The sequence below is a fragment of the Sus scrofa genome, chromosome 16 (assembly GCF_054392235.1).
Source record: "Sus scrofa isolate SSC_HxYL_T2T_F1_AM1 chromosome 16, Sscrofa_HxYL_maternal_Yorkshire_Landrace_v2.0, whole genome shotgun sequence".
NCBI classification, from domain to species: domain Eukaryota; kingdom Metazoa; phylum Chordata; class Mammalia; order Artiodactyla; family Suidae; genus Sus; species Sus scrofa.
Genome location: NC_139398.1, coordinates 48,145,469 through 48,209,109, shown reverse-complemented (window position 1 = coordinate 48,209,109; position 63,641 = coordinate 48,145,469). Strand labels below are relative to the sequence as shown.

The 63,641-nt window shown below is 40.6% G+C and overlaps 1 long non-coding RNA gene across 3 annotated transcripts; it reads right to left on the bottom strand.

The window, feature by feature from the left end:
• Positions 1 to 19,948: 19,948 nt before the first annotated feature.
• LOC146395562 (uncharacterized) lies at positions 19,949 to 43,522 on the bottom strand. Of its 3 annotated transcripts, XR_014831361.1 has the most exons (4): positions 43,395 to 43,522; positions 42,047 to 42,161; positions 23,611 to 23,694; positions 19,949 to 22,220 (listed from the first exon to the last, which is right to left on the bottom strand). It is a non-coding gene; the product is annotated as an uncharacterized LOC146395562 (long non-coding RNA). The 3 variants fall into 3 exon arrangements; XR_014831363.1 differs by lacking the exon at positions 23,611 to 23,694 and having other exon boundaries at positions 22,107 to 22,220; XR_014831362.1 differs by lacking the exons at positions 19,949 to 22,220; positions 23,611 to 23,694 and adding an exon at positions 40,826 to 40,944.
• Between the last annotated feature and the right edge of the window lie 20,119 nt (positions 43,523 to 63,641).

Sequence of the window (63,641 nt, the reverse complement as noted above, 5' to 3'; positions counted from 1 at the left end):
GCTGGAGTCGGGGATTACCCCCTGCTGCTGACGTGAAGACTATGAACAATCGGGAACGTTCGGTGGAAGGGGGAATTCCCCGTTGCTCCCAAAGGAGCCCCTCCTTCCGCCCTTCCCCCGGTCCTGGGCGTCCCGGGAGCTTAAGACCTTGGGGCCGCCGGGAAGGCGAAAGGGAAAGGCTGCTTCGGGAGGCGGCTGCACGGGCTCGAGTAGAGCGCGCCGCGGCGTTCTTCCGGGCTCCACGCTCGGAGGAGCGGCTGAGCGCGACGCGTCGGGTACCGAGCTGGGGCCTGGCGGATGGGGAGATCACATGCTCGCTTGTACACAGCCCTGCGCAGGCGGAGCACCGGCTGGGTTGGCGCTGGTCTGTTCCGGCGCCCTCAAGCAGCCGATCCACTATCGAATGCAAATACGAGAGTGTGTCGGACCTAATATATATGCGGGAGGTCGGTGACGAGACTCTCTCGTTGGGGCTAAGCCCAGATTCTCAAAGGATTAAAAATGGCTACGGGATGTAATCATGCTAACGTATGTTTTTCTATTAAATCTGCAATAGGGGAGAATTATTTTAGCAAGGTCTCGGTCCCATACAGCTTACACGATTTTGTGCTATGAAGTTTGTGGGCGTCAACGTTTTATGATTGCGATACCTTTTCGCCTTGTAACTGAAAGCTCATTTTGAAACCTGTGAAATTAGCCTTCCAAGAGGAAGTTTAGGAGTATGTGGGGGGAGGGTGTCTTGAGGGAAAATCCAGAAAATAAAAAATGCTTGGCTCTTCGCCCTCTTCCAAACCACAAAGGCTTCATACACGGAAACTTTATGATTCTTTTATATTCATTATAGGGTTTGTAGTTCAATGGACTGCCTCTAAAAGCTCCCTGAAAGAATGTGTGAATACAAACTCACCAAAAATTACACTTCTCAATCTTTTCGTCTTTGCGAAGGACATGGACCCTTGGCAATCAATAATATCTCGCTGTGTGCAAAGAAATGAGAACACTTGCTGGATGCCTTGTCTGTGCCAAGCACTTTCTTATATCAGTCTCTGAAGTGAGTGTTATTTTCCCCATTTTGCAGATGAGGAATCTGGTTCAGGTTACACAACATAGAAGTGGGAGCCACAACTAGGCTGTGCCAGACTTGAACTTCAGTCCGTTTGGGTCTTAATTTACGTTCTTTCCACCGTTCCACATTGCTTCCGTTGAAGTGACATGTATTGGGACAAGACCTGCTTCTGCTCCTGTTTCTAAGCATGATGTCAATTCAAAAAACTAAAGAAAATACTGATCACTTGAAAACAAATTTTTGCCTTCCTTATGGCAAAAGACAAAGTTGAAAATCAAATAGTGATATAGGGAAGCAATTGTAACATATATGACAGAAAAGTTAATATTTAATTATCTATCTCTGGCTGCTCTCAATATCTAACAATGTTTAATTTACATGATAAATATAACAAGAGGTCTTACAAATCTTTAAGGAACAGATAACTGTACCAACTCTCATTAAAAAGTCAAAAGGCAAGAAGAAGCTGGTCATGTACGTGTCAGTATTTACATTAAAAAATGCTGTGCCTCACTAAAAATCAAAAAATGAAAATAAAATCAACTATATACTTCCTTTCATCTAGCAGATTAGCAAAGATTAAAAAAAAAAAGAAAACCAGGAGTTTCCCCCCGTGAACATCTTTTCATGTGAACTTTTTTTATATCTTTATAAATTGCTGGACATCTTTCCTATTTTACTAATACAAATTCTAAGATGTAGAATAGTGGCTGATCTGTCTGGTTCATGCAAATGCCTATTCCTTATATCTTCATTTACGTTTTCTGCTTTTTATTATCTTTTAACTTTTGGCCACACTCGAGGCATATGGAAGTTTCTGGGCCAGGGATGGAACCCCAGCTGCATCTGGGCCCATGCTACATCTGCAGCAATGCTGGATCCTTAACCCACTGCACAATAATAGGAAAGATGTCCAACAATTTATAAAGATATCCACTGATAAACTACTAGCAATTATAAAAAATTGGAAACAACATAAATGCCTATAAATACAATGAGTAAATAATGGTACATCCATAGATGGAATATTAAGCCATTAAAAATGGTGATATATATTTAAATATCATACATAGTTATGTTTCTGAACTTAATATATGCCTCGTTATGTTTTTCAATTGAATTCTTGTCTGATCTAAAAATTGAGAACAACCAAAAAAAAAAAAGGTAAGTGAGAGGAGTTCTCTGGTAGTCTAGTTGGTTAAGATTGAATGCTTTCATAGCTGCGGCCTAGGTTCCATCCCTGGTCTGAGAACTGTGATCCCATACTAAGCCGCTGCATATACTTCTTTGTTTAAAAAAAAAAAAAAAAAAAGTTCACATGAAAAGATATTTGTGGGGAGTTTCTGCTTTTGCACATTGGGTTAAGAATCTGACTGCAGTAGCATGGGTCCCTGCAGAGGCATGAGTTTAGTTACTGGCTCCGTGCAGTGGGTTAAAGGATTGGGCATTGTCACAGCTGTTACTGGGATTCAATCCCTGGCCTGGGAAATTTCATATACTGTGGGTGTAGCCATTAAAAAAAAAAAAAAACGAAAGGTGTTCTTGGCATACCATTAAGAAAAATAAGAGGTAGATTATAAGGCTGTCCTTTTTTTTTGTATTCTAAAAAGTATGGATTGAAGGATAAAGTGTGACTGAATAGAAATGTTACCAATGCTTACTTATTTCCAGGTGGCAGACTAACAGAGGATCTTTATTTTATTCTTTATACCCGATCAGGGCCTATGTTACCTTTCTAATCATTATAAAAGAGCTAACTAAAAAATACAAGACCCTGTCTCCAACCAGTAACATGTTTTCCATTATTTTATTCAGTTAGTGAAATCTAAACAATCTAAATAATCACATGAGGTTATTTTATCAATGAACATAACATTGTAGTAATTTGAGAGAACATTTTTTTCAGACACACCCACAGCATGCAGAAGTTCCCAGGGCTGCAGATTGAACACCTGCCACAGCTGTAATCAAAGCCACAGCAGCAACAACATGGTCCTTAACCCACTGAGCCACAGGGGAACTCCCAAGAGAACATTTTTTAAAAACTAATCCCTATGTAAGCAGTATTTTTAAAGTTTGATAATTCTTTCAATGATTTTATAAATATTAGTTATAAAGAGGTTAAGTAGCTTGCTCCAAAATATTGTTAGCCCAAGTATACAATGCTGTATATTTGGAAGTTCCAGGGCCAGGGATTGAATCCAAGCCACAGCTGTAGCCCATGCCAGATCCTTAACCCACTGTGCCAGGCAGGGGATCAATCCCATGCCTTAGCAGCAACCTGAGCTGCTACAGAGAAAACGCCAGATCCTCAAGTGGCTGCACCACAGCGGGAACTCCACTATTTATAAGTTAATGTTTGAAACTCAACTGCCCAAAAATCGGCAATGACTAGGGAGCAAAATAAAATACATGCATAGGAAACCTTGAATCATTCCAAACTATATCCAGTATCTTTTCCGTGTTCACGTTGTACAATCCTATGCTTACCTCTGTGATTATCTACCCATTTCTGCCTCTACTTGGATCCTGGAACATGTCCAGGGTCTTCTTTAACATCCCCCTACACTACGAGATGGTAGTTGCCGGTTTTCTTGCCTATCAGAGTAAGCATTCCATAAATATTTCCTGGATGAACGAAGGAGTGGTTAAAGAAAATAATAACATTTTGAAGGAGTCCCTTTGTGGTGAAGCAGGTTAAGGATCTGGCGTTCTCACTGCTGTGGTGTGGGTTCGATCCTGGCCCAGGAACCTCCATATGCCACAGGAAGGGCCAAAAAAAAAAAAAACACACTCTGCAAGAAATAAAAAGTCGTTTTTTCAGGTTATTTAACAAATGAAAAATGGTAGAGTATAATTTTAATTTAGAAAAATCTGTATCATCCTTAATCATGATGACAGTGATAAATTTGATAAATCTAATGTTCATTAATAACAATTTTTAAGAACATAAGTTGTGCTTATAGAAAATTTGACAGACACAGAAAGAGCATAGACAAATGAAAATCACCTGAATTTCCATGGTGGCTCAGGAGTTTAAGAATCCCTTGTTGTCACTGCTGTGGTTCATGTTGGATCCCTGGCCCCCAAACTTTCAGTTACCAGAGGCGCAGCCAAAAAAAAAAAAGTGGAAAAAAAAAGTGAAAATTGCTTATGATCCACCACCCATAAATGATGGCTCTTAAATATTAATGTGTTCCTTCTGAGTATTTGTTCTTTGCATGTTATATCTTTGTATCATGGTGTATATATAGCTTTGTATCTATTTTTTATTTCAAAATTTCCTGTATTTAAAATATTCTTCATTTTGTCTGTATTCCATTTTAAGAATTAATGGAACATTTGATTTCTTAATTTGAAACATTTTATTTTTTATTCTTTGGTCTTTTTGCCTTTTCTAGGGCCACTCCCTCAGCATATGGAGGTTCCCAGGCTAGGGGTCTAATTGGAGCTGCTGCTGCTGGCCTATGCCAGAGCCACAGCAACGCAAGATCCAAGCCACATTTGCGACCTACACCACAGCTCACAGCAACGCCAGATCCTTAACCCACTGAGCAAGGCCAGGGATTGAACCCACAACCTCATGGTTCCTAGTCGGATTCCTTTCCGCTGCACCATGATGGGAACTCCTTAATTTGAAACATTTTATACCAGTCTTTATGAACTCATGATTTTAACACAATAAAGCTGATTACTATTCTTGAGCCACATTTCCAACCTGCCTTCCAGTAGAAGAGTTTCCTTAACCTATTAAGTTTCACTCAATTTAATCCATGGTTATAGGAGTTCCCCTTGTGGCTCAGTGGAAATTAACCCAACTAGTACCAATGAGCATTCGGGTTCCGTCCCTGGCTTTGCTCAGAGGATTAAGGATCTGGCATTGTCGTGAGCTGTGGTGTAGGTCAAAGATGAGGCTTGAATATTGTGTTGCTGTGCCTGTGGTGTAATACAGCAGCTGCAGCTCTGATTCCACCCCTAGCCTGGGAACTTCCACATGCTGCAGATGCAGCCCTAAAAAAAAAAATCCGTGATTCTGAATTTAAATTTACCAAGCATTTTCCTCTTTTGATGAGTTTTTCAATTGTATGTAGATCTAAGTATTGGAGAATCGACCACTTTTTTTTTTTTTTTGCTTTTTAGGGTGTCACCTGCAGCATATGGAAGTTCCCAGGCTAGGGGTTGAATCAGAGCTGTAGCTGCAGGCCTACACCACAGTCACAGCAACCCGGAATCAAAGCCATGTCTGTGACCACAGTTCATGGCAAAGCCGGATCCTTAACCTACTAAGCAGGGCAGGGATTGGGATATTAGTGGGATTCTTAACCTGCTGAGCCACAACCAGAACTCCTGACCACTTACTTCTTAATCAAGGCCACTAGTGGATTGACGAATACTCCTCCTAGCTCCAATTATGGGTGGACCAGTTTCCCTAATTGGCATTTCCACATCTGTGTTCCTCCCTCTGTGCTAGGAAGGATGGAGAATAACATTAGTATGAGCAAAATTACCGACAAAATGTTTAAATATTCTCTCCAGTACCAATATGTAACTTCCAAAACACAGAATCTTTTTGCATGGCATCTGCATTTTTTTTTTTTGCATCTGCATTTTTAAAGCTAGAGCAAGAATATATGCATGTAAATTGTTGTAGATAAAATGAAGAAAACACTTTGCAGTGTTTTTTAAAAGATTTGTGATCTATTTCAATATGTTGTTTCCTATGTCATCTATGGAAGTGGAATATGAAGCATTCTGGAAATATAATTGCCACCACCCCCGCACTTTGTTGCTGATCCAGCCACTTGAGAGAAACCAAGTCAAGAGCTGGGCTTCTGTGCTACTTTTTTTTTTTTTTTTTTTAGTGATTTATTTATTTATTTATTTATTAAAGTATAGTTGATTTACAATGTTCTGTCAATTTCTGCTATACAGCAAAGTGACCCCAGTCATACATATATATACATTTTTTTAATATTATCTTCTATCATGTTCTATCACAAGTGATTGGATATAATTCCTTGTGCTATACAGCAGGACCTCATTGCTTATCCATTCTAAATATATTCACTACTCTTTAACTCTAAGTACAATAAATATGTGAGACACTGCTTAGGAATAATGGGATTTCCCTGGTTTTTATCATTTTAGTTTTCCAAGTTCATTTTTGGGTAGTATCCTCCACTTTTGGCTTTAAATATCCATTATATGAAAGGAAATCCATCACGTACTTTAGAAATTGTACTGAATCAATACCTTCCCAGTGCAACTGAATAGCGGCCCCTCCCTCCCCAAATAATTCTACTTAATGCCTCTTGTAACACTGAGTCTAATTGCCTAATAAGCACATAGGGATACACTGGAGGCTAAATGGTATGATCAAAAATCCATCAAAGGATATCAGATATGAAAGTGAAACTGAAGATTTCTCATTCTGATACCTAGTATTAAGCCTTTAAGTTTCAAAATTAGAGTAGTTGTGGATCACTTCAACTTACTAAGACTAGAAGCTGTGTTCACATTAACCGGCTTTTGTTAAAATGCATATGAATTAATACAGTAGTGGTTTATGTTATCAGAGCAACTTTGATTATATTTTCACCTTTTTCTTCCTTTTTAAATTATGAAAATAATACAAGTTTATTATAAAATCAAACAATACAAAAGAATATAAAAACAAGGTCCTACTGCAATGGCACAGGGAACTATATTCAATATCTTGTAATAAACTGTAATGGAAAATATATATATTCAAAAAACATATATATATATATATACTAAAGTGAATCACTTTGCTGTACACCAGAAACTAACACAACACTGTAAATCAACTGTACTTCAATAAAAGAGTTAAAGAAAAACCTAAGGGGATAAATGACATTCATGGAGAACTTTGTAAGCATCAGTCCTCTGCATGGATGGCTGAATTTATTTTAGGTCAAGGATCATTGTGAGAATCTAATGATAATAATATACATCTCCCCCCAGGGGGTGGCACATTTCTACATACATACAAAAGGTACAGCTACTTCAGAGGGCATACAGTCCCCTGTAGCCCAACTGACAATGCTCTAGGAGTCAGAGAAGTCTCTGAGTTAAAAACCACGGTGCTAAACACAGACGTAGAAAACAAACTTATGGTTACCAAAGAGGAAGGGGGATGAGTAAGGATAAATTAGGAGTTTGTGATTAATATATACACACTATTATATATAAAATAGGTAAGGAATTCCCATCACGGCTCAGTGGAAACGAATCTGACTAGTATCCATGAGGACAAGGGTTTAATTCCTGCCATTGCTCAGTAGGTCAGGAATCTGGTGTTGCTGTGAGCTGTGGTGTAGGTCAAAAATACAGCTTGGATCCCAAGTTGCTGTGGCTATGGTGTAGGCAAGCAGCTGCAGCTCTGATTCGACCCTAGCCTGAGAACTTCCATATGCCCTAAAAAAAAAATAAAATAAAATAGGTAAAACCAACAAGGGCCTATTGCATAACACAAAAACTATACTCAATATCTTTTTTTTCTTTTTTGGCTACTTGCAGCATATGGCATTCCTGGGCCGGGGATCAGATTCGAGCCTCAGTAGTGACCTATATCACAGTTGCGGCACCACTGGATCCTCAACCCTCCACCACAGTAGGAATTCCTGTTTTGTAAAAAAAAAAAAATGTACCAATGCTGTGGTGCAACGGAATTAGCAGCATCTCTGCAGTGCTGGAACACAGGTTTGATTCTCAGACTGGTCCAAAGGGTTGAGGATCCAGTGGTGTTGCAACTGTGATAATATATATATTAGAAGTAAAGTCCTACCATACCTTCAGAGTTACGCTTTTGTGAATAATTTATTGTGATCCCTGCAGATTTTTTCCTATGCCTACATATGTCATACACATATATATTTTAATAAAATTGGCCTATACATAGTATGCTGCAGTTTGTTTTTCAACTTAGTAATATATGCTCTATGTCAGTACACTTAGTGCTGGCTTATTTTTAAGAATTGTGGGAGTTCCCGTTGTGGCTCAGTGGTTAACAAATCCGACTAGGAACCATGAGGTTGTGGGTTCAATCCCTGGCCTCGCTCAGTGGGTTAAGGATCCAGCATTGCTGTGAGCTGTGGTGTAGGTTGCAGACACGGCTCAGATCCTGCGTTGCTGTGGCTGTGGCGTAGGCCGGCGGCTACAGCTCCGATTTGACCCCTAGCCTGGGAACCTCCATATGCTGTGGGAGCGGCTCTAGAAAAGGCAAAAAGAAAAAAAAAAAAAAAAAAAAAAAAGGGAATTGTGTAGTAAAGCAAAAAAAAAAAAAAAAAAAAAAGGATGTCCCTTCATGGCTCATTGGCTGACAAACCCAACTAGGATCCATGAAGATGCAGGTTCAATCCCTGACCTCACTCAGTGGGTTAAGGATTCCGTGTGGTTATTGCTGTGGCATAGGCTGGCAACTACAGCTCCAATTGGACCCCTAACCTGGGAACCTCCATATCCCACGGGTGAGGCCCTAAAAAGAAAAAAAATTGTGTAATAATTTACCTTATCTTATTTAACCAGTACCTTATGGAAGAACATTTAGATTGTATCTAATTTTTCCTTCTATAAACTGTGTAGTGTTAAATATTTCCCAATTTAGAGTGTGTGTTTGGTGAGAAAGGAGAGGGAAGTGGTGGAAAAATTATGGTAATATACCAGAGGGTGACCCATTGAGTCAAGGATGATAGTCTTAAAGGAAGACTTAGCAAAATAACATTATTTATTGAGCATTTATGATAAACCAGGTCCTAGTTAGGTGTAATCCATGCTGTCATTTTTCTTTAGTAGTGATAATACTTTTACTGTAATAGACTCAAATTCCTCTGGATTCCACATTGTAGAGGGAAGATCATGGGCTTTTGAATTAGGCACACCTAGACTTGAATACTAGCTCAATTCAATTCAGATTTTATTATATTAGGGGCTGTAGCTGTACTATCTGTTGAGATACAGAAATGATTAAAACACAGTCTGGGGAGTTCTCTTTTGGCTCAGTGGGTTAATGATCTGGTGTTGTCATCATATTGGCTCAGGTCACTGCTGCAGCATTGGGTTCTATCCTTGGCCTGGGCCTGGGAACTTCCACCTGCTACGAGCTTGGCAAAAAACAAAGACACATTCTGTCCCCCATATTGTTATAGCCTGAGGGATGAAGCTGATATAATATCTATTTTGTTCTCTGCTGTATCCTCCAGTGACTAGAACAGTGCCTAGCAATAATAACCACTCCATATTCATCTAGTGAATGAGTTGCAAGACTTTGTGCTATGTTAGAGGCATGCACAGAGTGCTGTGAGGTGGTTTTCCAAAAAGAAGTCTTTTAAAAAAACTTAAGTGACAGGTGGAACAGAATTCCAGGGGGAAAGGCCTTCCTGTTAGAATCTGTTGTGCAGCCAGAGGTGCAAGGATGAAAACAAGCGAGAACATGGCATTTCTAAAGATGCAAAAGAAGCAACCATGGAGTTCCCGTCGTGGCGCAGGGGTTAACGAATCCGACTAGGAACCATGAGGTTGTGGGTTTGGTCCCTGCCCTTGCTCAGTGGGTTAATGATCCGGCGTTGCCATCAGCTGTGGTGTGGGTTGCAGACACGACTCGGATCCCGCATTGCTGTGACTCTGGTGTAGGCTAGTGGCTGCAGCTCCGATTCGACCCCTAGCCTGGGAACCTCCATATGCCGCCGAAGCAGCCCAAGAAATAGCAAAAAGACAAAAAAAAATAAATAAATATAAAAAAATAAAAATAAAGTTAAAAAAAAAAAAAAAAAAAGAAGCAACCACCACCACACAGACTGCTGGGAACCATGAGGAAGGGCTGGGGGACAACAAAGAGACCACATCCCAAGGGCCTTGACCCTGTGCTAGGGAGATTATATGTTTATCCTGAAGGCTTTGGAGAGTCTTTATTTTAAGCAAAAAAGAGACATGTTTGCATTCATGCTTTACAAAAGAGCCTCCTTGTGATCCTCTGGAGAGGAGATTAAGAAAACAAAACCCCAGGAAGACAAAAGCTAAAAATGCTATTGCAGTAATCCAGGTGAAAGATGATATCTTGAGACTGCCCTGGCCATCTTTCAGTTTCTCCTATGTACCATTATTCTCTTCCATGATTCTTCTATCACACCATGATTGTGTAAATGGTCATCATACAAACTGTTCCTTTTGGTTGGAACACATGAGATCTACTTTCTGCCACCAGTTCTTATAAGCTTTCAAGTTTCAGCCTAAATGTCACTTATTTAGGTAGTCTTCTCAGATCCCCCGTTTCCCCCTGTGCTCTCCCTTATAGCACTGATCATAATTATAAATTAAACGGTTATTTTTATGGTATTTTGTTTGATATATGCAGCAGCCACTGGACTCAAGATTTCATGAGGAATTGAGTAAGTGAATAGGTGAATGGACAGGGAAAAATCTGAAAGAGTGGATACTGGGAATGTTACATTTAAATGTTTGTGAAGATAAGGCAAGAAAAAAGCAGTTTCGAATTTGATCAACTGTATTGATGCTGGTGATATTCTGAGTTATGAAATCAAGGCAGAAAAACAAATTATGTTGAAGCTAGAAATCACAAATTCAGAATGGGGCACATAATGAGTACAAATCTCAGTCACTAACCCAAGTGGGCAACTAGAATTCCCATTGTGGCTCGGCAGGTTGAGAACCGGACATAGAGTCCCTGAGGATGTGGGTTTGATCCCTGGCCTCACTCAGTGGTTTGAGGATCAGTGTTGCAAGCTGTGGGGTAGGTCGCAGATGCGGCTCGAATCTGGTGTTGCTGTGGCTGTGGCATAGACCGGCAGCTGCAGTTCTGATTCTCCTAGCCTGTGAAACTCCACATGCTGCAGGTGTGGCCATAAAAAACAAACAAAACAACGACAAAAAAAAAAAAAAAAAAAAAAACCCAAACCAAAACAAAACAAAAAAACCTCAAGTGGACAAGAAATAGAACTGAGCTAGGTTTCCATAATATGCTTTATATCCCAGTATTAATTTCAGTCATCTCCACCGCTGACTCCAGTGATAACTAAGGCTACTACTTGTCCCAGTCATAAACTATGCAGCTTCACTTTTCAAGTTACCTTGCATCTATTTTATTTGTGTTTTTTCTCCATGATATTTTCTTTTTCTTTCTAATTTTCTCTCTTTCCAAGCCATGAAGTCATTAACATAAAGTTGTCATAGCTGTTTGACATCTCTTATCAAGATTCCAACAAAAGCAAATGTGCTTATAAATCAGAGCATGAGTGATTTGTATTGGAAATGAAGAGGTGATTTCTGATAGGAAATTAGTCAATACTAGAATGGATAACAGAGTAGTTTGAAGAATTGCCGTCTTTTAAGTTTCAAACCTGAAAGAAGTATGGAGACCTTTAAAAAAAAATGGGGAGGGGGAGCTGGTTAGCCAGCACTTCTTTCCCTTGAAAACAGAATCTCAGCTTCTTTTCTTTTCTTTTCTTTTTCTTTTTTCTTTCTTTCTTGGCCATGCCCACAGCATGCAGAAGTTCCTGGGCCAGGGACTGGACCACTCTAGAAACTCAGCAGTGACAACACTGAATCCTTAACCAGCTAAGCCAGCAGGAAAATCCAGAATGACAGTTTCTTGAGGGGACCCATCCCACCCCATTAGCTATTTCCCTTCCCACCCCTCATGTCCAGGTGTGGATCTGTATTCTATTCCTGCCTAATTGGAATACTATCTCCATGGCCAGAGTGTTGATTTGGGGCACTTGGCTCAAGCTAGAACCATCAGAACCTTCCCTGGGATTTTTCTATAGATGCTATCAGAACAGCATTCTCTTTCTACTGGGGTTACTAAATACTGAGAAAGTGTAAATCTGGACTTTCCTGTGGTGAAATTTTGGAATTTCCTACTGCTTACCATGTAGCTCTCAGAGGCAAACATAATCAGAGCTCTAACTTTTTTTTTTTAGCTGTGCACTTAGCATGCAGAAGTTCCTGGGCCAGGAATCGAATCTGAGCCATAGCAGTAACCAGAACCACAACAGTGAAAACAACAGATCCTTAACTCACTGAGCCACCAGGGAATGCCACAGCCTTAACATTTTAATCCTTGGATCTAGTCCTTCCTGAAGCAATGACCATTTCTGAACTTCACTATAATGCAAGCAAATACATTTCTTTTATTGCTTTACTAGTTTTGCATTACGTTTCCATCATTTACTGTCTAAGGAGTAGCTATGAACTGAAGGTCTTTGTCCTAAAGTCTTGACTGATACTATGCAATGTTTTCTCTCATCCATGATATCCAAAGTCAATTCTGAAAGACCTTCAGTTTCTGGTAAAGGAACTGGCCATCTGAAACAGGCAATGGGGTAAGTATAACAATTCTGGTGTTTTTCTCTCTTTTTGTGTCAACACTGTGGCTAACCCAAAGAAGAATCAAATTCACTTATTCTATCTGTAAATAAGTTTCCCTTTAAAGCAGGATTTCTTTTGTGGAAAATAAATTGAGAAGAAAGCCATTTACCCTATCCAATTTTCCTCTATCATCCAGGGCAGAAGCTCTTTTCACTTCAGCAGAATGAAAAGGGAATCTGAGAAAGACTCTGGGAAGTGTCCCTACAGTTGGCATTCTTTTCTACTGCAAAGGATGAATTCAGCCTGACTTCTAGAAGTGTAAAATGAATAGCTGAAGGAAGGCAATCACTTTGAGGGAAAAACCTTGCTGACTCAAAAGAGTGAGAGAAAAGGAGAATTGGAATGAGAAAATAAAATTGGATAAGGGAAAGAAAACTGAAACAGAAAAATAAACTTTCTTAGAATTTTCTTTCTTGTTCTTTGCTTTAACTTACATGCATAAAATTTGTCAATGGCATAAGCGTTCATCCATTTAAAAAACAAAAACAGGAGTGTCCGTCGTGGCGCCGTGGTTAACTAATCCGACTAGGAACCATGAGGTTGCGGGTTCAATCCCTGCCCTTGCTCAGTGGGTTAACGATCCGGTGTTGCCGTGAACTGTGGTGTAGGTTGCAGATGCGGCTCAGATCCCGCGTTGCTGTGGCTCTGGAGTAGGCCGGTAGGTACAGCTCCAATTCGACCCCTAGCCTGGGAATCTCCATATGCCATGGGAGCGGCCCAAAGAAATAGCAAAAAGACAAAAAAAAATTTAAAAAAATAAAAAACAAAAACAAAGTCATACAAAACCCACTCTAATCCAGGCACAAGGCTAAATGCTAAGGATACAAAAAAGAATAAGATACCCATGACCTCATCTATATTATAAAAATCAAAATTAGATTGTAGGGAGGTTTGGGGAAAGAAGAGAAATAGATGAGGGAGATAAAGAGCTACAAAATTCCAGTGGAGTTCCCGTTATGCATCAGCAGGTTAAGAATCCAACTACTATCCATGAGGATGCGGGTTCGATCCCTGGCCTCACTCAGTGGATTGAGGATCTGGTGTTTTGGGGGAACAGCAGCGTAGGTCTGAAGCTGCTGTGGCTGTGGTGGAGGCTGGCAGCTGCAGCTCTGATTTGACCCCTAGCCTGGGAACTTCCAATGACCACAGGTGCGGCCGTAAAAAGAAAAGAGCCAAAAACTTCCAGTTACAAGATACATGAGTAGTGGATGTGAAATGTACATTGTGAGAAATACAGTCAATGATGTAATATCTATACAGATGGTAACTAAATTTATCATAGTGATCTTTTTTTACATACTATATATCTAGCATATATTACATTAAAGTATATATTGTATAATATATGTATGATACAAAATTATGTGATCTCATATATAATAGATTATATGTATGTGTTTTTATATATAATTTTGCTCCCAAAAAAAGTAGTATTACACATTCATTAAACATCATTAAAAATCATCAATTATTCAGTCACAAGGAAATTTTCAACAAATTACAAAAAGTTGAAATCCCAGTCTTAGCTTGTTTGGATCATTATAACAAAATACCATAGAGTGTGTGGGTTACAAACAACAGAGATTTACGTCTCAAGTTTTAGAGACTGAAAAATCCAAAATCAAAGCATCAGGTGATTCATTGTCTACTGAGACCCTGCTTCCTGGTTCACTGTGTCCTCACACAGTGAAAAGCTCATGATGATCATTTTGAAATGTCCAGAAATACGGAATCACTATGTTGTGTACCAAGGACTAACATAGTGTTGTAGTCCAATTACATTTCAAAAGCAAATAAACAGACTCATAGAGGAAGGGACCAGATTTGTGGTTACCAGAGGTGGGATGGAAGGGAGGGGGAATTAGATGAAGGTAGTCAAAAGGTACAACCTTCCAGTTATAAGTCCTAGAGATGGAATGTCCAACATGATAAACACAATTAACACTGCTGTATTGTCACCAATTCTAGCCTCTGAGAGCTAAAGTATCCTTGTCTTGATTTATCCTTGTATTTGTTTCTAAAGCACTTGGGGGGGGGGAAGCTAAAGCACTTGGTATTTGACAGAGATGTTTTGCAGCTGTGCTTTAAGAAATGTATGCTGATGTCAACCACCCAAAACTGGCTAGCTCTGAAAGGAACTTGCCTGAGCAAAGGAGAGCAAGAGCTATCTGAAAGTTACCTTTGCTTCATTACCATGTCAAGATCTCTCCTCACCCTACCCTCAATCCCCACACCTCACCCTCACTGGTCTAGGAAATCTCTGTCCCTTTTCCAGAGCCCAGATGACGTCTCCCTCCTACCCCTTAAAATTCCCTTATTTTCCCCCACCCTGGAGGAGGGGGGTGTTTTTAGGGCATGGGCTCTCCCTTCTGTATTCCTTGATCAGTGAGTCAAGTTTCTGCTTTACTATATCCGGTTTCCTTTGATTGACTTTGCAACTCTGGGCAAAGAACTCATTGACTATCACTGATTCACTGGGGGTGGGTTAACAGTATGTGATATATTCAAGTTGTTAAGAGAATAAATCCTTAAGTTCTCCTCACAAGGAACTGTTTAATTTTGTATCTATATAAGATGATAGATGTTCACTAAACTGATTATGGTATTCATTTCGTGATGCATGTAAGTCAAATCATTATGCTGTACACCTTAAACTAATACAGCACTGTGTATCAATTCTTAAAACTGGAAGAAGAAAAGTTTAAATAAAGATGAGTAAAAAATGATTGGAGGGAGGAAGGAAGGAGAAATAAATAGCAAGCATCCACATATTATTGTGCTGACACCTTCCTTACCCTAGAATACTCTGGGCAATGAGCAAAGGGAGGAGAATGCTTAGGCCATCCTTAAATCAGTGAAGAGGGAAGCTTGGAGGATAGGACACCTGACTCAAGCCTGAAAGTCTCCAGGTTGTGATGACCTGCTTTTCTGACCACAGAGCTGAAGCAAGAGGACTGTGCTGGAAATGGCCTGCACTTGAAGTTTGGTGGGGTAGAGGCTGCATGAGTGACTCACAAACCAGATGTGGACTCAGGGATGGGAGCCAGACTTGACCAAAGATGACCGCCTGGAAGGGTGCAATGACTCTGGAGAGAGGTGGGTCACTAGAGATCCCTATTAAAGAAAAGCAAAGCCAGATGGTAGTTAAAGTGGTAAGGACAAATTTTAACAAGTCCTGTACTATTGCAATAGGGAAAGGAGTCCAGTGTGCGTGAACCGAAGTCAACTTCAAAGAGTTGAGTTAGTGCAGAGGTGACTGGGTGATGTATGTATGTATGTATGTCTTTTTAGGGCTGCAGCCATAGCATATGGAAGTTTCCAGGCCAGGGGTGGAATTGGAGCTACAGCTGCCGGCCTACACCATAGCCACAGCAACACTAGATCCGAGCCTTGTCTGCCATCTACACCACAGCTCACAGCCACCCCGGATCTTTAACCCACTGAGGGAGGCCAGGGATCGAACCCGTGTCTTCATGGATTCTCCTATTAAAGGGGGAATAGGAGAATAGAGAGGGGAAGGAGCAGGGGTTCAGTAGAGTCAGGGAAGTGAAAAATTGTAAAAAGCTAGAAGGGCCTGTTCGTTCCTGTGAAATCCATCTGTTAAATGGTCCTTATCAAAGGAAACCCATCTCCCTTCCACAGAGACTGGGAGACTGGCTCTATCTTCAGGTGTTGGGTGATTTCTTTCAGCAACATTGGGTTAATTCTTTGGGCAACATTGAATTTTTCAGGGAGGCACTTTAAAGGAGTAAGTCTCATCCTAGGAATGTGGCCTTGAGCTGTTAGAAACTATGTATTGTTTAAATCTTTATAGGCCAAGGTTGATGCTTACTCAGACCGCTGAGTTGTGTGGCTAGACTGCTCAAGGAGAGAATCCTTGTCAAAACTGGGGGCCAAGGGAGGATCACATAAGGCCAGCTGGAGGAGCCTGCAGGAGCCTACAAACACCGGTTTTAAGGTTAGATATTCTCTAAGTGGGAAGGGTTTCAAAGTATTTAGGAAAACACTTTATGGGAGAGAATCGGCACTTGGAATCCATCCAATCCAGTGGGCACCAACACCAGATTACAACTTTGTCAGACCTTTATGCCCCATGTCCCAGCCTCCTAGCCCCACCCCCTCTCAATGAAACAAGAGACAATGCAGCATTGACATTGGGGGTAGGGGAGTAGAGAATAGGAAAGAAACTAACTACACTCCTCCCCCCATCGAAGATTTAAAACCTGAAAAGATTACAACTTGAGGAAGGAGGGAACTTGAATGGGTGAGAGCTTGAAATTTAGATTATTGGATTGGACTGGCCTTTTTATTATCTGAAAGTGACAGTAAAGGCACTGTGGAACATGCCTTAATTTTGTCCTGACACAGACAAGAACCATCCTAGAGAGAGGGTTTAAGTGCACAAGGCTACAAAAGAATAAGGATTGTTTTCAGTTTACATCCTAGAAAGGCTAGCTTTTTTTTTTTTTTTTTTTTTTTTTTTTTCCCAAACATGAAGCATGCAAAGTCCTTGGGCCAGGTATCAAACCCATGCCACAGTTTCCATTGTGGCTCAGTGGTAATGAGCCTGATGAGTATCCATGAGGACGAGGGTTCGATCCCTGGCCTTGCTCAGTGGGTTAAGGAATGGACATTGCTGTGAGCTGTGGTGTAGGTCTTAGATGAGGCATGGATCTGGCATTGCTGTGGCTGTGGTGCAGGCCTGCAGCTGCAGCTCCGATTTGACCCTGAGCCTGGGAACTTCCATATGCTGCACATTCGACCCTATAAAGAAAAAAAAAAAGAAAAGAAAGAAAACACCAAATCCTTAACTGCTAGACCACTGGGGAACTTCTAGCTTTTTATTAACATGCCCTCCTCCAGTACCTTACCTTCCAAATGCCCCTTAAGAATGATTCTATTTGCATATATTAAAGCATAGTGTGGAGTTCCCTGGTGGCTCAGCAGGTTAAGGATCCAGCTTTGTCTTGCTGTGGCATGGGTTGCTGGTGTGGAGTGAGTTCGATCCCAGACCTAGGAACTTCCACAAGCTGCAAGAATAGCCAAAAAAAAAAAAAAAAAAAAAAAAAAAAAAAAAAAAAAAAAAAATTATGGTGTGCTTTTGCAAATATTTATGCTTTTTTTTTTTTTTTGGCCCTGATGTACAACAGCCTATATGATCTCAATTCCCAGACCAGGGATTGAACCTGGGCTGCAGTGGTAAAAGCACCAAATCCTAACCACTAGACCACCAGGGAACTCCCCTAATGTTTATGCTTATTTGTAGACTTAACATGAAGTCTCCTAGTTTTTATGATGTTCTGAAAGAAAGTGTCTACTGATTCCAAAGTGAAAAGATCTTACACTAGGCAGTGGGTCTCAGCTCTACATAACTACAACCTCCTCCCCTTTCCATAACAAATATTTTATGTTTCTCCCTTGACTCTAATAAACTGGAAGTCATTTGTAATAAAATACACAATTGAATGCATAAATGCTTAGTCACAGTTTTGCTGGAATGCGTAATGAGATAGTCAGTCATTACGCAATGTCTATAATGTTGAAAAAATAAGCCAACAGGGCCAAAATGGAATCTCTTATGCTAAGGCTCCTGTTGCTAAACCAAGACATATTTACAGTTTCTGTTTTCCCAGAAATGGAATCTTAAGGCAGTCAATCCAGAATCATCTAATCAGCACTGGTTAGGTAATCTGTCTGATAGACCCAGGTCATCCCCTGAAGGATAGTAACTTTGCAATAACAAAATGCTTTTTTGTGTAGTATCTCTTCCTTGTTCCTATACCCTTCTACTGATACGACTTACAGGTTTCACAGATCCTCAGAGCTCCTTTTTATCTGCTAGTTTGATGCTGCTTGATTCTAATCAATTTTTGCTCAAACTCTTAACATTCTAGACAGACAGATAGATAGATAAAATATATGTATATTCTATATATATAGAAAGGGCTACATCCATGGCATATGGAAGTTCCCAGGCTAGTGATCGAATCAGAGCTGTAGCCTCTGGCCTACCCACAGCCACAGAAATGCCAGATCCGAGCCTCTTCTGCTACCTACACCATAATTCACAGCAATGTTGGATTCTTAACCCACTGAGCAGGGGCCAGGGATTGAACCTGCATCCTTATGAATACTAGTCAGTTTCATTTCCACAGAGCCACGATGTGAACTTACTAACATTCTTAATATGCCTCAGTTTATCTTCTAACAGTTTCCGTGTGTGGAATTAATTATTCATTGCAAAGGCCACAAGTGCAGACAAAAACAAGTGTATTATATTGATTTAAATGACATTAGCTGACATGTTACTAGTAGTATTATTTCTAAAGTTCTGAATGTTTCTTGGTAAAGTTCTCCTTAAGAGGAGGCACAATTTTCCTTCAGTTTCCTCAGTAGTTGAATTCCTAGAAAATTCAGTGTACATTAAAACCAAGCAAGAAATACTCAGTGTTTATCTCTTAAAAGAAGTTACTTTTAACTTTAACTTTGCTAAATGATATCTTTGTAACCGTCAAAAAAACAGATTCCTAGCTCACCCTCAGGGGACGATCCTACCCTCGGAGGTTGTTGCCCTGGGAGTGTCCGTGAAGGTCATCTACTCCTTCAGGCCTTCTCAGTTCCTGCTACCCCTCCCACTTACCTTTCTCGTTTAAGGGGAATTCCTGGATTAAAGAAATACCACTTGTAGTTTTTCTTTCTTTTTTTGTCTTTCAGGGTCCACACCTGCAGCATATGGAAGTTCCCAGGCTAGGGGTCAAATCCGTGATACAGCTGCTGGCCCATGACACAGCCACAGCCACACCAGATCAGAGCCACGTCTGTGAGCTATACACAGCTTGCGTCAAGGCAGGACTGTTAACCCACTGAGCAAGGCCAGGGATCGAACTGGCATCCTCACGGATACTGGTTGGGTTCTTAACCCACTGAGCCACAAGGGGAACTCTGATTTACAATGTTATGTTAATTCCTGCTGTGCAGCAAACTTTCATAGATAGATATAAATATATATGTATGTATACAAATGTGTGTATTCTTTTCCATTATGGTTTATTATAGGCTATTGAATATATTTCCCAGTACTCTACAGTAGGACTTTGTTGTTTATCCATCCTATATATAACAGTTTACATCTACTCATCCCAAATTCTCAATCTATCCCTCCTCCTCCTTCTCCTCACCCTTGACAACCACAAGTCTGTTCTCTATAACTGTGAGTTTCATGGATAAATTCATTTGTGTCATATTTTAGATTCCACATGTAAATGATATCACATGGTATTTTCTTTCTCCTGACTTACTTCACTTAGTGTGATAATCTCTGGTTCCATCCATTGTTGCTGCAAATGGCATTATTTCTTTTTTATGGCTGAGTGGTATTTCATTGTGTGTATACACCACATCCTAATCCATTTATCTATCGATGGACATTTATATTGTTTCCATGTCTAGCTATTGTGAATAGTGCTGCTATGAACATAGGGATGCATGTATCTTTTATTTTTTGCCATGCCCATGGCCTGCAGAAGTTCCCAGGCCAGGGATCGAACCCGAGACACAACAGCAACACAAGTCACTTCAGTGACATCAGATCTTTGACTTTCTTGGCCACCAGGGAACTCTGCATGTATATTTTCGAATTACAGTTTTCTGCAGATATATGCTCAGGAGTGGGATTGCTGGATCATATGGCAACTCTATTTTCAGTTAGTTAGTTAGTTTTTAGAGACATTAGTGGTTTAAGGGAAAAGGGGATTTTACATTTCTGAAGCAAAGTCCTGGAGCAAGACCTCACTGTGTGTGGTAGACAGCAGGCTGAACAAGGCAGCATTCTTCACTTCTACTTTTAGGCTTTTTTGAGGATCCTTTATACTGTTTTCTGTAGTGGCTATGGGACTTCAAGACCCCTTCAAGGAGAGAGAACTCAAAGCCTCTGGTCAAGACAAGAATTACCAGACCCTTATCATGGCCCTGCCCATCTCATTGTAATGCCACCCCCGCCCCCAGCAACCTGGCCTACTCTTTTCTAACCCCAAATAGGAAAGATATGTGGCCCACTCCTCACCCCACCCCTATAGGGGCATTATACACCCTCAACCAATCAGCAAGTGTATCATAAGACCCCTCTTTCCCCCAACCAATCAGTAGGTCAGCAGGTGTATTTTTAGACCCCCTCCTCCCTCTGGGCTCTGAAAATAGACACAACCACATGCTCAAAGTTGGCTCTCCCTGTTCATCAGGAAGTTTTCCCACTCACTAGCAGCATTTTTTCTCTCAATAAACTCTTCTTTCTTTTCATCCTACTATGAATCTGGAAATTCTTTTTCCAAACTGCATGCACAGACCATGACAGTGGCTGCACCAACTTCCCTCTGAAACAGGAGGGAAGAGGGCAGGCATAAACTTTAAAAGAATGATAGAGCTGTTGAGGATATGACAAACTGGCTAGAACTGACTAGGCCCAAGATGGCAGAAGATTCAAAGTCCAATAGTCCTGGAGCCTCATTGTATGCTGATTGTAACACATTAGCAGCTAAATGACACACCCCCAGGTACCTTGACAGTTCTGAGGCCAACTGTTAAAGGCCAGAAAGTGGGCAGTGGCCTAATCCCTGAAAATCCCTGCCCCTTCTCCAAAATAGTTGGAATAATCCTCCCACTCATTAGCCTATGAAATTACCCATCCCATAAAAACTAATCACCCCATACTCTGGGGCTGCTTTCACATTTTGAGATGGCCCCAATTCTGCATATGGAATGTTTATCTCTCTAAATAAATCCACTTCTTACCTATCAATTTGCCTCTCTCTGAATTCCTTCTGTGCTAAGACTTAAAGAACCTGAGCTTCATTAAGTCCCAAACCAGGTGTACAATTAAATTAAAAGAATTAATTAAAAGTCCCAGCCTGTGGGTTCAAGTTTCAACCTGAGTTGGGGCTGGGTTCAAGTTCCATCTGAGTTGTGCAGTTTCACCAGCAACAGTGTAGGAGGGTTCTCTAATAAAGCCAAATCTGAACTATGTTTTAGATGCTCTAAAACTCCCCAAGTCACTCATGATCTCAACCCTTCCTTTGTGGCGATACTGTTTTCAGAGGATTATCTCTATATATGTGGGGACTCTCCTGCAGAAAATCCCAGAACCATACTGACTAACCCAATTACAAATTTGCAGCTCTCCAATTTCACTTCTCATGGAGCCGAGTATTTTCTGAGGTCAACTACTCTCATTTCCTTCCCCAACCCTTACCCTTTTCTTCAGGCCTTCTAACCAAGCCACCAATCCAGCTGGAAAATTCAGTTCATACCTCACTGAGATAATTAAATTTATATAATCCTTCCAGTTCCTTGATTCTCTCACCTGCCAAAACAACAATTTGCTATAGCAGCATGGTCCTGGCATCTTTTTTTTACAGAGAAAAAATAATAGACCCAAGGGGGGAGTGCTGAATGAAAGATTTTACTGCCAAGCAGGAGGATCCCAATCAGCTGAGCCTGGTTTCTAGGGGATGAGGGTGGGGGAGAGAGAAAACGGTGTTGTATTTTAAAGCCAAACCCACAAACTGGTTCTATCATGTATTAGGACAGTGTTACTCTGAGCAAACACTAGATGAGGCTGGAGGACATCCTCTGCGTTTGTGGGGTCTCTGCTTCAGGAGCTTAACTTTCAGCTCCTTCTTCTTCAAGCTCGGTGGCCAAACCGCCATTTGGAATCTCCTTCCTTCCAGTAAGATCTCCATGCCATTGCCTCCGTCTACAAAGAAGCAGGAGTATAATTTTAATCACCCAAGAGATTCACTTGGTCAGAGAAAATAAACAAACTGGCAGATATTCTTGTAGACTTTCATCAGTTGGGTGAAGAAATAAATATGTGGAGTTCCCTTTTGGCACATCAGGTTAAGGATCTGGTGTTGTCACTGCAGGAGATCTGGTTCTATATGCTGAGGGTGAGGCCAAAAACCAAACAAATAAACAAGCAAAAAATGAAGAGTTCCTTGTGGCACATCAGGTTAAGGATCCTACATTGTCACGGCAGAAATAAATTTGCAAAAAGCATTTTGCTGTGCTGTACAACCAAAGGAAAAGTAAAATTGCTTTATGAGAGTGGATTTCTACTACTGATTTTTATATATTTTTAAAGAGTGTATATTTTTAAAGAGTGTACATTTTGAAGTAAATGCTTGTGTTAATTAGAACAGCAAAGATCTGACCCCTGTTCATATGGAATTAAAAGTGTTGAATAGGAAGTTCCCTGGTGGCTCATAGGTTAACGACGAGCTGGCATTTTCACTGCTGTGTTTCTGGTTACTGCTATGGCATGGGTTTAATCCCTAGCCTAGGAACTTCTGCATGCTGTGGTGTGGCCAAAAAAGTGTTGTGTAAATTATTACCATTGAGTTGTAATATTCTGATTGTTTTAAAATTTTACCCTTCTGCATCTGTGTCAAGTACTTTATGGCCCCTCATTGATTTTGAAGGATCCGATAGCACTTGTTTTCAAGTGCAGTACTTTCCTCTGCTTTCAGATGCCACCTCCTTAACCTTCATAAAATCCCTAGATAGTTGGTTCATTTCTCCTTCACTAAGAAATGGGTACTGGAGTTCCCATCGTGGCTCAGAGGAAATGAATCTGACTAGCATCCATGAGGACGCAGGTTCAATCCCTGGATTTGCTCAGTGGGCTAAAGACCTGGTGTTGGCGTGAGCTGTGGTGAAGGTCACAGATGTGGCTCAGATCTGGTGTTGCTGTGGCTGTGGTGTAGGCCAGCGGCTACAGCTCCAATTTGACCCGCTAGCCTGGGAACCTCCATATGCCACAGGTTCGGCCCTACAAAAAAAAAAGAAAAAGAAAAAAAAGAATGTGTACTAACACTTATGAATAACCTCCAGGTGGTTAAATTATGTAACTATTCTACTATTTTGTATTTTCCAGATTGTGAATAATAAATGTGTATTACACTTTCTCTTTTTTAATTTTGAGAGATGTTGAAAGGACAGAAAAGTGCAGAGAAAAACCTAACTAATACCTGTATTCCCATAATCCAGAGCTCCTCTATAACATTTTTAATTAACAAAGTAATACAGGATTATTAATGTAGGATTAGTAGAAACTACAAAATGCAGGTATGAGAGGATGTGCTTACCTGACAGCCTCAGATCATGAGGTTGACTTTCAGCTTGAGCTCCATTCCTATCTTTGTGCTGGTGATTTTTTCCCCATTTTTTTTCTGATTATAAATAAAACAAACATTATCTTGTAGAATGTAAAGAAGCAGACTGTTAGTGGAATCTGAAGAGAGGTCATTGCTAAATGCAAAAAAAAAGCAAAATCGTATTTTCTCAGGCTAGGGGTCAAATTGGAGCTGCAGCTTCCAGGCTACACCACAGCCACAGCAATGAGGGGTGAGGGCCACATCTGTGACCTACACCACAGCTCAGGGCAATGCTGGATCCTTAACCCACTGAGCAAGGCCAGGGATCGAACCCAAAACCTTATGGTTCCTAGTCAGATTTGCTTCTGCTGCACCATGACAGGAACTCCTTGGGATGGAATTTTTAATAGCATTATGGGTTGGAAACTTAGATATTCTCTAACTGGCAGCTTCTCTTCTCTAGCCCCGTCACTGTTTGATTTTCCAATTTCCTTTTTTTATTCTATCTCTTGAGTTTAGTTTGAAATATAATTAACATTTAGTACAATGCATAGATTTTAAGTGTATAGCACACTGACTTTTTCCTATGTATACACCTCTGTAACCACTACCTAATCATGATATGGAATATTTCTATCACTCCAGAAAGTTCTTTTATGCCCATTAGTAACCACCAATCACTCACCAAATTTTGCTGCTATTCTTATTTCTAGTATCCTAGAAGAGTTTTCCGATATGTCTTTCTATAGCTTTATAAAGATGGGAGATACAAAAAAAACAAAAAATAATTAAAAACAAACAAAACAAAAAATAAAAAGAATTTTAAAAGAAAAAGAAAAGAGTCAAACAGTGTATATTCTCTTGTGTCTGCTCTGCATGTTTTTTGAGATTCATCCATGCTGTTGTAGGTAGAATTTGTTTATCCATTCCAGTGTTAACAGACATTTGGGTGGTTTCTAGAAGGGGATATGGTAAATGAAGTTGCTATGAACATTTATGTACAATGCTTTATGTGGGCATTTGTTTTCATTTCTCTTGAGTAAATAAATACTTAAGAGAGAAAACGTTGAGTCATAGAGTGGTGTATATTTTACTTGAGTGGAAACTGCCACAGAGTTCGCTGAAGTAGTTACATAATTTTATTTAATTAATTTATTTTAGGGCCGCACCCATGTCAAACAGAATTTCCTGGGTTAGGGGTGGAATTAGAGCTGCATCTGCCCGCCTATGCCACAGCCACAGCCACGCCAGATCCAAGCGGTGACCCACACCATGGCTTATGGCAACACCAGATCCCTAACCCACTGACTGGGGCCAGGGATCAAACTTGGCCAGTCCTCATGGATACTATTTGGATTCGTTACTGCTAAGCTACTCCTGAAGTAGTTATATAATTTTACACTCTCACGGACAAGGTGTGAGAATTCTTTGGTTTTACTTTCTCCTTTTTCTTTTTGTTTTGCCTCCTTGCTTCCTCAACGTCATAGTCATTTCCATATAATTGGGAGGAAAGCTCTTAAATTAGGAACAAACTATGCTCATGGCTAAAGAAGAGAAAGAATTGAAAGTCTGAGGGGCTTAAGCAATTTAATTTTTAGTAACATTCAAAGAAAAGGAGTGTGTGTGTTTGTGTGTGTGTGTGTGTGTGTAGAGGAGATGTGTATTCTTCATGTAGTCTTAGATGATTTATGTTCCCACCCAACTGGGAACTTTAGGAACATTGAATATGTTCCTCTACTCTTCACATTTCAATTTAATCTTTTTTTTTCTGCTTTTTTGTGAGGCTGCACCCATGCCCTATGGAAGTTCCCAGGCTAGAGTTCAAATGGGAGCTGCAGCTGCCGGCCTATACCACAGCCACAGCAATGCAGGATCTGAGCCACAACTGAGACCTGTACCACAGCTCACAGAAAGGCCAGATCCTTAACCCACCTAGAAAGGCCAGGGATTGAACCGAGTCCTCATAAATACTAGCCTGGTTTGTTACTGCTGAGCTACAATATGAACACCCTCAATTTAATCTTAAAAAAAAAATAACCATCCCGGAAGAAGGTAAAATATTATTTTATTAAAACCTTTGATTGGATTAAGAAGATGTGGTATACATACACAATGGAATACTACTCAGCCATCAAAAAACAAGAAATGCCATCTGCAGCAACATGGATGGAACTAGAGACTCTCATACTCAGTAAAGTAAGTCCGAAAGAGAAAGACAAATACCATATGATATCACTTATATCTGGAATCTAATATATGGCAAAATTAAACTTTCCATGGAAAAGAAAATCATGGACATGGAGAACAGACTTGTGGTTGCCGAGGGGGAATGGGAGGGAGTGGGATGTGTTAAGAATTGGGGGTTAATGATGCAAACTATTGCCTTTGGAATGGATAAGCAAAGAGATCCTGCTGTATAGCACTGGGAATGATATCTAGTTACTTATGATGGAGCATGATAATGTGAGAAAAAAGAATGTGTACATGTATGTATAACTGGGTCACTTTGCTGTAGAGTAGAAAATTGACAAAACACTGTAAACCACCTATAATGGAAAAAATAAAAATCATTATAAAAAACCTTTGAGATACTTATTAATGGTGATGATGTGCAACCAACATGTGACATTTTTAGAAGAGATAACTTAGTATCAGATTATGTTGTCCGCTTTTTATTGAATTTGCTTAATGATTGAGGCCTCAGCATTTCTTTGTTTTTTTTTTCCTTCCACAAAAATCTCTCTTGTTGGTAAAATAGCTACAACATTTAAAAGATGAAAAAACATATATATGCATACATGTATATATATGTTTATTTCCTTTTTTTTTAGATACACTTGACAATTTTATTGCTAAGAAATGTCTTCTGGAGTAATAATGGAATTTGTCCTCAGTCTGCCCTCAGGGTTCCCAGGAGTATTTCAGTTACCGCTAAATATATATATATATATATATATATATATATATATATTATATACAGCTAAAATAACATGACATGAGATAATTTTGCTTTTGTCAGAATTTAGTGAAAATTTGGGGTGACAAATGGGGTGTATATGCATACGCACAGATAAAATAACATTGTTAAGATCCTACAGCAGCAGAAGAGAGTCCAAGTATCCAGCTGAGATAACCCAACTTGTTCCAGGTCAAAGGGCCGCTGGGACGTGTGGGTTGCTGGACAACAGCAACAAGTGGCTGAGGGATCTGATCCCAGAAGGGGGCAGCCAAGAGCTGAGGAGAGACTCAGCTGAGACCAAGGGTGCCTATGAAAGCAGCTCTTGTCCATTTGCGGAAACTGGACAAGATAGAAGACCAGTTTGGGGCCTGATGACCTCCAACTTAATTAGACTGGGAGTAAAGGTTAGTAGAGGAACCTAGGAACCAGCTCATGTACCCCAGAGCTGGATTAAGAAAAAGCAGGAAGTTTCTGGCACTGGTCAAGGTCAGGGACGAGAGAGAGAGATGATATAAGATCAAGATCTGCAAAAAGAACAGATCGACTCACAAGCTTTTTATATTTTTTAAAGAATAGTTTTCCTTTAAAAATATTCACGGTAATGACGATACACTGGAAATCACAACAAAGCTTCATACTAATGGTGGGTATGGGGGCATTTTTAGGGCTAGAAGGCCTTTAGTCTCCCTTGAAGTATTTTTGTAAGGGCTAATGCTTGATGAAAAGCCATCCAGATGTTAACTGAGATCTTTTATGAGACCTAGACGGGTTTGTCCTGAAAGCTCATTGCTCCCTGTGGAAGTCCAAGGCCTTTTCCTAGGGGTTTCTGTGAATCTCTGGGAGGGAGGAAGGAATCAGGCGTTGGCTATTACATTCTCATGGTCACCCTTATGTGTGAAGAGCAAAGCATTTGTAGCAAATTCCAGGATGCTTTCCAAGCGATTGTTATTTCCCCCTCCTCTTTCTTTTCTCCTTCTCTTCTGTTTCCTTCTTTTCCCACTTGTTATTGTGATGAGTTCTGGCTTCCATTGGACCATGGTCAGTTAATGGATTGTGTCATTATTTCTAACTCAGGTTGTCTGCACCTTCACTCCACTTGTGAATTCCATTCCTTATCTCAGTTGATACATTCTCACAATACTCCCACTCCCCTCTCCCCCTCAGCACACACAGATGTGTATATCTTATGACATGAGATGTTTTTGTTTTTGTTCAAATGTAGTGAGGAGTTCCTGTCATGGCTCAGCCTAAACGAATCTGACTAGCATCCATGAAGACGCAGGTTTGACCCCCAGCGTTGCTCAGTGGGTTAAGGATCAAACGTTGCTGTGAGCTGTGGTGTAGGTCGCAGATATGGCTCGGATCCTGCGTTGCTGCAGCTGTGGTATAGGCCTACAGCTACAGCCCCAATTCAACTCCTAGCCTAGGAACCCCCATATGCCACTGGTGTGGCCCTAAAAAGACAAAAAAAAAAAAAAAAGAATTTAGTGATTATTTTGGGTGATAAATAGGGTATGAATATTTACAGCTCAGCAATGAACTCCTTCCACTTGAAAACTGGGCACTTCTTATTTTATAATGATTTTTATTTTTTCCATTACAGCTGGTTTACAGTGTTCTGTCAATTTTCTACTGTACAGAAAGGTGACCCAGTCACACACACATGTATACATTCTTTTTTTCTCACATTATCATGCTCCATCATAAGTGACTAGATATAGTTCAGTGCTACACGGAAGGAGAAAACTGGGCACTTCTTACAAGTCCTTTTCCCAGGGTTCATTCTGTTGGCTTCCCACCCATATAAACACACTAGCTAGATTGTTTCTCTTCCTTTCCCCTGGGTCCCATTTCCTCAGCACCCTCTCCTTCCTGGATTGCAGCTCCCAGTGCAAATTCTTACTCTTTATTCAGAGCACACAGGAGGGTGTCTACTTCCAAGCAAAAGTCCAGACCCACTTTTGCATATCCAAACCCATCCAAATGTTCAGCAGGACAAAAAGGCTTTTATTTACCATGGTCCATTCCCCTATTAAGAACATTATGGCTGTAAATTTCATTTTCTATCTTTTCCAAGTCACGTAAAGAAAGGGAGATTTAGCAGGAAGCTGCCCAGTAGAAGACAAAGTGTAAGAGAAATGGAGCATCTTAGGGAAGAGATTAACATGTGGAGAACGAGTGTCAGCAGTAACCCACTGAGCAAGGCCAGAGATCGAACCCTCAACCTCATGGTTCCTATTCGGGTTCATTAACCACTGAGCCACGACAGGAACTCTGCAACCAGTATCTTTGAGGACATGGGTTTGATCCTTGGCCTTGATTAGTGGGTTAAGAATCTGGCGTTGCTGATAGCTATGGTGTAGGTCCCAGACGTGGCTCAGATCTGGCATTGTTATGGCTATGGCATAGGCTGGCAGCTGCAGCTCCAATTTGACCCCTAGCCTGAGAACTTCCATATGCTGTTTGTGTGGCCCTGAAAGAAAAAAAAAAAAAATATATATATATATATACAAAGAATTTCTGCAAGTCAGTGGGCATAAAATTGAAAACTGAATAGAAAAATAGACAAAAGATATGAATAAGCAATTTGAAGCAAAGGAAGCCCAAAGGGCTAACAAATAATGATGAAAAGATACTTGACCTCACTAGCAAGCAGTTAAATAAAAATTAAAGCAAAATTTATACACCATTTTACATCCATCAAATTGGCAAAAACTGGAAAGAATGATACATATAAGTTTGGCAAGGATATGGAGATGTAATACATAAAACAGGTACAGGTATTCTAGAAGCATTCTGGCAGAATTTGGTGAAAAAATATATATCCCGGTGAAATTCCTGTGTGGACCTGAAGGAGAGTTATACAAGGATATTCACTGCAGTGTTTATAGAGAGCCGGAAGTATGCTGGGGGATGGATACATAAAATGTAATGGATGTTCATATGGAATTAAAAGTGTTGTGTAGGGGAGTTCCTGTCGTGGCGCAGTGGAAACGAATCCAACTAGGAACCATGAGGTTGCAGGTTCGATCCCTGGCCTCCATCACTGGGTTAAGGATCTGGTGTTGCCGTGACCTGTGGTGTAGGTCGAAGACCTGGCTTGGATCTGATGTTGCTGTGGCTCTGGTGTAGGCTGGCAGCTCTGATAAGACCCCTAGCCTGGGAACCTCCATATGCCGTGGGGGCGGCCCTGAAAAAAAGATAAAAGGCAAAAATAAATAAATAAATAAATGTGTTGCATAGGAAATTCCCTTGTGGCTCAGCTGGTTAAAGATCCAGTGTTGTCACTACTGTGGGTCAGGTCACTGCTATAGTGCATGGATTTCTTGGCCCCAGAACTTCCATGTGCTGTGGGCATGCCAAAAAATGCAGTGGATATGAAGTGCTATGAAGGTAGAAGCAAGATGTATATCCAGCAATATGAATAGATGGTAAAAACTTAATGTAGAGGAGGAAAGAAAAAACAGAACAGAATTCATAGAATATATCATTTACATAAATCAAAGCTGCAGTACAAAACTTTGTATTTTATAGAAACATATGCATATTTTATAACCTGTATCAAGTACATTAGAGTGAGGAAAGAAAAATGAGATTTGGATTGAGGTTAAAAGAAACTAAAATAAGCCGGTAATAGACATTACATAGGTGGTCAAGATATTAAAAAAAATAAATTGAGAAGTATGATTAACTACATTTTCTTTTTTTTTTTTTTTAAGTTTTGTGGTTGCACTCTTGGCATGTGGAATTTCCCTGGGCTATGGATTTAAACTGTGCCACAACAATGACAATGCCAGATCCTAAACCTCTAGGCCACCAGGGAACTTCTTGACTGCCTTTTTCTACAACTAAAGTCTAATATGAAAGGTAAAAAATGAATGAGTTCTCTTGTTGTGCACCAGGTTAAGGATCCAAAGTTGTCACTGCTGTGGTTTGTGTTGCTGCTGTGGTGTGGGTTTGGTCCTTGGCCCAGGAACTTTCACATGCTAAGGGTGCATGTAAATAAAAAAATAAATACTGAAAACATGTCTTTTTGTTTGTTGGTTTGTTTGTTTAGGGCCACATTCACAGCATATGGAGGTTCCCAGGCTAGGGGTCCAATTGGAGCTGTAGCCGCCAGCCTACGCCACAGCAATGTGGGATTTGAGCCGAGGCTGTGACTTACACCACAGCTCATGGCAACGCTGGATCCTTAACCCACGGAGCGAGGCAGGGATCAAACCCGCATTCTCATGGAAGCTAGGCAAGATCAACAGAAGAACTGCCAGGCGGAGCCCAACCCAGAATGCAGAACTGTGAGCAAATAAATTGTTGCTCTGAGCTACTAAGTTTTGGGGTAATTTTTTACACAGCCTCAGATGACAAATGTTGTGCTTATAATTCTATAAGGTGGTAATGACTGTTCTAAATCTGCAGAGGAGGAACCAAGACTCAGGTCGTCTAACATGTCCAAGGTCATGTGACCAGTCAATAACTTGAGCTGGGCTTTGTAACCAGGTGTATCTGATTGCAGAGTGTCAGCCCTCAGTCTCATGTCATTCTGTCTCTAAAGAGGGAACTCACATCCATGAGTCATTCTGTTTCCCATCCAGAATTTATGAGTCTGTAGAGAAGCATTCTATGCTGCTTCTTGTGTGTGCAGGTTTTGGATCCCTAAATGAATCTTCAGGAATATATAGAAATCTGTGGATTAATAATGGTCGATATAATCTGAAAGAGGAGGTGTGCACACGTTGAGGGAGGAGTATATCAATCTCGGGTATAAGCTATCCCACTTCTGCATTTTCAACAGGGACAGGTCACCACCTGGAAAGGAGAACTCAGGTGTTGCCAGTGCAGAAATATGTCCCCCATAGAATGCTGGGTGAGGCTTTGGTTGACTGTCTGAGAGTCTCACTAGCCAGCCTAACACAGACGTCCCCATAGTGTCTTTGTCTCTTCTGTTGGTTGGAATTAAGTCACTCTCTCCTGGAGGTTTTCTTCCTTCTGTGCTCAACTTGTAAGGAAGTCAGTGTCTGTTTTCAGTCAAGACTCTAGTAATGACTGTATAAATTGGGAAGACCTAGGAGAAGAATTTACTGGAGACCTGAGTAATATCTTTGGGAACTCCAAGACCCTCATTTTAATTCATTTGGATACAAGCGTGGTGATGGTATCCAGAGTGTTTCTTAGGGCTTTGTCCAAAGGAAAAAAAAATAGGTCAGCTCAAGGTCCTAGTAATGGAATTTAGTTTTAAAGATTTGGGCAACTGAAAAATTTGAATGCCTTTGTTATAACAATTAAAAGAACCAAATTTATCATCTCTCATGAGTCCAAAAACAAGGTTCTTTAAATTTTATGTCTTTGTTTGATTATTCTATTAAATTGGTTTTGGCCCCTTGTTGTGCTTTAAATCTTTTGAGTTAGGTATAGTGTGAGTTATATTTTTCTGTGCCTTCCACAGAAGAGATACCACAGAAATATTTTTTTTCAAAGGAGAAATGGCAGCATCAAAAGCACATAACAGTTCTGTTAGCTCATGGCCTCAGTTTCCCATTGTACACAACTTTGCTTTCAAAAGAATTAGCTGCTTGTAATTTAAGAATATGGAAAGGTAATTGTCTTTAACCAAGCAGTTATCATGTATCCCTGAAATTGCCAGTGTGAAAATTCTTTCTCTCTCTCTGTCTCTCTGTCTTTTTCTTTAGGGAAGAAAGATTAAAATGAAAGTATTGCGGTTAAAAACTAGAACAAGGAGTTCCTGTTGTGGCTCAGTGGAAATGAATCTGACTATTATCCATGAGGGCGCAGGTTCTATTCCTGGCCTTGATCAGTGGGTTAAGGATCTGGTGTTGCTGTGAGCTGTGGTGTAGGCTGCAGACATGGCTTGGATCCTGCGTTGCTGTTGCTGTGGTGTAGGCTGTCAGCTGCAGCATGGATTCGACCCCTAGCCTGGGAAGCTCCATATGTTGCAGGTGCTCCATATGATTTTGTCCTAAAAAGCAAAACAAACAAACAACTAGACAAGGACTGGTAGAATAAGATCAAGGAAGCTAAAATACCATATGCATAGGGTTTATATCAAGGTACTTCCAAAATTAAAGTTAAGGAAAAATAAATTCAGGTATATTCAAAATGTAATGGATGAGTTCAACCATTTGTGCAAATCCTATAACAAAGAAATTATCTCAGGGAGGTCTTATGTGGGTCAGTGGGTTAAAGATCTGGTGTTGTCATTGCAGTGGCTCAGGTTGCTGCTGTGACAAGGGTTTGATACCTGGCCCAGGAACTTCCACATGCTGTGATCATGGTCAAAAAAAAAAAAAAAAAAAAAAAAGAAGAGAAAAGAAACATTGTCTTTAATGTTAACTGGAGGATTTGGAATATATTCAAAATATAATCAAGGAGGCTTGTGTTTCAGGGAGGCATGTTAAATGTTGCAAAAATGAAAATATCAGCTAGAGGAGTTCCTGTTGTGGCTCAAGAGCAATGAACCCAACTAGTATCCATGAGGACTGGGGTATGATTCCTGACCTCGCTCTGTGGATTAAGAATCTGGCATTGCCATGAGCTATGGTGTAGGTCTCAGACGCAGCTCAGATCCCACAATGCTATGGCTGTGGTGTAGGCTGGCCACTGAAGCTCTGATTCAGCCCCTAGCCTGGGAACTTCCATATGCCACAGGTGCATCCCTAAAAAGCAAAAAAAAAAAAAAAAAAGAAAAGAAAAAAAAGAAAGTATCAGCTAGAGATCAGAACTTCCAATGCACAAAGGGACCAGGCAGTTAATACAAAAACATAAATCAAACTGAGCTTTTTAAAATAAAAACAACCTATGGACTGGGATATTTGCAAATCATAGATTCTATAAGGAGCTAAAATCCAGAATATATTTTAAAAACTTCTATAACTAAACAATATTAAAAACCAAATAACCCAGTTAAAAATGGGGAAAGAAATTGTTAGCTATTTCTCCAAAGAAGACCTACAAATGGCCAACAAGCACATGAAAAGACACCTAACATTACAAATCCTTACAAAAATATAAATCAAACCCACAGTGAAATAGCTTTTCACAACCATTATAATGGCTACTATCTAAAAAGCAGAAAATAACAAGTGTTGGCAAAGATATAGAGAATCTCTGTGCACTGTTGATGGGAATATAGTGTATGTTTTCATTATGGACAACAGTATGGTGGTTCATCAAATAGTTCAAAATAGAACTACCGTATGATTCAGCAATTCCACTTCTAGCTATGTATGTACCTCAAAGAATTGAAAACAGGTACTCAAAATATCCTTGTTCACCATGTTCATAACATTATCTCACTATAGCCAAAAGATGGAAGCAACCCAAGTGTACATTAACAGGTGAATGGATAAACAATATGTGGTAAATACACACAATGGAACATTATTTAACTTAGAAGAAAGCAAACTGACATATGTTACCACATGGATGAATCTTGCGGACATTATTCTATGAGAAATAAGTGAGTCATGAAAAGGTAAATACTGGATGATTGTTCTTATATGAAGTACCCTAAGTAGTCATATTCACAGAAACAAAAAAGTAGAATAGTGGTTGCTAAGGGCTTGAGGGAGAGGTAATATAGGGACTTGTTGTTTAATGGGTGTAGAATTTCAGATTTGAAGATGAAAAAACATTGGTTCTCTAACAATGTGAATTTAATTAACACTACTGAACTTAACACTTAAAAATGGTTAAGATGACAAAATTTATGTTCTGTGTATTTTACCCCAATTAAAAACAACAACAGCAACATATCTGACATTAGACTTCAGTAAAGGAGAGATAATAAGGAGAGGTGAGAAAGATGGTAATCACAGGTATGCATTAGCTGATGACCAGCTAGTTTCAGAAGTTTCTCGGGTTTAATTTTTCTTTCTAAGTGTTGCTGTATGGGAATGTGGGTCCAGTGTTGTCTAACGCTCTAATTTTTCTTTGTTTGTTTAGCCATGCCAGTGGCATGTGGAAGTTTCCAGGCCAGGGACTGAACCCACACTACAGCAGCAACCCAGGCCACCGCAGTGACAATGACACATCCTTAACCCTTGGAACCACGAGGGAACTCTAGTGCTCTAGTTTTTTAAAATCTGAAATTTCATTAAAATATCCTGACAATTTTTGTTAAGTAATTTAAATATTAAAAAAATTCTGTGCAGAGATGAGCAAAATGTTGATAAATGTAGATGTTAGATGGTGGGCATATAGTGGTTCATTAATTACTCCTCCTTTTCTGTATGTTTGAAACTTTTATAATAAAGAGTTAAAAAAGGAAGCCTATGTTGGCTAAGTAAAATATATCAGCTGGTCATGGGCTATATATTATAATCATAATGCTAAGCGCTAAGAAAGCAAGCTCCATGAGGGCTGGGGTCTCTCCTCAGTGACTAGAGTGGTGCTGAGAACATAGTAGGCAGTCAGGTAGTGTTTGTGAAATTAATGAAGGAAGGAGGGAAAACACAATTTTTTATAGTATCTATGCAGGCATTGTGTAAGGCACTTAACTCTATTGCTGTATAGTTGTGCTTTATTTAATTTTTGTTTTGTTTTGTTTTGGCCACACCTGAGGCATGCAGAAGTTCCTGGGCCAGGGTTCAAACCCAAGTCACAGCAGTGACAATGCTAGATCCTTAACCCACTGAGCCACCAGGGAACTCTTTTCTGAAGAAACATTTAACATATACAGAATGGTCTGCATTGCCTGTATAACAGATTAGTTCAGAGAGACTGTGTTTGTTTTCAGTCATTTCTGTAATAAATTATCATCAGCTTAGTGGTTTATTGCACTGCTGTGGTGAGGGTTCGATCCCTGGCCTGGGAATTTTGCATGCCATGGTTGTGGCCAAAAACTACAACACGTATTTATTATTTTAAGATCAGAAATCCCAAATGGGAAGTTCCCTTGTGGTGTTAAGTATTCAATGTTGTCAATGGAGTGGCCTGGATCACTGCTGTGGCTTGGGTTGGATCCCTGGCCCAGGGAACTTCCATGAGCTGTAGGCATGGCAAAAAACAACAACAACAACAAAAACCCAAAAAAACCCAAGTGGATCTCACTGGGCAAAAATCAGGATGTTCACCAGGGCTGCATTCCCTCTGGAGGCTCTAGGGGAGAATCTATTTCCTTATCTTTTCCAGTTTCTACAGACTGCTTGAAATTGTTGCCTTGTGCCTTTTTTTTTCATCTTCAAAACCAGCAGTAGCCAATCCAGTCTTTCTTACATTGCATCACTCTGACACTGACACTTCTACCTCCTTCTTCCCCATTTAAGAACCCCGTTGGTTCACTTAGATAAGCCAGGATAACATCTCTCTCTTTTCTTTTGAGGTCAGCTGATTAGCAATCTTAACTCCATCTGCTATCTTTAATTCCCCCTTTCCACCGAACCCAACATATTCATAGGCTCCAGGGATTGGATTAGTATATAGACATCTCTGGGGAAGTTTTATTCTGTCTTCCCAGGGAATAAAGTTGGTACCATGCCTCCATAACTGAGCAGAAAAGAGGGTACACTAACCCCTGAGAGGATCCCCATAGTTCAGACAGGTGGGCCTGCCTTTCATACATGGGTGTGTCTGTCTTTCAGAGATATGTGTATCTTTCATAGATAGGCATAGCTGTCTTTTTACAGCTTGATCACAGTAGATATTAAAACCATATAATCTTCCTTGTTCTAATACCACATTCAACCAATTAACTTACGATTTTAATATTTTTTCAAGATACAGAATACTCCAACCAGGCAATATTAATACTTTCTCCATTTGGTAATTACACCTTTGGGATCTGGTTTTATCCTTTGGCACATTTTCTGGACAATCAGAAGTTGATTCTCTTGGTATATTAAAAAAAATTGAAGTTTTTGAACTTGAGGACTCATCTCCAGATTGTGGTGAACACAGCAAAGTTCTGCCATTATTCATGGCTGTTTCCCAGGCACTGCCTGACTGTCTCACTGGGCATTACTTATAAAGCAGGGACCATCAGTGGATGGAAGTTACAATGAGTTACGACTTTTATGCAAAGATGATACCATAGACGAAGAAGGAGAGCTGTGCCTCTCATGACATTAGAGCAAGAGTAAGACTCTGAAGGCCAAGAAGGCAAGTGGAAAGGCTGCCCCAACCTGCAGAAGGCCCAACAGTTACTTTTCTTCCTGTGGTGAAACACTTTTCGACTCTAAAGGAAGATCAAGGACCAAGGAACACCCTAGACTGGGATACCATTGTCAAGTTCACCTTGACCATATGGAAAATGGAGAACACACCGATTTTGCCTATAGCTGCCAAGGCTAATAAGCCTTAGGTCAAGCATGCTTTGAAAAATCCTCATGACACTGACAAGGCTGAAGTCCCTGATCGAGGCAGATGGAGCCTTCATTGAACTGGCCCTTAACCCTGGTGATCTGATGCTGCCAACAAAATTGGGATTATCTAAACAATTGTAAACATTTTTGTTATTCAAAATAAACTTGAGGGTGCACATTATGAGTAGAAAAAGTTATTTCTTTTTTTTTAAGGCCATACCCACAGCATATGGAAGTTTCCAGGCTAGGGGTTGAATCAGAGCTACAGCTGCTGTCCTATGCCACAGCAATGGAGGATCCAAGCCACATCTGTGACCTACACCACAGCTCATGGCAATGCCAGATCCTTAACCCACTGAGAGAAGCCAGGGATTGAACCTGCATCCTCACGGATCCTAGTTGAATTTGTTTACCGCTGAGCCATGAAGGGAACTCAAGAAACAGTTATTTCTGATAGAAAAAAAAATGTCCAAACTCTTTAATATGTGTAGCTCATATATAGAGATATTAGTTTCAAGTTTCTCCCACGTTTGCCACCTGTTTTTCCCTTGTTCAAGCAAAGAGCTGGTTCTTTGCTTCTGCCAGAGTAAAGAAAACACAGGCCTATAAGACATCTTTCTACATCTCCTAAAGCTCAATCAAGGGAACTGAGAGTTTTCCAGAGGTAGAGCAGAAAGTGTGTATGGGACAAAGGGCTTGGATGAAGCTGTTGAGAGAGGAGAAGGTCCTTTATCCAGACTGCAGAAAGACAGCTCAGGGCTGTAGGGCAGAGAGGGGAAGCCTCTGTAGAGAACCCCATGGTGCTGCCAGGAAGTATCTGGAGGATGCAGCAAGCCTTCTAAGAGAAATGACTTCATGGGACACCTGGGGGAGGGATCGCACACTCAAATAAATACCTGCAGGCCCAGGTAGATTCCACTAATCAGAAAAGGGACTCTCAAGGATGAAACAACTAATTACTTCCAACCTAGTGTTGTCAGGTGAGAATGTGGAATCTAAGTTATCATATCTCCCAATTAAAAAGATTAATGAATCTCGGAGTTCCTGGGGGCTCAGTTGTTTAAGGATCTGGCATCGTCACTGCTTTGCCTCAGGTTGCTACTATGATTCAGGTCCAATCCCTTGCCTAGGAACTTCTGCATGCCATGGGCAAGACAAAAAAAAGAAAATTATTAAATCTGCTATAAAACAAATCTCTTGATCGTTACACATTGCAATGAATTCACATGTCTAAATGCTACAATGCGGGCCTAATTAAATCATCTTCAGGGTCCCGTGTATTGAATGTGACATAACTGCACAGAGCCACTGGACTGGAACGAGCTATTTGGACAGGAACAAGGGCCAGCTGTGTATAGGGCCTGTGTACAGAGATGACCAAGGACCAGAGGACCCTACTCCACCCCCTACAACTTTGACCCTGTCAGAGCTTTCTTTGTTAGCACATGCCTAGGTGGAATTCAAAGAGTGACTAAAAGTTCATTCAAAGTTCATTTCTTATCAGCCCAGCATGATAGGTCTTGAAGAAATAATTAAATTCATTCATAAAAAGTAATGGATTGTCTGTGGGTTGAGGGTCCAGTATTGCCACTTCAGTGGCTTGGATCGCTGCTGTGGCAGGGATTTGATCCAGGCCTGGGAATTTCTATATTCTGTGTGTGTGGCCAGAAAAAAAAGTCATGGATTGTGACATATCTTTTATTCATGAGTTAACGGGCTGAGATTCATACCCGTTACATAATTAAAGGCCTCTAAACCCCCCGTAATCATGCCCATGTCCTACCCTACAGCCTTTCCTCCACTTCAGTCCATTCTCATGCTAACTGAACTTATTCACGATATCAATGTATATGTCTTTCTAGGGCCACACACACAGCTTACGGAGGTTCCCAGGCTAGGGGTCAAATTGGAGCTGTGGCTGCTGGCCTACACCATAACCACAACATCGTGGAATCCGAGCTGCATCTGTGACCTACCCCACAGCTTACAGCAACACCAGATCCTTAACCCACTGAGTGAGGCCAGAGGAAGACTAGTCAGATTCATTTCTACTGAGCCATGATGGGAACTCCTCACGCCATATTCTTGATGACAAAGCCAGAAGGGCCAGACTATAATCTGATTATCCTATTTCTCTTTTCTTTTCCTTTTTAGGGCTACACTTGCAGCATATGGAAGTTCCCTGGCTAGGGGTCTAATCGCAGCTATAGCTGCCAGGCAAAGCCACAGCCATATCAACACAGGATCCAAGCTGCATCTGTGACCTACACAGTAGCTCACTGCAATGTTGGATCCCTAACCACTGAGCGAGGGCAGGGATCAAACCCTCATCCTCATAGACACTAGTCTGGCTTGTTACAACTGAGCCACAACAGGAACTTCCTAATCTGTTTTCTTTATGTGTTCTCACATTCCCCCAAAGATTTTTTTAAATTTTTAAAATTATAGTTGACTTACAATGTTGTCAATTTCTGCTTCACAGCAAAGTGACCAAAGGTTTTGCTTACTCTGTTCCTTCTCCTAGAATGCCCTTCCCTGCCCTCATTTCTGCATACCAAGAAGCTATCTTTTGAAGAAGCCCAGAATTCTATTCAGGTCCCATCTTTTCCCCTTCTGTTCTCAGGAGCAAGTTGCCTTGACTGTACTGTGACTTTTCATGGTATGGCCTTGTGTTACACTAAGTTGTAAATGTGTTTACCTCTGTCTAATGAATGAGCCTCCTCTTACGACCTTTGCTTCTGCCATAGTCTCAGAATAGAACTGAAAAATGATGGCTGACTGAATGTGAATGATGAAATGTCTTGTGGCCCAGAAGAGGCAGCATTGTGACTCTTCTTAGAATTTGGAAACCAAACGAGTTATGTTTATTTCTCTGGTGACACTGCCATTCACTACCTAGAGCCTTTTCAGAAATGAAGGTCTTGACTAAACCCGCAACAAATGGAAGAACTACTTGATGAAGCATTCTTCATTCCAGGAAGAAGAAGGACCACCACAACAGTCCTGGGAGCCACTAAATACCAGCTTTGAAAAGCAATGCAAGCTTGCCTCTTCACTGATCCTTTATCTGTGACCCTGTTTTTCACCCCCTAAACTATGAAACCACCTCCTAACCCCTTCCAAAGGAGGCAGAGTCTTTACGGCATTAGCCTATTATGACTCCCTTTGCCTGGTAAAGCAAGAAAGCTGTCTTTTTCTCCTTCACTCCCCTCCCCTCCCCCAAAGAAGAAATGAAGTTCTTATTCCCCCAGCAGCCAAGAGTGTTGGGAGGAGTCAGCCCTCAGCTGTCAGGCCTCTTGGTGATTGTCAGGCCAGGGCTTCAAGAAAACCCCCTTGCCTAAGATTACCTGTCTTTTCAGGGCTGGGCTGCAGCCAATGACTAATAAATGTGGAGCACAAAGGCTGCCTCCTTCTCCCCAATTCTGCACAACTCGAGGGGCTCAATCTGCAGAATAACCTTGTGGGGTCAGTTGAGGTCTTTGTTAGGCCTGCATCTCAGCTAGATTTCCTAATTCTGCTTGCCACTTTCCTTTCCTCAGGTGTTGATCCTGAGAGCGCTGCCTAATAAGGGAGTTACACACTAACCTCTGTCTTGGAGTCTATTTCTGTGAAACCCAAGCTGAAAAAGGTTTCATATCAATTAGCTACTATTTTCTTGGAAATTTACTGCTGTTCGTACAGACAATAGAAATGTCAAACCCACATTAATTATGTTTATTCTGTAATATAAATTCCATGAAAGAATAAAAGGGAGGAAAGATGGAGGCTTAAGGTAGGAAAATAGGTAGTAATTACTGAATTGTCAAAGAACATAAATTAATGTCATGAATTTAAAATTGAGTTTATCACTATTTTGGTTCCATGAAATAACACATCAGAGTTGGCAATCATTTCAATAAAATTAACCTTGCACTCAGCAAAGATTTACAAGGCATTCTAGCTTTTGTGTTGTCTGCTTTAACTCTCTCTCAATTTTCTTCAATCAATAGCTCTTTGCCTGTGAAAGTTTGAGTTTTTGTTTGTTAGCAGCACATCCAGGCCAAACATCTTCTATAGAGGAAAAAAAAAAAAAAAAAAAAAAAAAAACCAAGTGAATTCCCTTTCAGTATTTTCATATCTAAGTATGCTTGACAAAGACAAGGAAGAAGACTCATCTATGGCAAACAAGAGGGCAAGATGCTGGCAAGCCCCTTTCACTTTATTTTGCTTCTGACTGTGAGCAGTAAGGAAGAGCAGAGATAACATGAAGATGGCCCCAGAGGCTAACAGTGAGCATGGAAATGCTGGAGGCCGGGAAAGGCAGGTCACAGAGGTTCAAGAGGTAGAGGGCATAGAAATTGGAGGGTGCTGGAGTTCCCGTCGTGGCGCAGTGGTTAACGAATCCGACTAGGAACCATGAGGTTGCGGGTTCGGTCCCTGCCCTTGCTCAGTGGGGTAAACCTTGCTCAGTGGGTTAACGATCGGGCGTTGCCGTGAGCTGTGGTGTAGGTTGCAGATGCGGCTGGGATCCCGCGTTGCCGTGGCTCTGGCGTAGGCCGGTGGCTACAGCTCCGATTCGACCCCTAGCCTGGGAACCTCCATATGCCACAGGAGCGGCCCAAGACATAGCAACAACAACAAAAAGACAAAAAAAAAAAAAAAAAAAAAAAAACAGAAATTGGAGGGTGCCAACTGGAAAATGGTGAGCTCCTCGTTATTAACATTTAGGATATGGGTTCTGGATCAGACTGCTTGGATTCAAAAACCTGGCTCTCTCTCTAGCTGTGTGACCTTGAACAAGGTTACCTAACTCTTCAGAACTTCCATTTCCTAAAACTTAAAATAGGGATAAGATAATCCTCGATTTGTCAGGATAAGGAAACAAGTTATTACCTACAAAGCACTGAGAGCAGTGCCTGGCTGTGAAATTGCTTTGTGTGTGTTGGGCCTGGCCCTTCTAGGCAGGGAGATGGAGGCTGACTCCCCAGGATCTGAGAATGGTCAAAGTGCGTTAGAGACAGCATCAGCAAGAACAGGGGAAGGCAGCCTATCTTATTTAATTCAACAGACTTTAATTAGCACTCAGTAAATTGGGTGACTTGTGGGAACACAAAAGTAATTCAGAGACCCTATGCCCCAAAATCCTATTAAAAGGTAAGGAGCATATGGTTACCTGGCTTCTGGTGAGGGAGACCCATCCTTTGAGAGTCGCAGTGGAGTGAGTGCCAGGGTGACACTCCATGGGCCAGCAGTCATTCTGTGTGGAAAGCCTTCCTTGCATGAAGTCACTAGGTTAGGGCACAGAACACAGGTGTTGGAGTAAGACCTGCCTATTTTGTTTTTCTTTTTTTCTTGTTTTTTTCTTTTTTAGAGCCACACCTGTGACATATGGAAATTCTCAGGCTAGAGGTCCAATCGTAGCTGCTGGCCTATACCACAGTGATGGCAACACCAGATATAAGCTGCATCTGTGACCTATACTGCAGCTTGCCACAATGCCAGATCCTTAATCCACTGAGTGAGGTCAGGGGTCAAACCCACATCCTCACGGACACAGTGTCAGGTTCTTAACCTGCTGAGCCAGAATGGGAACCCTGAGACATGACTGATTTTGAATCCCTGGTCATCTTTGGGCAAATTTGAGCATTGATGAGCCTCAAGTAGATTCATCTGTAAAATGGGGCCAATCCTGGAGTTCCCTGGTGGTGCCGTGCGTTAAGTATCCAGCATTGTTACTGTTGTGGTGCAGGTTTGATACCTGGCCTGGAAACTTCTGTATGCTATGGGCAAGGCCAAAAAAAGGGGTGGGGGAGCGGGGGAAGGGGGATGATACTTAACTTATGGGACTGTTGCAGTAATTGAGATGGTGCAGATTAAATGCCTGCACAGATACTCAGCATAATTTCAATGAACTTTATTGAATACCTATTCTTTCATGCGCTGTTCTGGATGGTCAGAATATCAACCAAAAACAATATGACAAGAGGAAAAGGAAAAAGACCTAGTTCCTAGTGTACTTGAGAAGAAAAAAAAAAAAATCAGTGGAGAACTATACCTAGAAAGCCTTGCTGATAACATTTTAGAGTGCTTGCTGTCACCCAGAGCTTTGGCAAATTGAACACTTTACATGGGTTAACTCATTTGATTCTCACATGATTATCGGTTATGAATTGGTCACTCTTACCTCCTTACCCCCATTTTACAGACAAGAGGCTAGAGAATATGCAAGCCAGATAGTTGGTATTCAGATCATAATGAACTTCACAGCACAGGTCATGCAAAAGGTTTGAAGCCTGTGCTGGCCCCTGTGTTGGTTCCTCTCAGTCCCCTCTCCACCCTGCCCTGCCCTTTTAAGGCCTTGGATCAGACCTGTGAGGCCTGTACCACAGCTGTGTGCCTATCTTCCACCAGGCTTTAGCCTCTGGCTATCCCCGAATGGGACACAGGGGTGAGCTAAGGTCAAGGCACTGAGCCCCTTGGCCCATCCCCCTGAGCTGTCCTGGAGCCAGCTGTGTACTCACCAAAGGCCACTTCTTTCCTAAGGGAGGCCACCTTCACATGGCTGTCCCCTCTCAGCTCCAGTTAATGCTCCCTCCCCTCAAATCTCTACACTTGAGGGACCACCATCCAGGCTGCCACCAGCACTGCGTCACTGCACTATCTCTTGTGGGTTTCCCCACATCCACAGTTTTGTAAACTGTACTGTCGATGAAAAAAATTAATCAGTCTAAGAAACGGAAAATTTGATTTGAGCCAAACTGCGGCTTGTAACCCAGGAAGAGCCTTTTAGAAGTCTTTCAGAACTGTTCCGCCTGTTAGAGGTCAAAGCACGGTTGTGTAAGTTTGTGAGACCGAAGGCTGTACATTTCATGACGTATTTTTGACAGTTTACACAATCCAGGTCTACAGTACAAAGCGGGTAGTGGGTCATGGGTCATCATGGCCCCTTAGAAGATTAAGAAGGAAGGTTATCTTCTAAGCAGTCATGACCCTTGATGAGATTAAGAAGGAATGTTATCTCCTAAGGAGCTCTGGTTAATGCAAATGCACAAAATACACTAAAGGAGAGGGAGGAGGTTCAAACAGGCAAAGAAAAATTTTATGTTTAAATTTTTCTCATCTCGCCATAAAATATGAATTCTATTTCATCGGTCCTTTTAGAATAAACCTGTATATTTTCCATCTCCTCTGCCACTTCCTTAGTCCAGGCCACCCCTTCACTAGATGACTACAGTAGCATCCTAGTTTGTTTAACTGTATCCACTCTTTTTTTGGAGGAGAGGAGAGGATTGAAGGAAGGACATCAAAGTGAAATGATACCTTCACTTTCCACTCTACTCTTGATATCCTGTGATCTGGTCTCCAGATAACATCCAAATGATTTTTTTAAATATGTAAACCAAATAATATCACTACTACCCTACCATCACTCTGCTTAAAAAACCTTCACTTGTGTTCTGTGGCTCTAAATCCAAAGATCAAAGTCCTTAACATGGTGTACAGGAAACTGCTTTTCCATTTTCATTTTGCTGCATTGACCATATTCCACCTGGTCTTCTCTCCATGTCTTTCAACCACATATGCCTTCCTTACTCAAGACTCTAGAGCTTGGTATTTCCTCTGACCGGGTGCATTCTTTGCTCCTCTATTTGCCTAATTAACTCCTACTTCTTCAGATCTCAGATCACCTTAGTTCTCAGGGAAGCCATCCCTGACTGTCCTGTTAGGATTCTTTACTCTTTATATGTGTGTGTATATACATATTGGCTGCACCCGAGGCATACAGAAGCTTCCAGGCCAGGGATCAAACCAGTGCCACAGCAGTGACCTGAGCCATAGCAGTGCCAATGCTGGATCATTAACCGTGAGGCTACCAGGGAACTCCAAAATGTAATACAATGCTGGGTTGCCACAGACCTTCCTTCAATTTGTAAAAAGTGTGATATCTGGAAGCACTATAAAGTGAGGCACAATAAAAGGAGATATGCCTTAGAGTTCCCGTCGTGGCTCAGTGGAAACAAATCTAACTAGTATCCATGAGGACACAGATTTGATCTCTGGCCTCGCTCAGTGGGTTAAGGATTCAGCATTGCCATGAGCTGTGGTGTAGGTCACCACAGATGAGGCTCAGATCCTGCATTGCTGTGGCTGTGGTGTAAACCAATAGCTGTCACTCCTCTTTGACCCCTAGCCTGGGAACTTCCATGTGCTGTGTGTGTGGCCCTAAAAAGACAAAAAAAAAAAAGAGAGAGAGAGAGATATGCCCGTACTTGCATTCGTCAGGACTGGGTCATGAGACCTTTAGTGAGGACAATGGTAGAGTCTGTCCTGCCTGAACTGCACTGTCAGAGGATGGGGAAGGGGTAGTTCTCCAGAGGAAAATTGAAGGGCAGTTTCTAGAAGAAGGTATGGCAGCTTGATGCTGAGATAGTGTAAGCTCCTGGGATGGGGCTTGGTGGTGCCACTCTAGCTGCCTGGGTCATGCTGCTTCTGTAATTGCTTGCTGCAAAGCAAACGCCAAATGATATCTTCACTTTTCCTTGGAAAAGGAAATTGTCTTTGGATTTCTTTCAGTAAGTGAAAACCTATACTAAGTAGCATAAAGAATACTATCCAAAAGCAAGTGATAACTGTAGTTCAAATTTTCATACCACTGTGAGCTGTTCATAAACTTGCTATCTTAGGAACAAAAATGAAATCAAATTCATTATCCATCAAGGTGGTTATCAACACCCCTTCAATCTGTAACTTCATTGCTAGAGTCATTATTAATTTGGGAAGTTTCAGGTTTGTTTGTTTTTTGCTTTTTAGGGTGGCACCCACGGCATATGGAAGTTCCCAGGGTAGGGGTTGAATCAGAGCTACAGCCACAGCAACTTGGGATCCAAGCCGCATCTGTGACCTACACACCACAGCTCACAGCAATGCCAGATTCCTGAGCCACAGAGCAAGGGCAGGGATCGAACCCACATCCTCATGGATACTAGTCGGATTCGTTTCAGTTGTGCCACAACAGGAACTCCCTAGTGTTACTCATTTTTCATTCAATTCTTTACGAACATTTTCCACAATGTAAATACCCTAAGCCCCTGGCCTTCACAGAGGAGAACTTGAGGTTTTTACACTTCCAGGCCACCTGATGGTCACTTGCATGCCCCATCCAAATCACATGCATGCCCTCTGGGATTCCTGTGCTCACCTGGCCTCCAGGTCATGTGACTTCAGCATCCAGGTCATATGCCCTCCCTGGCCTCCAGGTGAAGTGATCCCAGCCTCCTGCTCACTTGCTTTCCTACATCCTATTCTCTGAGTCACATGCCCCCTGGCCTTCAAGTCGTGTGTCCTCCTACACCAAGTAAGGTGCTCAGGGTAAAGTGCCACCAAAGATCTGTGTTAGGAGGGTCCAGGCTCCAGGCCACGGCCCCTCCACATCCCGATCTCTGGGTCTCATGCACCCCTCCACCTCTGAGTGGTGTGGTCCCCCCTCTGGTCACAAGCCACCTGGCCTCCCATTTACCTGTTCACACAGCCTCCTGCTCATGGCACCCCCCTGCCAATCATCAGAATGCCCCCTCCAGGTCACATGCAACCTGCCTGGGGGTCACGTGCAGAAAAAAAGGCAGATTCCTCTTTGCTCTGTTAAATATTTTGGAGTTTTGAACTCAAGGACAGAGAATTGCTTCCTGAGGGGAGAGAAACTCTTGCCAGGGTTGAAGTTTGCACCAAGACAACAGCCCAGGTTCCTGAGAATGACTGGGCTCTACCACGTTGGATCCCCGACTTTGGATTCAGAACCCATGCTCACTTCGGCAGCACATATACTAAAATTGGACTCAAAACCATTTGAATGAAGCTTTAAGGAGGAGCTGTGACCCTCTAGATAGAAGTCTTGGAGGATAAACATCCAGAAGGCCAGCTTGATCCCTGCTGGAAGGAAACTTATGAGAAATGAGACTAGAAACGGAAACCTCTCTGCTGAAGAGAAAAAGCCATGACCAAGATCATCCAAACCTGGGCTGATTCCACACCTGGACACAGACTTTTCCCAGGGGGCAGGTGAATCCTAGTGGATCTTAATTTGCTTTTCAGAAGCTATGAGAAGGAGATCAAGGTGAGTGCGTTTCTTGCAATGGTGGCTTTGGTCAAATCACACTCTTCCAAAGGCAACTGTGATCACTTGCTGGGGTCCAGGAAGAAGGATCTGTTCATTTGTTAGTCCTTTGGCAAATGTAGGCAATCTCTCTAGCGATGGATCTGTCATCCAAAGCTTCTTTCTGTAATTTTTTTTTTTTTTTTTTTGCTTTTTAGGGCCACACTCGCCGTATGTGGAGGTTCCCAGGCTAGGGGTCCAATTGGAGCTACAGCTGCCGGCCTACACCACGGCCATGGCAGCAATGCCAGCCGGATCTGAGCCACATCTGTGACCCACACCACAGCTCATGGCAACACCAGATCCTTAATTCACTGAGCACGGCCAGGGATCGAACCTTTAACAACCTCATTGTTCCTAGTTGGGTTCATTTCCGCTGTGACACAAGAGGAACTCCCCTCTTTCTGTAATTGATCATTATGTCCCCTTAGTTGTGATGGTCAAATTTTCACCCATTCCACACTTTGCAGGTTTCAGGTAAAGCCTATCAATTAGGCTGATCACCTGTCCCCTGTCTTTCCCTCCATTAAGCTGAAACTTTTTTCTCTCTGTGTCACTGGACGCTCAGATTAAAATAATCAATATTACCCTGGTGTCTATCTTGTCAAGCTTCTACTTGGCTAGGTTATTGGAAAAACCATACTTTTCCCGACCTTGCATTTGAGTATCTATGTGTTTCAGCTGAAGGGATAATGATTGAGGCACTGCAGCATGTAAATAAATGAAACTCAATTCCTACCTGACTGTGTCCCAGGTAAAACCCCTAAAAATCATAAATGTTAACCATGGTTGATTCTCTATGTCTCCCCTGGGGGCTTATCTTGCAGATTCAGTCTATGGGTCTATGACTGCCTTGACATCTTGAACATAGGTCATATTTGTTGACTGAGAGCAAAATATCAACTTTGAAACTAGAACGAGAAAATGCTCTCAAAGAAGTGCCTACTAGTTTCATTTCTGTGATCATTACTTTTCAATTGTGAGTTTCCCAGTCTAGTATTTTCTACGTTGTGGTCCATTTTCTGCATCATGAAGTCGAGCAGAGCGGAAGTTTGGTTAAACAAAATATGGGTAAATTTAAATGTTTGCTAAGCTCTCTACCTTATATAAATCATAGAAACTATGCTTCTTTTTTATTTTCTAAAAAGAATAGGTATACTTTGATCTCAGTCAACCTATAGATTCACTGTATTAGTATATTAAATACAGCTTTGTCATCTAATTGTTAGTTGGCCCCCATTTTTGTCAAACATGTCTTAATTCAGTAAGTCAGGCATAAGTAAATCGTTGGTTCAAGGTCTTTTTTTTTTGTCTTTTTTTTTTTTTTTTTTTTTTTTTGCTATTTCTTTGGGCCGCTCCCTCTGCATATGGAGGTTCCCAGGCTAGGGGTCGAATCGGAGCTGTAGCCACCGGCCTACGCCAGAGCCACAGCAACGCGGGATCCGAGCCGCGTCTGCGACCTACACCACAGCTCACGGCAACGCCAGATCGTTAACCCACTGAGCAAGGGCAGGGACCGAACCCGCAACCTCATGGTTCCTAGTCGGATTCATTAACCACTGCGTCACGACGGGAACTCCAAGGTCTTAATTGCAGATCTGACAGGGCCTCAAATGTCATCTATACAGCATTTCCATCCAAGGCTGTTCCTGCTTTTGCTTCTGTACTTAGCCCTTCTGAAGACAGCAGATGCTAAACTTGACACATTCATACAGTATTATAAAATCTTATGTTTCCACAACACTTTCTCATACTTACCTCATTTGATTCCTTCAGCTGTCAAGTGACTAGGTCAAGTGTTGCTATCACTCTCATTTCAAAAATGAAACACTTGAGATACAATGTCACAGGATATCACAAGATGAATCACTGGAGAGGCCAGTAAAAGGAAACAATTTCTGATTCTGAAACTGATTTTTTTTAATCACATCAGATGGCCAGCTCCTTTTCTGCATTCATATCAAGTCACCCAAAATTATAAAGTTATGAAATGAACAGATGAAACTTCCAGCCACATTGCTCTCACTCTTTTCCATCATTTAGGAATTCACCCCATATTTTAAAACCAAAGGGGGACTCCTTCCCACCAGGAAACTACAGGCTAGAAATGGACTTAGTAGATGTAGAAGTTTGTGAGATGGACCCAAGAGAGTGATTTCTTTTTCTTCTCCTTGAACCTGAGTGATTGGGGAATGTAATGCAACTTCTGAGGCTAGACCAGAAATGGTGACACATCTCTGTCTGGTTCTTTCGGGACGTTTGTTCCTGGAACCTAGCTGTTACACTGTGAGAATACCCCAGCAGCCACACCGAGAATTCATGTGAAGGAATTCCAGTTGATAACTCCAGCTAAGTTCCCAACCAGTAGTCAACATCAATCACCGGACATGTGATGAGTGAGCCTCTAGATGATTCGAGTCCCATCTAGGGGGACTGCCCTTACACCCCCTCAGTTCTGGGCAAGACAGTTGATCACCCTATTTTAGGTGACCCTCCCTCATCAGAACAACTTCTGATGATTTAAGATCCTCCCCCGCCCCGCCTTTTTTGTCTTTTAAGGGCCATGCCAGAGGCATATGGAAATTCCCAGGCTAGGGGTTGAATCGGAGCTACAGCTGCCAGCCTACACCACAGCCACAGAAATGTGGGATCCAAGCCATGTCTGTGACCTACACCACAGCTCACGGCAATACCAGATCCTCAACCCACTGAGCAAGGCCGGGGCTCAAACCCGTGTCCTAATGGGTACTGGTTGAGTTTATTACTGCTGAGCCACGACAAGAACCCCTAAGATCCTCCACTTTTACATGGCTCCAAACTCCAGGCAAAATACTTTCTTCCAAGTGAAATGATTCAGGCTAACCCAACCTAAAAGGTGAGATTTTGGGAGATTGAATTCTCCTCCCCACCCTCACAATCTACATTGAATTTACATAGTAGAATTACTCCATAGTCCAGATGAAGGGTCTGGAGTGCTAACAGTTAAACTGCTGTCAGTCTTTGTATGCATCTGGATGAGGAATTAGAAATAGGACCTCTGGAGTTCCCGTCGTGGCGCAATGGTTAACGAATCTGACTAGGAACCATGAGGTTGTGGGTTCGGTCCCTGCCCTTGCTCAGTGGGTTAACGATCCAGCGTTGCCGTGAGCTGTGGTGTAGGTTGCAGACGCGGCTCGGATCCCACGTTGCTGTGGCTCTGGCGCAGGCCGGCGGCTACAGCTCCGATTCGACCCCTAGCCTGGGAACCTCCATATGCCGCAGGAGCGGCCCAAGAAATAGCAAAAAGACAAAAAAAAAAAAAAAAAGAAATAGGACCTCTAATGGTACATCCAACTCCAGAATGATAGGGTTTACATGTTAATGTAAGGGAGTTGCTTGTTTCAACTACTGGAGGTGGTTTCCTATATAGGACCTGGGGAGGAGACTTTAAGAACAATGTGTCTGTAAAGAGAAGTGATATTCTTAGTCTACTCGTTACTCTTCCTCTCCTATGCTGTCTTCAAGTTTCCTTTTCAGCAGCATTTGTGAGACTGAGGTGCTGCTCACAAAGAGGGCTGCCTCTGGCCACACTGACACATGCTAAAGTCTCTCCTACCACTTATCTCTCTGCGCCTTTTCACAACTGAGCCTTTACTCTTTTTTAGTTTTAATTTTTAAAAACGAAAACACACTCGAGAAAAATAAAAACGTATGTTGACACAAAGATGTGTAAAAATGTTCAGAGAATCTTTACTTAGAGTAGCTCGAAACCAGAAATAACTCAAATATCCATCAGTAAGTCAAGATCAACAAATTGTGGTATATTCATATGATGAAACACTACCCAGGGATAAAAAGGACCAAACTGCTGAAAAATGCTATCACATGGGATTGTGTCAAAAACATTATACTAAATGAAAGAAGCCAGACACACGAGTACATACATTGCATATGATTGGAATTCCAGGAAAGTAAAAACTAATCTGTAGTGATAAGAAGCATATCAGCTGTTGCTTGGAGCCCAGAAGGAGGTGGGATTGATTATGAGGGGGCATGTGGAAACTTTTGAGAGTGGTGGATATGTTTTATATCTTGATTTTGTGATTGGTAGTCATACAGTATATATACATTTCTTAAAACTCATAGAACTTGGCCTTAAAAAAAAAAAAAAGGAGTTCTCACTGTAGCTCAGTGGGTTAAAAACCTAACAAAGTGTGTGAGGATGCATGTTCAATCCCTGGCCTCCATCAGTGGGTTAAGGATCTGGTAATACTGCAAACTGTGGCATAGTTTGCAAATGAAGCTCGGATCCAGTGTTGCTGTGGCTGTGGTGTAGGCTAGCAGGCGCAGTTCCAATTCCACCCCTAGCCTAGGAATTCTCATACACTGCAGGTGTAGCCATTAAAAAAAAAAAAAAAAAACTGAATCTTAGAATGATACATTTTATTATATGCAGATTCTTCCTTAATAAAATTGATTTAAAAAACTAAAAAAATTTAAAATAACAAAACAGGAAAATGTACAAGCCTTAAGAGTACAGTTTTTTGGAATATCACAAAAGAAACTCCTTGACCACCTTCCAGGTCAAAAAGGTAAATGTTACGAACATCCTAGAAGCCTCTCTCATACCCCTTCCCAATTAGAACTTCCTCCCTTATCCCCAAAGTAACATCTTGGCCTAAACACCACAGTTTAACTATGCTTGCTCAAACTTTATGTAAAGAGAATCATGCAGTATATAATCAATGTCTGGCTTTTTTGTTCATTATTATGTTTGTAATTTTCATTCCTATTGCTTCCTGCAGCTATTTCTTTCTATGTAGTATTCCACTGCATGTACTTACCACACTTTATTTATATAATCCATTGTTGATTGACATTTTGTTATTGCCAATTTTTGAATATCATAAATACATTGTTAAAAACATTCTCCTTCCTTTTTTTTTTTTTTTAAATTTTTGCTATTTAGGGCTGCACCTGCAGCATATGGAAGTTCCCAGGCTAGGGGTTGAGTCAGAGCTGCAGCTGCCAGCCTATTCCATAGCCATAGCAATGCCAGAACTGAGCCCTGTCTGCAACCCACACAACAGCTCATGGAAATACCAGATCATTAACCCACTGAGCAAGGCCAGGTATCAAACCTGCGTCCTCATGGATACTAGTCGGATTCTTTTTTTTATGATTTTTATTTTTTCCATTATAGTTGATTTACAGTGTTTTGTCAGTTTTTACTGTAATTAGTTGAATTCTTAACCCACTGAGCCACAAAGGGAATGCCTTTTTTTTTTTTTAATGGTCACACCCATGGAATATGGAAGTTCCCAGGCCAAGGGCTGAATCTGAGCCACAGCTGCTACCCTCTCCACAGCTGTGGCAATGCCAGATCCTTTAACCCACTGCACCAGACTGGGGATCGAACCCCTACCTTCGTAGCTACCCAAGCTGCTATAGTCAGATTCTTAACCCACTGTGCCATAATGGGAACTCCCGCTAAACATTCTAGTGCATCTCTCTTGGTTAATTTCTGTTAGATATGTATCTAGGAGTAACATTTCTGTGTCATAGGACATGTGCCATGCTTGAGTTTAGCCAAATTGTTTCCAAATTTATTCCAATACACATTCCCACCAGCAGTAGATAAGTTTTCTTTGCTCCATATCCTTGTCAAAATTTAGTACTATGAATTATTTTAATTTAATATATTTAAATGTGTAGTAGTAGCTCATTAATGCTTTAATTTGGGTTTCTTTGGTTATTAATGAGTTTGAGAATATTTTCATATTTCACTTACCATTTGTATGTCATTTTTTGTGAATCGACTTTACAAGTTTCCTGCCCATTTTTTCAAGGCTATAACTTAAATTAATTTATGGGAGCTTTTAAAATTTTTTTTAAGATGTCTTGGGTATGACCCCTTTGTAGCAATAGTCTCTTCCACCCTGTAGATTGCATTTTCACTCTCTTAATGGTACCTTTTGATAAACAAAAGTTTATTTCTATCCAATTTATCAAACTTTTGTTGAATGGATAGTGCTTTTATTTAATTTATTTTTTCATTCTTTCAACTCCCTGCCACACACCTGTGGCATGTGGAAGTTCTCAGGCCAGGGACTGAACATGAGCCACAGCAGCAATTTTTAGCCGCTGTAGTGAAAAGATCTTTAAGCCACTGTGCCTCAGGAAAATTCCTCCAATCTTTATACATTTTATTTTTATTTCTTTTCCTCACTTTATTGCACTGGCTAGTATAACATTAAATGGAAAGCTGACATCCTCTTCTCATTCTTATCTTAAAAGGAAGTGTTTCTTTTTTTATTTTTTAAAATTATAACCGATTTACAATGTTTCAGCTGGTTTGCTGCTGCACAGCAAAGTGACCCAGCCATATATATATATATATATATATACACACACTTACACACACATTCCCTTTCTTATATTATCTTCTATCATGGTCTATCCCAAGAGACTGTATAGTTCTGTGCTATGCAGTTGAACCCCATTGCTTATCCATTCTAATACACCTACTAATCCCAAATTCCCTAAGAGGGAAATCTTTCAACATTTTATTATTAAGTATATAGTTGCTCTAGATTTTTTGTAGGCACCACTTGTCATATGTCATATGTCCTTTTTTCTTCTGCATCTGCAGCATGCACAGTTTCCTGGGCCAATGACGAAACCTGCACCACAGCATCAAACACGCCTGATCCTTAACCTGCTAGGCCACCAGGGAACTCCATACTATGTAAGTCCTTTTTATCCCTAATTTTCTAAGCGTTTTATCATAGATATATAATGTACAGATTTGCAATTAGAGGCTCTACCCACCATCAATTATTTTTAAATTATTTAAAATGATAGTGTTTATTTTTCATTTAAATTTTACACAGAACTTCTGTATATGAGGGTAAAAGTTGAACTTCTCTGCTTCAGGCTGAGATGAGGTGTTTGGAGTTTTACTCATACAGGTTGCTTGTTTTGTTTGTTTGCTTGTTTTGGTGTTTTTTTTGTTTTTTTTTTTTGCCACCGAGCCGCAGCTTTATAGAACACAGTTTGAAAACCACTGCACCAAATCAACTTACTTCAAACCTTTCTTACATATGCAATTCAAAAACATGCAATAATAAATAGCTAACATTAACCTTGTGCCAGGTGTGCATATTGGTAAGGGTTTACATGGACTCACTTGTTTAATTGTCACAACTCTCCTAGGAAGTACACACTGTATATACAGGTAACTTTTTATTTTATATATGAGAAGACTGAGGCTTGGAAAGTTAAGTAACTTAGCCTAAGATTACATAACTATCAGGTTTATTGCATTATCTACTACTCTTGATGGGTAAAATACTCTGTTTTCTAGTGCACACACCTTTCATCCCTAACAATGTAGCTAGACGCCTCATGCCTCAAGTTCTAGGAACATCTGTTGTATGTTTACTTTTGCCTGTGTAGCAGCACAGCTGGCTAAATAGGAAAGGAAAGACACATAATGGGAGGTGACAAGAAGAAGTGCTGTTTGTTATTTCAACATTTATATCCACGGTAGCACATTTTTTAAAAGATGTATTATCAAGGCTAAATGTATTAATTATTCAGATGTCATCTCAGATGTGATATTTGTCAAAAATGGAGACAGCTGTTTTCCCCAAACACATTGCATTCAGTGATCCTAATATCAGAAGCTGTTTGTTTGTTCTAAATTACTTCAGTGTTCCTGTTTGGGCCTTTTCTATTAAGTATGCATTGCCTTAGGTGAGTTATTCATTGTGTTAAAATATCTGGAGACCAAGATTTATTTTATGTTCCAATGTGTTGCAGTATAGCTGACATTGAACCCGGTCTCTCATTTCTTTCTTTCTTTCTGGTAGAATTTCTGAAGGATTACTTTCTCTCTCTGTCTCTCTCTCCCTCTCCTTTCTCTCACAAATGCCAATTATTATATTTCCTTCTCAGAGATTTATTCTTTGATTTAATACATCCTAACCTGGAGCTCTAAAAAGCTATATATTTTGATGCCACACTATGGTGGTATGTTTCTATTTATTTACACGACCAATGTTTCTCTCAGGACAAGACAGCTCTTCCTTCTGAGATAGAGTTCTGCTGATGGAAGCTCCCCTGCAAAGGAAATTCCATGTGACCTCACCCAGGATGCCACCTCCTTTAATGTATCTGTCATTTTCTCTCCATTGCCTTCTGTCTTGGCCATTCCTAGCCCCTCTCATCCCTCTTCTACTCCTCCTTTTTTCCTTTACTCTGACACAGATTCTCTTAGTCCCTCCCACTCTTTCCATCCTGAGTGCAGGTCAGGGCCAAGAGAAATAAAGTCCAAGAGAATGGCTTCAATGAGGCTCTACAGGAGACGCTGCTGAAAGGTCCAGTATGATGAAGACTGACAGACAACACACATCTGATTCATAGTATGGAACTCAGCGGGAATTATTCAGGTGATGGGGAGAGATTGAAGCAGGAATGGAAAATAAGGAAATGGAGAAAAGGAGTGTGGACCTTTTGAGAAATTTGACTGTAAAGAGAATGAAGAAAATGGGGCAGTAGGTAGAGTGAGAAGTGAGATCTACGTTCTTGCTCCTCAAAGTTTGATTCGAGGATTTGCAACATCAGCATCTTTTCATCTCTTTATTAGAAATCTTGTGCCTTCCTCAAACAAACTAAATTTGAATCTGCTCTTTACCCAGATGCCCAGCTTACGTGATGAAAGTTTAAGAGTCACTGGTCCAGGGAGGATTGTTTTTATGTTGTTAATACATTTAAATGCTGATAAGAAGAATCTAGTAAAGAATGAAGGACTGAAGATGGGGGAAGGAAATTCTGTCTGGAAGTTCAAGGAAAAAAAATTGTCCACTTAATACCTCAATTGTTATGTGTAGATCTCAGGGCTAGTGCTAGAAGGAGTCGTCATAGTGCTAGAAGGAGTCGTCATAAAACCTGAAGTCTTGTAGATGCTGTTGACTTGAGGTGTCAATTTTAAGAAAAGCAGAGAAAGGAAGTCGATCATGGCCCTTGTATCTATTAAGAGAAAACTACAATTTGGCTTCAGACTTTGCAAACCAGTTCCAAATTATGGAGAATGGGCACATGAGGTTTTCGTTTGCTTTTTATTATGGAACTTTCTGAGACTATGCAGAAATAGAAAAATACTACAATGTACTCGTCACTAAGCCTTAATAATTTTTTTCAACAAGCACTTTTTTTTTTTTGCTTTTTAGGGCTGCACCCATGGCATGTGGAGTTTCCCAGGCTAGGGATCAAATGGGATCTGTAGCTGCTGGCCTATACCACAGCCATAGCAATGACATATCTGAGCTATGTCTGTGACCTTCACCACAGCTCACGGCAATACTGGCTCCTTAACCCACCGGGCAAGGCCAGGGATCGAACCTGCATCCCCATGGATACTAGACAGGTTTGTTACCACTGAGCCACGATGGGAACTCCCTGCATATAATATTTTGAAGAAAAACTCAGGCATCATATTATTTCGCCCCTAAATAATTCAATGTCTACCTTAAAAATAATGATTTTTCTTAAATAACTAACAAAATTAAAAAGTAGTTCCGTGTGTGTGTGTGTGTGTGTGTGTGTGTGTGTGTGTGTGTGTATGTGTGTGTGTGTGTGTGTGTGTGTGTGTGTGTGTCTTTTTTGCTATTTCTTTGGGCCGCTCCTGCGGCTTATGGAGGTTCCCAGGCTAGGGGTCGAATCGGAGCTGTAGCCACCGGCCTACGCCAAAGCCACAGCAACGCGGGATCCAGGCCGCGTCTGCAACCTACACCACAGCTCATGGCAACACCGGATCGTTAACCCACTGAGCAAGGGCATGGACGGAACCCGCAACCTCATGGTTCTTAGTCGGATTCATTAACCACTGCGCCACGACGGGAACTCCAAAAAAAGTAGTTCCTTAATGTAATCTAATACCCATTCCCTGTTCAAATTTCTCTGATTGTCTACAAAATATCTTTTTATGGTTAGTTTGTTCCCAAACAATGGCCACATATTGCATTTGGGAATTATGTCTCTCAGGTACTTTGAATCCAGAGCTATGTTCCTCCCCTCTCTCCCCCACTCGTTTATGCCATTGATTTGTTGAAGAAACTGGTTAGTTGTGCTATGGGAGTTCAACGAAACGATTTGAATGGATGCTTCTTCATGGTGTGGTTTCACCTGTTTCTTCAGCTTCTAAGTGTCCTGTTCGTTGGAAATTAGATCTCACAGTTCAATAAGATCTTTTTGGCAAGAATACTTCATAGGTGGTACAGTGTACTTCATAATCCATCCTATGAGGATGTACATAATGTCCAATTATGCCACTTTGATGGACAACATTGATAAGTGGCACTGAAAGCTTGATCCCTTCAGTATAAAGCTTGCTTTCAACCATTTACCCATTTTTAAAAAACATCCAGTGATTTTTATCTTAATTAGTTATTTTACTAGAAGTTGAAAAATGACTTTCTTTTTAAAAGAAATTTTATGTGAAAAATTCCAATATTCACAAAATTAGGGAAAATAATATAATGAATTTCCACATACCTATCACCTAACTTTGATATTTATCAACACAAGGCCAATATCTATACCTCCACTTTCATACCCCAGATTATTATTATTATTATTATTTGTCTTTTTAAGTCTGCACTCGTGACATTTGGGGATTCCCAGGCTAGGGGTCTGATTGGAGCTGCAGCCGCTGGCCTACGCCAGAGCCGCAGCAACATGGGATCTGAGCCATGTCTGCAAACTACACCACAGCTTACAGCAACACCAGATCCTTAACCCACTGAGTGAGGCCCGGGATTGAAGGATTTGCAACGTCAGCATCTTTTCATCTCTTTATTAGAAAATTTGTGCCTGCCACAAACAAACTAAATTTGAATCTGCTCTTTACCCAGATGCCCAGATGACTCTCATGGATGCTAGTTGGATTTGCTAACCGCTGAGCCACAACAGGAACTCCCTGTTTTATTGTTTTAAAGAAAACCTCAGAGGAAGTTCCCTTGTGGTGCAGCAGGTTAAGGATCTGGCATTGCCACAGCTGATCCCTGGGTGAGGATGTCCACATGCTTCCGGTATGGCCAAAAAATAAAAATTAAAATTAAAATGAAAACCACAGACATTATCGAATTTTATCTATAAATATTTAAATCTGTACCACCAAGGGTGTAGAACTCTTTTTAAAAACTTAATATCATTCTTCCACCTAAGAAGTTTTTTAAAAAAATTCATTTAAGAGTTCCCTTGTGGCATGGAGGGTTGAGGATTTGGCATTGTCACTGCAGCATCCTTGGTGGCTGCTGTAGCTCAGGTTCAGTCCTCTGGCCTGGGAATTTTCATATGCTGTGGGTGCAGCCAAAAAAAAAAAAATCATTTTCATCCTCAAATAACCAGTGTTTACACTTTCCTTATCATTTACCTAAGGAGTTCTCGCTATAGAGCAATGGGATCTGCATTGTCTCTGCAGCACTGGGACACAACTTTAATCCCTAGCCTGGCACAGCAAGTTAAGGATCCAGCATTGCCACACTGTGGCGTAGACTGCAACTGTAGCATTGGTTGCAAATGCTGCTTGGATCTGATCCCTGGCCTGGGAAATCCATATGCCATGGGGTTCCACCAACAAACAAACAAATTGTTAAGTTGTTTTTTCTGTATTAGAATCCAAATGTGTTCCATTCATTGCTGACATGTCTCCCAGTTAGTCTCTTTTAATCCAAACTTACTGCAATTTGTGTGTGTGTGTTTGTTTTTAATTTTTTTTTTTTTTTGTCTTTTGTCTTTTTAGGGCTGGACCCACAGCATATGGAGGTTCCCAGGCTAGAGGTCAAATCGGAGTTACAGCTGCGGGCCTACGCCACAGCAACTCCAGATCTGAGCCTCATCTGTGACCTACACCACAGCTCATGGCAACGCCAGATCCTTAATTCACTGAACGAGGCCAGGGATCAAATCCGCAACCTCATGTTTCCTAGTTGGATTCATTTCCACTGCGCCATGACAGGAACTCCTGTTTTTAAATTTAATTAAAATTTTTTTTATTAAAGTATAGTCAGTTTACAATATTATACCAATTTCTGCTGTGCAGCAAAGTGACTCAGTTTATATATCCTTTTTTAATAGTCTTTTCCATCATGGTCTAACCCAAGAGATTGGATAGAGTTCCTTGTGCTATACAGTAGGACATTATGGTTTATCCATTTTAAATGTAACAGTTTGCAGGAATTCCTGTTGTGGCTCAGCAGGTTAAGAACCCAATATGGTGTCCTTGAGGATGCAGACTGCATCCCTGGCCTCGCTCATTGGGTTAAGGATCTGACATTGCCACAAGCTGTGGTGTAGTTTGCAGGTGCGGCTTGGATCCGGTGTTGCCTTGGCTGCAGCTCCAATTCAACCCCTAGCTCACGAACTTCCTATGTCACAGGTGCAGCCCAAAAAAAAAAAAAAAAAAAAAAAAAAAAAATATATATATATATATATATATATAATAGTTTGCATCTACTAACCACAGACTCTCAGTTCATCCCACTCCCTCTCCCCTCTCCCTTGGCAACTATAAGTATGTTCTCTGTTTGTGAATCTCTTTCTGTTTTGTAGATAAGTTGATTTGTATCATATTTTAGATTCCACATATAAGTGATATCATATGGAATTTGTCTTTCTCTCCTGACGTACTTCACTTAGCATGATAATCTCTAGTTGCATGCATGTTGCAGCAAATGGCACTATTCCATTCTTTTTTATGGCTGAGTAGTATTCCATTGTATATATGTACCACATCTTCTTAATCCATTCATCAGTTGATATACATTTAGGTTGTGTCTATGTCTTTGATATTGTGAATAGTGCTGTTATGAGTGCTTCGTGTGTCTTTTAGAACTATAGTTTTGCCTGGATATATGCCCAGGAGCAAACTTATCTCATTGTGAGATAATTTTATATATCACCTTCACTGGACCATGGGGTTCCCAGATATTTGGTCAAATGTTATTCTGGTTGTTTCTGAGAGATTTTTTTTTTTGGACGAGTTTAGTATTTAAATCAATAGACTGAATAAAGCAGGTTGCTCTCTGTAATGAGGGTGGGCCTCACCCTATCACTGAGGGTCTGAAAGGAACCCAAGGCTGACCATTTCCTGAATAAGGGGGAATTCCTCCTATTTGACTGCCTTCAAGTTGGGTTATCATTTTCCCCCATGCCTTTGGATTTAAACTGAAGCTTCAGTTTCTCCTCGGTCTAGAACCTGCTGGTTTTTGTAGTAAAACTACACCATCCACTCTCCTGGGTCTCCAGCTTATCTTAGGACTTGTCAATCAGTGAAACAATGTAAGTCAATTTCTTACAATAATTCACTCTTCTCTAGAGCTATCTATCTATCTGTCTATCTACCTATCATCTCTACCTATGTATAGTATTGGTTTTGTTTCTCTGGAGAACCTTGATTAATACACTTATAAATCTCTCTTTTTTTGACCTTGTAGGATTATTTTTTTTTTAAGAAACTGGGTTGTATTTCCTTCAGTTTCCACTCTCCACTGGAATTTGCTTTTCAGTCTTGTCATTTAACATTGTTCTATCCCTTAAGTTTCCTGTAAATTGGATCTAATAATAATCAGATTTACATTTGATTTTTAATTTCCAAGACAATTTTATGAGTGGTTTTGTGTGTACTTCTGTCAGGTGGTACAGAAGTATAGTTATGTTCTTTGTGATATTAGTAGCCGTTGATAACCATTGACTAGATCTATTAATTTATTATAGATTGCATGATGGTGACATTCTAATTCTATTGTTCCTTCTTTCCATCTGTAATTCTATAAGAAAAAATTTTCTCCCTAAGTATGTTACTCTGAGGTACAGTGTATATAGGAAATACAGGAGTAATGATTAATTCTTTGCTCTATTTACCAGTTTTTAAATTTAATGAATCAATTCACTAGCACCCTCCAAAGTGATCAGTTAGTTGGATTTTTCAGAACACAAGGCTTAAATAAATCTGATGTGTTTTAAGCTGTTGCAGTTATTATCCTTAATGATGCTTAAATTGACCATTCTTGGTCAGTGAGAGCTTATTCTAGAGGGCTCTTGAGTTCTTTTGGTATGAACTTGGTAGTCTCTGGAATCAACTACACCGCCAAGGAGCCTGAGTTCCCCTGCATGAGGAATGATCTAAAATAAACACATTCTGGCCACTAGGGTTCTCCTTGTTCCATGTGTCTCTAAAATAAAATGAGCTGGGTGTAGACCTCCTTTCCTGACCCTTGGACTAAAGAGTTTCGATAGAAAGTCACTTTGCCCTAAAGACAAAAAGAGTTACCCAGCTTTTGCAGGTTATGTAGGAAGGAGATAAGAAGTGGAGAGAGCTGAGAACTGCGGAGTTCTTTGTGGCTGCATTTTACACAAGAACAAATAATAGCCACAGGGATGTAAAGCTTAACTAAGTTTATGCATCGTAAAAACAAGCTGTTAAGTATTTCCAAATCACCATCTATTATTTTCTATAGCTTTAAATAAAAGTCATTTATATTTAACAGTTGGATAGAAGATGCAAGGATAAATTATGAGAACATGGTATTACTTGGGGCACATATATTATTTCTTGAATTTATGTGAAACAAACATGATCACATATTCATTTTGGTTTATGTTTGATGTGTCTTATACCATATCTTTTTCTTATCAGTTAATGTTCACAGAACTATTTATACACTGGAATATACCAGCATACATAGAATTTTTAACATTTTTTTTTTGTGAAGGCTTCATATAATTTTGAACTAAGTAGGAAACAAAAAATATAAAGTGTTTTTCTTTCTAGTTTATAGAAGAGCGAAAACTAAAGTGTCTTTTAAAATAGTATCCAGAGTTCCCACTGTGGCTCTTGGGTTAAGAATCCAACATAGTGTCTGTGAGGATGCAAGTCTGATCCCTAGTCTTGCTCAGCAGATTAAGGATCTGGCAATGCCACAAGCTGTGGCATAGGTCTCAGATTAGGCTCTGATACATCATTGCTCTGGCTATCGCATAGGCCGGCAGCTGCAGCTCTGATTTGACCTCTAGTGCAGGAACTTCCATATGCTGCAGGTGGGACCCTAAAAAGACAAAAAAAAAAATTGCATTATTTAAAAATAGGAAGCTGAATTGTATAATTAAAACTGAAAATAGTTTGATTTGTGGTAATATTGGGATTATGAATGAGATTTTCTTTCTTTTATTTCATGTTAAGGCTGTTATACCTATCGTATGACAAATAAATAAAATCAAACTATTGAAAAAAACCCACATTATACATAACATCTATATAAAATAAATTATTCTTTCAATTAATCTTATGTCTAAAAGCATTGAAAACTATTAACATGTCTCAACATTTTTGCAATGCATCTGAAACTAATAATTTTCAGAGGATTGGTTATTATCATAGATAGGATTAAACCAGGTAAAGAATCTGATTGGTCATTAACAATTGACAATAGAATGATATAGCTATTATCTACAGTACACAATGTACTATTTTAATTTAGTTGCATAACATAAAATACAGTGAATTCTCATTTAGAACAAAATAAACCCACAAATAATCAGAGTTTCCTTTGGTCAACCTTTTAAGGAGAAACAGGAAAAATCAAGAACACATGTATAGTGTGTGTTTATATGCCCAAACTTTGAGTGTGTGTTTGGCTCAGCTAGAGACTGAAGTCACTTGTTTTGTCTAAGTTTAGAAAACTTTTTATGAAGTTTGACATGGAAGGTCAATACTGAGTTAAGCAAACAAAAATCAATTAAAAACACTTGATGTCCACAAAGAAAATAATTATTTTTCACTCAGCATAAATTAATGTGTAGTAAGATTAACAGAACCACAAAACCACAGCAGCATTTTGACATGACTTAAAGATGAAATTTTTAGATGTGGCCTATGGATTCTGCAAGATGTTTATTCTTCCAAATCATGTCACACTGCCTGGGCCAGTTTAGTTTAGGTAACATTTATAGATCTTTTGCCTGGGGTAGACATTGTGTCTGGACCTGGAGACTCCAAGATGATCAAAATTAGTCCCTTTCTCTCTTGTCCCTACCTCCCTGCACACCCACCCCCCAGAATAGAGCAACGGTATTTTGTTTGCTTAGCCATTTAAATAAGAGTGAAATAGTATGGAAAAAGATGTAAAATATAGAAGTATGTTTAATGAATAACCAAAAAGCAAATGCAGGTATAATCACCCCACTAGGACAAGAAATAATACAAACAGTAGTATAATCACCTCCCAAAGCAAAGGGATAAGGGATAAGACCTGCCACTCTTGTGATCCTTCCCAGTAATATCCCTTTTCATCTTCCCTGGAGATATCTTCTCTTCTGGTTTTATAGTAATCACTTCTTTCTAGTTTTTTTTTTTTTTTAACCTTCTCTGTATGCATTTCCTGAGTAATGTAGTTTAGTTTTGCTTGCTTTTGAAACTTATGTGAATGTAACCATACCATCCATATAATTTTTTTCTTGTTTCTGTCATTCAACATTGTTAGATTCATCCACATTGCTCCATGTAGGTGGTTTATCTATTTTGATCACTCCATACCACAATTATGCTTACGCATTCTACTGATGATGGAAATTAAAA